A 67874-nucleotide genomic window follows, 5' to 3' on the forward strand; every position below is an offset into this window, starting at 1 on the left:
TACCAACTTCTTGTCCTCTCATTAACAATCCGACTTTTACCTTTTATCACATCTCAGACTCAGCCTCCACCACCAAGCTCAAAAACTTAAACTTCACAAGGATATAATAGTAATTTAGGCAATCAGCTTTGTCTGATCAAATAGGGATGAAGATAATACTATCTTAATACAGAACAGATGGCCTAACAACTTGACATTTTATTGGTTATTCAAATTAGAAAAAATAACATTAAATTTCCAGGGCCAGGTAGGAGGAAGCAGTGGATGATGACATCAGAATGACAAGAGGCGATGACGTAGCACGACAGCAACGTTAATAGAAGAGCGCCTGTGGTGGAAGCATCGCCCCACATGTTTTATGACGTGGAGGCTCATCTAGCCGTTGGTGGGAAGAGGAGCCTGAATCTCGGGGGTAGGGTTCTTTTGTGTCTTTGGATGGACCTTCATTCCTTCTTCCTTGCGTTGCAATTTGAGAGGAGCAGCTCTTTTTGACGCATATATAAAGCCATTGTACGAGTCACGACCCATCATTTTGCCTACAGCCCACCACAAAAACTCTCCTCCTCACCTTACATATAGCTAAAACACATTATTAAAGATTAATTCGTTGTTAATCAAAATTATTAAGGTCTAATCATGGAGTGGTTTTGGCCGGAGAGTGTGTTATCAAATGGGGAAAGGGTGAAGGAAGAGTTGATGCAAGGGCGTGAGCTTGCAGGTCAACTTTGTAGGGTTTTTGATGATCACAAGTCAACACTTGATAGTGGTTTTGGTGGTGGTGGTGGTGGTGGTGGTTCGGCTGAGGGTCTTGTTGATAAGATTTTGGGGTCATTTGCAAATGCCCTTTTGATCTTGAATGGAAAAGAGTCTGATGATCAGGAGCTTGTTTCTGGTGATCAGATTCAAGGGATCAGTAGTGGTGGTGGCTCTGCAAATTCATCATCTTGGGATGCCAATCATGCTATTATTAAGTCTGAAGATTTTCATGAGGAGATCAGTTGTAAGAGTGCTTCAACCTTCAAGGATCGTAGGGGTTCTTACAAGAGAAGGTAAATTAATTATTATTTACTACACTTCAAGTGATTTCTTTCAAAAAAATTTGGCTGAGGATTCTTAATTTCAATGAAGGGTTTTGCTCTATGAGGGTCTATCCCACATATGAACTCCCATGTGAAATTACACTAAAGAATTTTGCTTAATAACAAATGTTAATTTAGCCAGAACAACTGTTAGATTCGCATAAATTCATAAATTTTCTGCTGAAATAATTATTTACATGTATGCTAACTGTTAATTTACTCACAACAATTGTTGAATTATGTTAATATTAATCTAACAGCTGTCGTGAATAATTTACTCACAATAGCTGTTAGATTCAATACATGCATAAAGTTTCTATTAAGACAAAATAAGGGAGAAGTGAGGACCATGCCACTTGCTTTTGATAGGTTCATATTCATTCTATTCTATGCCATAAACTAACAAAATTAGGATATACTTTACTATTTCCCTCTATTGAGTGACTTAAATACCCCTTAATCCTATCTTAATTACCACCCTATAGCATTATCAATAATCCATAAACCAATCATTTCATCCACATGAGAATTTTCCCAAATGAATGAAGTTCTAAATAAAAGAGTCACTTCTTAATCATTTGCAGGAAAACTTCACACTTTTTTACTAGAGACACTCAGGATTTGACTGACGACGGTCATGCATGGAGAAAATACGGACAAAAAGTCATCCATAATGCCAAGCACCCAAGGTACACCTTAATTGGGAAATCAAATATAAATTCGAATATTCGACACAAATTAAAGTGACTATATTTTGTTTCAAGAAATGAAGTTGACCAATATCATGTTAAATGATGCAGGAACTACTTTAGGTGCACCCACAAATTCGATCAATCGTGCCAAGCAACCAAACATGTGCAACAAATTCTAGATGATCCACCAGTTTTTCGGACCACATATTATGGCAACCACACATGCAGAGACTACTTGAAAGCTTCTGAGTTGGTCTTGGATTGCACAAGCCCTAGAGAGTCTTCAAGTTACATCAGATTTGGCGACTTTAAGCAAGACCACCCCTTTTTCTCATCTTTGACATCAGTGAAGAAAGAGGTCGTCATCAAGGAAGAGAAACCACAACCAAGTGATGATCATATGATGGCAAGCCATCACCGCAACCATTCATCATCGTGTGATTATATTGTGTCACCTCATCCGACGGCGTTCGAGTATTCTTGTCCCCTGAGCGGGCTTTCGTCAACCATTGATCCGTATGATCATGAGGGCGATGTGATGTCTAGTTTAATTGTGGAGCCTTATTACTTTGATGATGAAGTTTTGCAATATGAATTTTGAATTTTGATGTACTTACTTTGAGGTGGAAGAGAAAAAGAAGAGAAAAGCCCGAGTTGATGAGGAATCTCAAGCAATTTGTTGGATACTTTTAGGTATCGGGCATTGGCAATATAGCCTTTGTTATGATGTGTATAATAGGGGCCGTCCCTGAGATTTTGAGGGCCCTGTGCGAAACTTAAATTGGGGCCTCACATAATCTAATACAAAAATATTATAAATAAAAATTTAATATAACTTAATGTCATAAACATTTTTTTTTTATAACTAAAAGTCACCATCAATAAACATGTCATGACAATCCGAAATCAAATTCATAAAAATTTAAATGTTTCCATTTGATAAAGTTAAATATTAGTATGTTTGGTACAAAAATAAGCTCCTTGTGCCCCTACAAAGTCCCTTGCTGCCTCCAATAAGCAATCTATGTTTAATAGGAAAAAAAAAATTGGCAATGACAAATTAAAGAGTAGTTGCACACAAATGTCATTAACAAAGAAAAATTCCAAACCCCTATAACCTGGAAGAAAACCCCAGCAAGAAATAGATAAATAATTCTAAAAACTATATTCTCATATAACCAATCACCAACATGATAATAATTTAATAAAATAAGTCATGTAATATATAGAATAGATTGAAATTTTAGATATATACTTGAATTTGAATTGAGATTTGAAGCTGACTATTTGATTTTGATGGTCTTTATGAATTTAGGAATTAGGGTTTTCTTTTTTTGGTGTTGAAATTCCTGAAATTGAAAGAATTATAAAAATTGTCTCAAGATTGAAAAAATAACCAAAGAGAGATTGATGAATGATGATGATTACGTACTAGAGAATCAGAAGAAACTATGAAGTTTTTGTTTTTAAATGAAGAGAGTACTTTTCTTGGAGGAGAAAACTTTTTTTTTAATTTTTAAAAGAATGATAAGGGGGGAGTAGAAAGTTTCTTTTTTTAAGGCTTTCTGTTTTTATTTATTTATAATTATGTAAAGTTTGTTGTTATAATACAAAAATAGTATAAAAAAAAGGCAAATAGATGGACTTTGATAAGAATCGAAGCCAGGCGCTTTTGTTAAGTGAATACGCGCTGCAGCCAACTCCACTAATGCGCACTCTTGTACAAATGTTTAGCACGCTGTAATATATATACAATTTATATAATATTAATATATATATAATATAAACAATTTTTTTTTCGGGGGCCCTCAAGAATTCGGGGCCCTGTGCGGTGGCGCCACTTGCACCACCCCAGGGCCGCCCCTAGAAATCAGGTGTTTGCCAATTTTGGTAAAAGAAAAACACATGTTCATCCTTCGTATCATTTAGTTTTTTTCTACTCTAAATATGAAATGCCTTCTTACAACTACAAATTGGCCCCAAAGTCAAATTGAGCCAACAGCTACAAAAATCTTAAGATGAAACCATTTATACTTTTATCAAGCGAATTTTTTGCCCATCAACCCTACACGTATACTTTGCACAAATTTATTACGTACGTTTTAGAAATCAATGACAAGATGATAATAAGTTACATTTTTTCTTATTTATCAACTTTCATTCATGTATACATGGGCTTAGTCAAGTTGAGTACAACGAATGTGCTCCACACTTTGGATCCAAATTCGAATCCCTAGAGATAGACTGAGACTCTCAATCCGATAATCTATAATTAGGATTGACTTAACAAATCAAATATGCATTAGAGTTGCTCTATAAGCCAATAATTATTTGATTCAATAACTAAATATAAGATATGATTTGATTTTTATATGTTTCATATAGATATTATATATGCGTGAGAGTAATTTGAGTTCTATACGTGCATCGAGAATACACTTGAACTATTTATTTGTAATGAAATATCAAAATTTTGAAACAAAAAATAGATGCATAAAATAAAAGAACGTCATTAACGTTAGTAACAAGATTTTGATTCTCGTCTTTTAGGTCTTAAAATGAATTCGATAATAATCTAGCATAAGAATCTAATGTTGATGGGGTTGGACTGTCCAATCCGATAATTCAACTTATAAATGAATTCGGATTTGAAATAAGGCTTCTCAAATTCGAATACGATCCGTTTATAGACCTACTTAACTTTCTCCCTTTCTATGGTAACTTTTCATTATACCAAACACAAGATCTACGGTAACTTTCACTGCACACAAATCTATCATAACGTCTATCCTAAAGTTTGAAGTTCAATCTCAAATATGTTTAGGGTGTTTCTCGGAAGGAATAACCTATATCCTCAATCCTATAGACCTAACAACTAAAGCCAAAAGGTGAGTTTATTTTTAAATTCCTCTCATGACTACTGAAGTTTGCAGACATGGCATTTGGGTAATTATCTCGTGCATTGACCAACTTTTGGCATTATATCAACATCTTCTAATACCATAAGATCAAACAGCCTAAAACTAATCGTCCCTTCTCGTTGACATGATTAAACTATAAGAAACAGTTCTATTTTCGTGTAATTTTTATTTTTATCCAGCTACTCTCCTGTAACTTCTATGACTCTTGGTACATCCCCTTCTTCTAATCACCGCTAGAATCTTCCAGTGTGAACGTTCATGCTAATTAAGGTGACCAAAACTTTCAACAACAAACGTTCAATTTTCTAGTCCGTACGTGACAGAATCACGGCTGTTTTTTTTGCTTCAGATTCAAGGTTCACGAACTTTGTTAATATCTCACAATATTGCATTATTAATCATTGTAAAAGTGATGCATTGTGACAACGTAATAAGGCAATTAAACTATTAACCTAAAGAACCAAGTCTATAATCCACGAGATATGAGAAAGCCTCTCATTTATTGAATTCAGAATAATAACATAATCCACTAGCCACGGGCTAAAGTTGATTTAAACACTCCTAGAAACCCTAAGAAACAAAAATGGAAATTAACAAAAGTTTCTTAAAAAAACTTGCAAAATATTAAAAGGCTCATTTGGGCTGCTAAATGCCCGAAAAAGCACATACGTCATGACAAAGGAGGCTAGCTATGATCAATTCCATGATGTTTTTTTCCATCTTCCTCTCTCCACCCCAAAAGAAAGTACAATGCTTCTCAATGAATAAAGAGACACAGGAGGCATAGCTATGATCACCCATCTGAATCCTGGCTCCTCAAAAAGGTATTAGAAACATGCAAGGCTCCATTTGGCATTGCGGTGCTGGCAAAAGAAGCCGCTTATTTCAGAAATTTTAAGCCTCAAAATGTTTGGTAAACCAAAACAACATCGGCCATGGGCCCAAAAATCAGAGTTGGGGCCAGATTTGCAACTTGCCTGTTTTACTTTTGCGCACGCGAAGTTCCAACTCTTCTTCTATCATCTCAGCCATATGTTCTCCATAAAAAAGCAGTTGGAATTACTCTTCCTGCAAAGCTAAATTCAAGGGAATTTTGACCTTCATTTCAGTGTGCTTTCTTCTTTATTTTTTTAGTTTACTTTTTCATACTTGCATAATGGAAGCCAAATGATTTTTTGTTTTTTATTAAAAAGAGTTCACAAATACAGACACAACCCAATATCATATATTTGTATAAAAGATTTTGGTTGAATCGAATTGTCACCTATCAGTGGGTGTGTAAAGCAAGAAAACAGCTGTCTTTGACGATTAAGGTGTGGAAGCAAGAAAACCAGTTCCTCTCGCAGTCCTTAAACCAAGCGATTATATGGGAAACAAGACAATTAATTGTACAATCTTATTTCAGTTGACCTTCTTCTTTATCGCTCTACAGCTCCTTTTAGATTAATCTCTTTCATTAGTTAATGTATAGTTAATAATCAACTCTCTTAACTAACACACGTGTTGACTCCTTCTTCATGGGAGGCGAAGCAAGGCGGCAAGAACTCGAATGTGAACTTTCCTCTAAGCTAATTGCTAATTGCTGAGTTGCTGACTCTGAAACGCTTTCCTCCAACTCCAATCAAATCTGATGTGATGATAATGTTTATTTATTATTACATGTACACAACAATAAGGCAATAAACTAGATTCATTAGGTTTCCTTTCCCTTTCAATAATTTCATTTGTATTCTTTTAGTTGAAGAGGCAAAAAAAAACCTTTGGTGAAATATATACTCACTCTTCGTATAATAACCAATGTGGTGGAATCCACGCATGTTGATGATTTAAAAAAAAAAAAAATTATAATCATCATTTTGGTTCAACAATACTACAAACTCTTTGGCATGAATTTGGAATTCAAAATCTTTTCTAACAAAGTGGAGACTTAATGTGACTCGACCAAATGATTTATAGACCAGCGAGCAAAGTTTTTATGGCCAAATAAATTGGCAAAAAAACAAAGAAACAAAAAAACAAAAAAGTTGGGATCACGTTGCTTCTTTTTTTATTTCTCAGATTAAGACCAGAGGCCTGGGATCACGTTGCTTTGCTTTGCCCTTGCAGCCGAAAAGTTGAACTATGAAGTGAATCAAATCTGGATCAACTGTACACGTGATTGCATTGCCTTGATCTCATAGATTGTTTAAAGTTAACCACATGCATGCAGTAGAGGATAGAGCTAACTATTCGTCTTTTATTGCTTATCCTTTTCCGTAAACAGAACCTATTAATTAATTACTTTATTGTTAAAGTTCACAAGAGTTATATCCTTTTTAATCTCGCTTAAGATCGATGTTATTAATTAGCCTAAGACCAGGGTTGTATAATACAACAAGCACTCGAGGTTGGTGCAGATCGGGGTTTGGCTAGTTTTCTATTAGGACTTTCGCGAGATTCATGCAAAACGAAATGCCAATTTGTTTTGGTTGCCAACTTCATTCATACACAACACTTTTGGACAACATTTCATTATAGTATGAAGTTTGAATTTTCCGCTTTGTTTGGATGGAGGGATTTGAAAGAAAGGATTTGGATTTGACAACAATGCTAAATTTGCTAAACAAAATAAAAACTATATCAGATTGAATGCATTTGAAATAATTAGATGTAGTGCATTTGAAATCCATTTGTTTTATTCCTTTCTTTCTTGTTTAAATCTTGATTTACATGAATTGTAATAGTCTATAATACAAACAATTTTCCGATATAATCTCATCTAAATCCATTAATTTGAAATCCCTTCATTCAAATCTAGCATGGACCACGATGATCACTCATAATAGAAAGGTTATCCTTTTCTTTTGATAAAAATAAAAGATTTATCTTCACTTGTATTATCACTAGCACATGAGATGATGAGACATTTTGGGTTGGACACGATAGAACAAAGATGTAACTACCAACTTGTTGTCCTCTCATAACAAAGCCAAAAATGCCCCCTGACTTTTACCTTTTATCACATCTCAAAATCAGCCTTCCCAGGCTCAAATCAAAACCTTAAACTTTGTCTGATCAAATAGGGATGAAGATAATACTATTTTAAGGTCTGATATTTTAGATGGCCTATCAACTTGCCATTTTATTGGTTATTCAAATTAGAAAAAAATAACATTAAATTTTCAGAGGCCCAGGTAGGAAGGAGAGGATGACAACATCAGAATGACCAGAAGCGATGACGTCGCACGACAGCAACGTTAATAGAAGAGCGCGTGTAGAAGCATTGCGCCACATGTTGCATGACGTGGAGGCTCATCTAGCCGTTGGTGGGAAGAGGGGCCTGAATCTCGGGGGTAGGGTTCTTTTTTGTCTTTGTATGGACCTTCATTCCTTCTTCCTTGCATTGCAATTTGAGAGGAGCAGCTCTCTTTGACGCCTATATAAAGCCTACAGCCCACCACAAAAACTCTCCTCCTCACATATAGCTAAAACACATTATTAAGGATTAATTAGTTGTTAATCAAAATTATTAAGGTCTAATCATGGAGTTGTCTTGGCCGGAGAGTGTGTTATCAAATGGGGGAAGGGTGAAGGAAGAGTTGATGCAAGGGCGTGAGCTTGCAGGTAAACTTTGTAGGGTTTTTGATGATCACAAGTCAACACTTGTTAGTGGTTTTGGTGGTGGTGGTGGTGGTGGTGTTGGTTCGGCTGAGGATCTTGTTGATAAGATTTTGGGGTCATTTGCAAATACCCTTTTGATCTTAAATGGAAAAGAGTCTGATGGGGAGATTGTTTCTGGTGATCAGATTCAAGGGATCAGTAGTGGTGGCTCTGCAGATTCATCATCTTGGGATGCTAATCATACGGCGGCTGTTATTAAGTCTGAAGATTTTTATGAGGAGAGTTGTAAGAGTACTTCAACCTTCAAGGATCGTAGAGGTTCTTACAAGAGAAGGTAAATTAATACATCCATTTACAGAGTGATCATCATCAACTCGTTTAGTTAATTATTGGATGGATTCTTCAACTCACGACTGATTGATTGATGGTTTAATCTTAAAATTTCATATGCTCTATGTGGGATCTAACTCCTGGTAGGAGTTCATGTGAAATATACTACTGAAAAGTTTTGCTCATAACAATTATCCACACACACGTAAATAAAATATAGTAATTTTATTGTGATAAAATAAGACAGTTGTTAATTTCGTCTTCAATAAAATTAAAAAATTAAAAAAATTGGTCACACCAATTGTTAGATTCACTTAAATTCATAAAATTTCTATTGCGACAATATAATTCACATGCGTGTTATATAATAAGTATTAATTTACTCACAACAGCTGTTAGATTCGTATAGATGCATAAAATTTCTATTGAGACAAAATAAGGTAGGAGTTAGCTAGGACCACCCCACTTGCTTTGATAGGTTCATTCCATGCCATATACTAATAAAATTAGGATATGCTTTACTCTTTCCCTCTAATGAGTGACTTAAATGTCCCTTACTCCTATCTTAATTATCACCATAGCATTATCAATAATCCATTCATTTCATTTTACTAAACAAAAGAATTACTTTGTTAATTGCTTGCAGAAAGACTTCACACTCTTGGACTAGAGACACTCCTACTTTGACAAACGACGGTCATGGATGGAGAAAATACGGACAAAAACGCATCCTTAATTCCAAGCACTCAAGGTAACATGCATACGATTTGGTCTACTTATAGCTCTCATAATTCCATATGGAAATATATAAATTCGAGTCTTAATTGGACTCAAATTAATTAATAAAGTAATAATTTTTGAATAATTGATGTTGACCATGGTCATGTTATACGATGCAGGAACTACTATAGGTGCACTCACAAGTTCGAACAATCTTGCAAAGCAACCAAATACGTGCAACAAATTCAAGATCATCCACCAATGTTTCGGACCACATATCATGCCAACCACACATGCAGAGACTACCTAAAAGCTTCTGAGTTGGTCTTGGATTGTACAAGTCCTAGAGAGTCTTCAAAGTTCATCAGATTTGGCGACACCAAACAAGATCACCCCTTTTTCTCATCCTTCACATCAGTTAGAAAGGAAGAATTGGTCTTCAAGGAAGAATCGATCATTAAGGAAGAGATACCACCAACAAGTGATGATTGTGTGATGACAAGCCACGACAACCATTCATGGTTGTGTGATTATCTTGTGTCACCCGATCTAACGATGTTCGAGTCCTTTGGGCCCCCGAGCGGGTTCACATCAACCCTCGATGAGTTTGATCATGAGGATGTGATTTCTAGGTTATTGATGGGGTCTTTTGACTTGGATGAAGTTTTGCAATATATTTGAATATTTTGATGCTGAAGTTTTTGCAATAAATTTGTTCCATGGAATAAGTTTTGATGTAGGAACAATCGCTTGTTCAACTTCTGTTTGTAAACATTTATTCATCCAAAAATAGGAAGCAACCTTTGCTTCATTTTTTGCCAATTATGTAAGCTTGCACTTGAAGTATATCCATGATGTTTCTTAATCAAATATCTCTCTAAAATATAACTTACTTAAATCCCTTTTAATTAAGTTATACTTAAAGTGTAATCCAATTAAATTTCAATTAAATTTACTTATTTTAGTTATTCCAATCAAGTTCTTCAATTTTAATAATTGAATTAATGTGATCCACATATATATATATATCTCTCATTTGACCATTCAATTGAGTTATTGAAATTTTAATACTTTCTTGAAGCACCATATATTTATTAATTTTGTTGGACACAATTAGATGTCAAAACGGTTTCCGATTTATCTAATTTTTTGCAAGAAAGAGATCTATGGATGTAGATTTAAAAAAATAGATGGTTTGGATTGTTGAATTTTTTTTTTGTAGGGGACCCTAAATGGTGTCTCTCAAGTTGCAATTTTTTATTTATTACAAAGTGTAATGATTTGAAATGCAATATGATTTAACAAATCACTAAAAGCACGTGCTTCTAATTAGGTTAAATCAAAAGCAAGTAGAGAGTCTTATTCCTTATTAAGTTATGGCATCGAAAATAAATTTGTATTGTATCTCATTTCTGCATAAAATGTCTCATATGAGTTCTTTTTTGTTGGCATAAAATGTCTCATATGATCAGTTAAAAATATGTCAAAATCAAAATATGTACTTAAATAATATTGTGGCCAACCCATGATTGTGGTGATTAAAGCTAATAGATTTTATATGTTGTAGGTCCAAAAAAGACAGATAGTGCATGGAAAAGATTGCTTTAACTACATGAAGTGTGGTTTAATTTGCCTTGGAAATCAAATCCTCCCTCAACCCACTAGCTTTAGGAATGTGTCTTCGCTATGAGACAGAGAACAAAACGATGTTAAGTTAGGGAAAATATTATATTTTACACACCATAGGTGTGTGTATAGGTTTTTTGGGGAGGAGGGTGGTTTTCATAATGAAAGAGCAAATTACAAAAGTAAAAGTATTTGAACTATACATGATGATACATTTTACTTGAGCAACAACGTACGCCTTTTAAGAAACTAGGGCCTCCTATACTCGCTGAAAGAAAATCAAGGATCTATATAGATATTGTCGTGAAATCTCGTGAAATCTTAATATTATGCTATATTGTGTTTTAAAACTAAAGTTCCCATATTATCCTCGAAACGATATTAATAATCTCTTCCGATCGTATGTCCCTTTCCATTTTAAATTTCTTTGTTTTGCTGAGTTATTGCCTTGTGCCTCAAACGAAAGAAGAGATTGAAGATCTTCAGCAAATCGGAAATTACCATCAACCAGCAAATCTAATCTAATGCTTGGAAAGTTCCACTACGAGTGTGAATGTACGAACAGTCAACACTGAACAAGACCAGATATTCACATAAATATATCCTAAATTCCTAATTGGCTGGTCAACCCTCGTGCCACTGAAATTAGAACACAGTGGACCCCCTTCTTTATCTCCAAGTTCATGCTTTATCTCCATACAAAGGTTATAGCTTTTCCAAGTTTTGGATTATAAATTTTGATTAGGCGTGTGTGAAAGTGACTGGGGAATGGCTTTGATTCATTGATTTGGTCCTGCCGGATGAGTCAAGTTTGCTCCACTAGTTAAGTTAATTACTTTTTCTTTTTTATAATCTTCGCTAGAAAACTAAACATAAAGTAAAAAGAGAGACATTCTTTAGGTCTCCAAATGATTTGTATCATAGTAAAACTTTGTTGGCTTATCCTTAACCTTTTCCAATAAGATGTGAACTAATAATTGTTCTAATTCTATAACACAACTCAAATCTACTACAAATCAAAGGGATCATTGTGGATTATATGTAATTAGATCTGAATTCAATGACACAACAAAACCAAGAGGTAGAGTTTAGGTTACTTTTTTTTTGAGTCAAATATAAACTTCATTAAAGGCCAGAGGCAAAGTTTATGTTACTAGATTCTGTTTACATTGAACAATAATTGAGATAAATTATTTTCGCAATCGAAAGTCGGAAAGCCTATAAGGAGGGGATATGGCGACGGTGAGGGGGTTCAATCCAACCATTAAACTTCAACATGATTGGATTGGATTGGACCCCTCACCTATGCCTCCTCATTGTAGCAGCTCCCGTCTAAAGTTGTTGACAAATCCCAAACCCCAAAAAAGACCCATTTCTTCTTTTTAATTTCTCAGTGGGGGAAAGTGTTGAAACTTTGAAAGCTTTGCATCTGAAACGAGTTAAATTTCAACCATAGAAAGGAAAAAAAAAGATAAAATATGACTTTAAATTTTGGATATCTTATTGGATGTCCCATTGGCACAACAACTTTAGATTTTTTTAAAAAAATTGTTGGTTTCCCAAAATTAGCAAAATAAATAAATAAACAAATAAAATGTCCAGAAGGTCAGTACACCAGGCAGCAACGAGTCGATGACGACACAACAGTGACCTCAGGCATGACATGAGACGATATGTCGTATGACGTGGACGGCCATCCGTCCGTTCATCCAAGAGAGACGTCAATCGTGCTGATTGTGTCTCTTTGACGCATATAAAATGGTCTCCCGATCCATCACCAAAATTTATCATAAATTTGTGATATCGACCAAAACTTAAAAATAGAAATAAATAAACAAAAATTAAAAAAAACTTGGAGTGGTCTTTGGCCGGAGGGAGTGTCGTCAAATCGGCAAAGTGAGATGGAGGAGCTGATCCAAGGTCGTGAAGTTGCCAGTGGTCAACTTAGTAGGGTAATTAATCTTCATAATAATAGGTCACTTACTGTTAATGGTGATCATAATCATGATTTGGGATCGGGCGATGATGAAGGTTTTGTTAATAAGATGTTGGGGTCATTTTCGAATACCCTTTTCATCTCAAATGGGAAGGAGATGAAGGAGTTTCATCATCATGATGATCAGGAGCTGATTATTCAAGTGAATACTAGTGGTGGTGGTGGTGGTAGTGGTGCAGGTGCATCATCTTGGGATGTTGATCATCTACTTGATCATGCTATTAAGTATGAAGCTTCTCATGAGGAGACTTGTAAGAGTGCTTCGACCTCCAAGGATCGCAGAGGCTCTTACAAGAAAAGGTATATAATCAATTAATTACATGCACTATACTATTTCATTACTATAATTTACATAGATTCATCAACTCATGGTAATTATATGAGCAAATAGATCTCACTGCAAGATTATACTTTTTGTTTTTGTTTCTAATTAGAGGTAATATCTTTCGTGCATGATTGATTGATTGTTCAAAGTCAAAAGTATTCAATATATACGTCTTAATGAGGTACATGATCGAGTTAATTAATGCATGAAATAATCTTTCTTCTTCGAGAGTGCTTGAATCATGAAAGTAAAATAGGTCAAGAAGAAAGAGTATGAGATTGGGTCGAGCAAGTAAACTATCTTTGTTGGAGAACTTTTTTTTTACAAGTCATCCACACACGCATGAAAAGCATTAGGTCTTTCTTAGTAATTTGATTTCCCCAATTTCAAATTTCATTCATTTTTTTTTTACAAGTACAACCATGAAAACTAACTTTTTTAGCTGTTCTTTGGGGTCTTTCCCCAATTTCATTCTCTTCAAAAAGATACTTTCCTTTTTCCTTCTTTCATTTTTAAATTTTATTACATCATTTCATCAATTTGGAGTAAATTAATGATCAATGAATTTGTAATCAATCCAGTTCTAAACCAAGAGTTGGAAGTTGTTAATTACTTGTAGGAAGACTTGTCACTCTTGGATTAAAGACTCTCCTGCTTTGACTGAAGATGGTCATGCATGGAGGAAGTACGGACAAAAACTCATCCTTAATGCCAAGCACCCAAGGTACGTGTACATACATACAATTTCTCTACAACTTATAGGTGTTGGCAAGAATATTTTTGTTTATTTTGTGTAATTACTGACGCTTTGTAGGTATAGTTTTATTGTAATTAGGATTTCTTTTCTATTGTAACTCTTTTAGGGTTTACCACTTTGTATGTATATCTTCAGAAATATCTCCATGTTGCCTATCAGAAAATTATCATATACTTTGTTTACTTATATTGCAACCTTGGTTAATATCTCAATTAATTGGATATGTTGTGAGCATGCAATGCAGGAACTACTTTAGGTGCACCCACAAATTCGATCAAGCATGCCAAGCAACCAAGCACGTACAGCAAGTTGAAGATGATCCACCATTGTTTCGGACCACAAATTATGGCAACCACACATGCAGAGACTACTTGAAAGCTTCTGAGCTGGTCTTGGATTGTACAAGCCCTAGAGAGTCTTCAAAGTTCATCAGATTTGACGACACCAACCTCTCAAGCAAACAAGAGCACCCCTTTTTCTCGTCGTTTAAATTGCTAAAACAAGAAGAATGTTTCAAGGAAGAGACGACGCCAAGTGATTATATGACAACCCAGCACCACAACCAATTATCATTGAGTGATTATCTTGTATCACCTCCTGATCTTCCGGCATTCGCGTCCCCTGGGCTCATGAGCGGGTTTGCATCAGCCAATATTGCTGAGCTTGATGAGGATGCGATTTATAGGCAAATGGCGTGGTTTAATTATGATGACTTCGCATATGATGAGTTTCTGCAATATATGAGTTGAGGTAGATGATCAGTACCTACGTACTTGCAAAAGTTTGATGTAGGAAAAAGTCGTGTGTTCTGATTTTTGAAGAGAATGATTCTATCGTTGCTTTATTAGTGTAGAAAATCATGTAAAACACTTTATTAGTGTCTTTTTTTGGTTATGGTTACATGATGTTTCTTAATACCAAAATCAATTTTCTCATATATGTATTTACTTATGTAGATCTCTAGAAATAAGCTAGCTATTTCGAAGAAGTTGTCGGAGACTCGGATGATATATATATATATGTTTTGTCATTAATGAGAAAGTGAATTAAACGTTATGGCTTTTCTAAATTTGTTTTGTCATTAATGAGAAAGTGATTGGCAACTTGGTTTGTTAACTGAACTTGTTCATTTTAGTCTGCTAGAACAAAAGAAATATCTTTAGGTCTCCAAATAAATGTATCATAATAAACTTTTTTTTTAGGCTTATCCTATGTTTAAAACTACTAGGATAAGGGGGCGGCTTGTGAATTTTCCCTCGTGGGGACAAAATTTTATATTATGTATCAAACTTAAGTCACTAAAGATAATTTTACAAGTCATGATTATCTAGAACGGGAATATTTTGTTTGAACATTAATTTATCAGTTTCCACAGATTTTACTAGTCCTAACTAATTTATTTTATAATATAACATATGGTATAAAAATTATATGACAGATTCATCGTAGGAATATATAATGACGTTAATCGAATATATTTCATTACAAAACACTTGTCTATTAGCTGGTGAATATAAATGGTAGTGCATATTGCATAAGACAAAGTTCAGTGGAGGCAATTTATATTCTCCGCTGACAAGAAGATGTGAACAATTTTTTATTTTTTTTTCTTCCATGACAAAATTTCTCAAGAGCAGGGATTATATGAAATCGTGTACGAAAATGTGTTTTTTCTCCTTTTTTTGTGGAGGATTATATGAATCAAGAGCTATGGTCTCCCCTTATTCGTTGTATTTAACTCCTTTTTATTTTGATCTATTCGGGCCTGCGTGTGTAAGAGGCTTTGTTCTCTAATCTTCTTTTGCTCATAAAAATAGAAAAAAGAAGAAGAGAGAATTGTGGAGTAGATGAAATCATGTACGAAAAATATAATATCAATAACAACAAGCGGCCCAAGGCTCAAAAATGAAGTTTCAGTTGGGCCCATTGATGTCATTCTTCTTCTTTTTTTCTTTTTTTCTTGTTGATAAGATGATGTCATTCTTCTTTGATTTCTCAATGCATGGATAAAGGCTATAAAGCAAAGTGTTCAAAGCCTGTACTCAATTATAGGTCCTATTCTCATGGAGGCAATCATGCAATGAATCAGAATATAGTAATTTTATTATAACATAAAGTCCCAAATATTTGCAGGATAACATAAAGCAGGGTGGAGGTGGGTGGGTTTAGATGCGAGTGGCAAGGGAGGGAAGAGGTGCATATTTACCCTTAATTTAGACGGAAATTTAGATTGAATTTGAAAAAATTGACGGTAGGCCCTTAATTGGCGATTTAAACAAAATTCAAGTCCTTAATTTACCCAAAAAATTGTTAAGAGACTAAATTAACAATATGCAAATAGTTCAGGGGGTAATATCACAGAAGACACAAATCATTTTACCCAAAAAGAAATATCAGTAACAACAAGTGGCCCAAGGCCCAAAACATGGCCCATTGATGTCATTCTCGTTTTTATCTTTTTTCTTTTGATCAGATGATCTCATTCTTCTTTGATTTCTCAGTGCATGGATAAAGGCTATAAAGCAAAGTGTTCCATTATAAGGTCCTACTTCCATGGATGCAATCATGCAATGAATCAGAATATAGTAATTTTATTATGGCCTATTATTAACACAAAAAAGATACAAACTGAGCACCAGGAAACACTAAAGTCCCAAATATTTGCAGCATAACATAAAAATCAAAATCACTACAAAAACATTTATGTATATATTTTCTCCTCAGTCTTCAACTGAGACTTTGCTTGTTGCCTTTCGACAACTTCCCAACAAAATCAAGCCCATAAAGCCCCCAAACCAGAGCAAGAGATGACAACCAAACTGGGACAGGACCAAGCATCCACAGCAGCATGGGAAAAGTGATGCAGAGCATTCTGCTGCTCACGAGAGCCAGAATGAAGCCTTTCTCAAATATGGTTCTTATGTGTCCAGAAGACGTGAACTCATGATCACCAGATGCATTTATCAAGAAATTGGCATCAATCAAAAACCCAATTGCCATGGAGCTGCACAAGAAGCTCACTGCCAAGGACAATGCTGCTGAGCCATATTTCAGAGCAAAAATCATTGTAGATTGTGACCCAAAAAATGCATGGCTGAAGAGGTGGGTTGCGCTATAGCCGTTGTTTATGAGAGCTGCCAATGAGACTTCAATAAGAATTGCTATGGAGGCTGTGAGTGTTGTGCCCATCAGAGTGTTTCTCAAGCTTTGGACTGCCAGCATGCCTTTCTTGTCATCTCCCTGCATAGCCACCAACATCATATAAATTAGCAAAAATAAGTAATCTAAGATACATTTAATATAATAATGGTGTTTAGAGGGTTGATTAGATGGATATGGTTGGGCTTAATTACCCCATTTAGCTCTAGAAACCATGCTCTCCTCTTCAACATGTTGATCCCAATTGTGGTGTGAGAGGGTTTGTTCTTGAAGTTGTGCCAGAGATAGGCATGGTAGCCTACTGTGAGAAAGAGGCTCAAGGGGACCAAAATGGTGTCTAGATAAACAACCACTCCCATCTCAATTTCTTTGAAGATTGATTCCTAGAGAACCAGAGATGGATTTGTAGCCAAAGCAATCCTATATATTGTGACTTATGAGAGAGCCCAAATCAGTAAAATGAGTCTAGGAAGAGCAAATGGTAGTGGAATTTTCGTCACAAGCAAATGCCTTTTGTGAATGTGTCGTAATTGGTGGGCAGAGTTGTGGAATGTGTATAATGGACATTAAAGTTTTGATGTGGGGTTGGAGGAATATGCAAAAGACTAAGCATTGGTTCTAGTGGCTAGTCCACAAATGTTCTAATTGGATTAATTTTGTCATGGAAATTGTATAAGGGAATGCAACGATTGCGTTATAAAGTTTGATTCGATTTTTAATTCGTAATGTTTCGGCCACATGAAGCCATGGTTGTGTAGCTTGTGTTGTGTGCCTACTTCTAATTGGGTGCTTTTGTATGGCTACTTCAAAAGAATTGCTTAAGTTAAAACCTAACAAAAGCAATTGCGCACTAACATTACTGCACAAGGATTCTGGACCACCTATTTACTGTGAGCTTTCTTATGGGCGTCGGTTAAGAGGATAATGTGTATTCGGTTGTATAATTACATGATTAGAGAGATAAGAATATTAATTACATATATAACTGGTGACGATTATATATAATCACGTGATGAGTGAAATGGATATGAACATAATTATATAAAACTAGTGACGGTTATATATAATCACGTGATGAGAGGGATAAGAACGTAATTGTATACAACTGGTGACGAGTCAACTGAGACTTTGACTATAATTATAAAAATATACATGCATCTGCATTGCTTTCTTAACTTGTTCCTCAACTGAGACTTTGCCTATTGCTTTTGTTGAATTTCCCAACAAAATCAAGCTCAAAGAGCCACAATACCAAGGCCAGGGACGACAATGCCACAGGCACTGGACCAAACAACCACGACATAAGGGGAAATGAGATACAGAGCAACCTGTGGCCTATGAGAGCCAACATGTATCCTCTTTCAAATAGTGTTTGTGTAATTGCAGAAGATGAGAACTCAGCAGAAGCGTTGATGAGAAAAATGGTATCAATCAAGAACACGGTGGCCATAGAGCTGCATAATGAACTAAACAGCAAGATAACTGAGGCAAAACCATATTTGAGAGCAAACATTCTTCCAGACTGTGAACCGAAAAGGGGGCTTTCGATTAAGAGGTGGCTTGCATTGTAGGCATTGTTGGTCAGAGCAGCCAAGGCCAAGCTAAAGGCAATTGCTATTGAAGCTGTGAATATTGCCACCATTTGAGTGTTTCTCAAGCTTTGGACTGTCAGCATAGCCTTCAAACCATCACCCTGCAAATCATTTAATTTAATTAAGACTAGAAACCTCAAATTGAGGCTCTCTTTTTTTCAAGTGGGATTTCGAAAATCATGAAGAGGGTTTTGGACTTACCTCCATAATTTCTAGAAACCATATTCTTCTTCTCATTGAGTCAATTCCAATGGTTGTATGAGATGGCTTGGTCTTGAAGGTATGCCATAAATATGCGTGGTAACTTATTAGAAGGAAGAGGCTCAAGGAGACCAATATGGTGTCTAAATAAACAAGCACTTCCATATTCTCTTCAGATTGGAGGCATGGAAGAGGGTATGAATAATGTTTTGAAGGTGGCAAAATCTATTTGTGAAAGATGGTTCGGAACAGCTGGTATTATGTATGATGGACATTGTAAATTTGTGTGGCTGGGGTTTGAGTAATCCACAATACGCCTAATAATTTATATGGGCATGCTGTTGTAAGTTGACCTAATTAAACTCAACTGATTTGCCAAGCTAAAGTAGATGGCTAGATGCCCACTATGGATATAGTTTAACAAGTTAAGTAGGTCAAGACTAAAAACAAATGCTCTAAATAAATTTTAAAAAAAACCCCTCTTTATAACCTCTTATTTTATTTTATTTTTCAAAAGTTTGACAGCAAAAAGCCCAATGCCTACAAAGTTGTAAAGGCATGAGAACCCAAATGCAAAAACCATCTCAAGAGAATAGCGTTGGAAAGAAGGCCCAACAGGAAGCCATTTAGATTGGGCGAAAGTCAGTACCGGTACCAGTAAGGTGCGGTGTCGTTTTCAGTTGTTTGCCTGTTTCTTGCTCACTTTACCATCTCAGAAAATACTGCGCTGATAGTTTTAGAGGAAGAGGGGAGGTGAGAGAAATGGAACAGAGATTGTTGTGGTGTGAAAAGGGCTCGCTTTTAGGGTTCATATTTGGGGTTATTTTCATTATATGCAACGAGTGCATCATACAGTGTAATGCTTCAATCCACGAGTACAGAAACGAAGCTTTCAGTCCTCAGTCAAACGCCTTCTTCTTCCATGGCGGGAGCGAGGGCCTCTACGCTTCTAAGGTCCATGGTTCTGCTGATTCTTCGTCCACAGACAATCATCACCTCAAGGGCAAGTCCTTCATCAGGTCACTAATTTCTATTACTTCCTTTTATCCTCTCTTTGTTGCAAATTTTGTTACTTTATATGCTACCTGGTAGTTGTAGAATCATAGATACCAATTTCTTTAAGATAGTGAATTATGTGCAGTTAGTTAGTTAGTTTGTACATGTAAGAATTATTTGGTAAATTGAGATTTTTAATCACCTGGGTTATAATCATGGTTGTGCAATTGATTTTTAAAAAATTATTTCATGATTTCCTGCTATGGATTTGGCTCCATAGACGATGTCGCGCTCACTAATGGAATTTCAGGTTTGAGAGTGTCACTTTTGTGAGGACTAAAGAGTCCGCCAATAAGCAAAGTGAAATGCAGCAGAATACTGGTTTGGTGGAAGCTATCATTCTTGAAGTGAAGGACAGGGTTCGGATTGGAGCTTCTTTCGTCCAATCCGAAGAGATATGCTGCACCAGAAATCTTTCGAATTCTGGATACTGCACGGTGGGAGAGGTTGTTATCCACAAAAATCTAGACAACCCTGACTGGCCTGTGCGCATCAAAACCTTTTTTAATGGAAAGGATGAAGAGGCCAGAATGGATACTAAGTCAATTAATATCAATAGTTCTGGAATGTACTACCTTTATTTTATGTTCTGTGATCCGAAACTCAAGGGCACATTGATTAAAGGAAGGACCGATTGGAGAAACCCAGATGGTTATTTGCCTGGGAAGATGGCTCCTTTGATGACATTATATGGCTTTATGTCTTTAGCTTACCTTGTGCTTGGCCTTGCCTGGTTTCTGAGGTTTGTTCAGTTTTGGAAGGATATTATACAATTGCACTACCATATTACAGCTGTGATTGGTCTAGGAATGTGTGAAATGGCTGTGTGGTACTTTGAGTATGCCAATTTTAATTCAACTGGAATCAGACCTATGGGCATTACATTATGGGCTGTAACCTTTAGCGCTGTCAAGAAGACTCTTTCTCGCCTTCTTCTTTTGGTAGTTTCCATGGGCTTTGGTGTCGTGAAGCCTACACTGGGTGGTATAACACCAAAAGTATTTCTTCTTGGTCTGGTGTATTTCGTGGCATCAGAAGCACTTGAGCTTGTTGAACATTTGGGGAACATTAATGATTTTTCTGGAAAAACAAAGTTGTTTTTGGTTCTACCTGTTGCCTTCTTAGATTCATGGTTTATTCTATGGATTTTCTCATCGTTATCAAAAACTTTAGAGAAACTTCAGGTAATCTTTTTTTATTTTTTTCTTTTCGCTCTCTCTATTTGCCTTCTGTTATACCTTCATCTTATGAATGCTTTAATTTAGTATCTTCTGTTTCATGTAACATTGTTCATCCCATTAATATCTTTCTGTAATTTACTTATATCTATAGTGTGTGTTTGTTTGTTGGAGGGGGGGTTGGGAGGGTGGGGGCATATGATGTTACATTAATGACCAATTCTTGACCTTCTTCCTCTTGTTTCTTTTGCATGCAGATCAGGAGAAACATGGCTAAATTGGAACTATACCGAAAATTTACCAACTATCTTGCAATTTTTGTGCTTCTCTCGGTTGCTTGGATTGGCTTTGAGGTATTACTCAATGCAAAGTTGTATATTGTGAATTAACAATTCCATGGGGTACAATGAACTATACTGGATTATGTGGTGTCTTTATTCGTATTCTTATCTCCAGTAAAACTACTAATTGAATCTCCCCTGGATATTGTTGACTCAGCTATATTTCAATGCAACGGATCCACTGAGTGAGTATTGGCAAATTGCTTGGATTATTCCTGCATTCTGGACTCTGCTTGCATATGCTCTCTTGGCGGTGATATGTATCCTTTGGGCTCCTTCACGTAACCCAACTAGGTATTTTGTTTGACATTGCTTGTTAACAGGTTCATGGTGTCTTGTATCATAACAGTCATATCTGCATGTAGTTATAAATATAAAAAAATCTATATATATTTCCTTAATGCATGTTTCCATTGTTTGACTTGACTGGCATAAATTTTATGTTATAGAAGACCTTTTGTTTCTCTCTAATATCTTGTGTATTAAGTGTTATTTATCTTAAGCATAAAACGGTATGATACTCTTGTCGAAATTTTGTGGAAATTCAATCGCACGTGTAACCAAAACAAGAAAAGTGGGATTCTGCTAAACCCCTTCTTGGACCTGCATTTCTTTCTCTGCTTTCTGGTGATTTTTTTCCCTCGGTTACACCTTTTTGGTGATTTGAATCCAAAATGCAAATGACATCTATGAATTTGGTATTTTTTTGTATTGCCTTCGCAAAAGTTGATAACATTCATTAATGTTCTTATTTTGGTCTGGGACATGTAGATATGCATACTTGGAGGAAGCAGGAGACGATTTTGATGAGGAGGGCATCTCGTTAACAAGTGGTGCTTTGAAGGTCAGTGGAGATGTGACAGCCATGCGAGAATACGACAATGTGCTTGCCGAAGATCTGGAGGAGGATAAGCGAGAATAGATCTTTGCTGGCCCTGTATTTTTACCTTGATGAATCTTCAGTTTTATCATATCCAGCAGTTCTATAAATCTTGAGACAGAATCTATGTTGTATTGTATGTAGAGAGAATAGGTGAATGAATAGTGATGGTAGAAAAGTATGTGAAGAAAGAAATACAAATTTTAGAGCTGTACCATAAATGTATGATCACTTTCAGTTGAGGCAAGAGAACAAAGATAATCTAATTCATGATGAATCATTTCCATTCTCTGAATCTCTGCTTTGGATATATTTCTACTGCTCTCGTATCTTCTCCGGTGACAATTATTTCACCTATATCTCTGTAGGTTGTCACTTTCTTAAAAATTAGCTTCTGTGCACGCGTTTCCGCGCCTACGAGAGGTTTTTTTAAAATTTTTTTTTTAATTTCTTTTAGAATTAAAAAGGATAATGGGTAGTTGTGTTCCATAAAAATAGGATCAATTATCTGATTTTTCTTTTAATTTTAATTTTTTCAAATATGAAAAATTGTGAATTTACCATATTATCCTCATTTAATTAATAATTTCAATTCTTAATATTTGCATTAACCAAGGGCATTTTTGGTATTTTGAATGTTTTACCATTCTCTGCCTTTTGCTTTATATATATAGATAGATGAAGTAAAAAAAAAATCGTAACTGCAGGGGTTTACCTGCCAAAGACCAAAAAAGCTAAAACAAAAATAAACAAAATAAGAGTATAATTTGTGGCTGCTGGGATTCGAGCCCAGGTCTCCACGGCCACAACGTGGAATTCTTACCACTAAACTACAGCCACAACTTGTTGTCTACTTGTTCGATGGAAATAATAATATACATAACATAACAAAAAAGTAAAAAGTGCACCAAATTGTGTGAGCTTGGGCTTGTCCTTTAACATCCACAAACAACAACTTGGGCCAGAATATATTGTCCACCAGCTCACTTCACAGAATCGTCTTGGTTTCTATCGATGTTAGTTGTTCATTTATCGTATAGATTCTCGTACGTTACATTGAGAATTGAACTTTCCCAATTACCAGTTTCTTTCTAGACTAGTCAAGTTCTTTTCAGTTTCACAAATAAATTCATAGGTGCAGAAAAGGAAAGCCTTGGCAGCTTTGGCTTCAACAATTTGCTCTTTCTTAAGTTTCATATTCAGGAAAGCCTTGGCAGCTATAGATTTCTCAATTGATGACAAGAAGAACTCTTTGTGAGCTGAAAGTATGCCAAATGGAATTGTGCATTGTTTATCTCAGCCATCATACCCAAGTCACATTAGTTCATTTAATTATATTCATTTTGTGCTGAAAATGATATTTGATCGATTTACCCTTTTTGTTTGTTAACAAATACATGACCATTTGGCTTGAAATAAATCAAAATTTTAATAATGGAAGTGGGTTTGGTGCCTTTACGTAGCCTTCAAAAAAAGTATGGCGGCATGTCCACGGTGCAAGCAATACGCAAAAAGCTTGACCCTTTGCCACACAACATCTAAAATATATATATTATTTTTTTGCCACAGACTTTCAACAATTTGAGTGAGAAATTTATGTTGCTACATTTCCAATCATATTAAGGATTATAACTTCATTTTTTCCTTTTTTCGCCACTAACAATAATTCTAGCTTTTGTCATGAGGCCCATGAATTGCTTTAAATTGCATGGGATGGGACCGCCGCCAGTTAAAGTCTCCAGGCGTTATCTTGTATGATTCTCTACCACGGACATGCCTCATCCAGCAGCCAACCACGTGTTTCTCTCTGCAAATTATCCAAGAGTAGTGTGCACCAAAATAATACGATTAACTCTTCATTAAAGCATCAAATTAAACATATATTATCTCTACTAATGTGATCTAAATTGAAATGACATTAGTTGATTTTTTTGACAAAGCGATGTTCTACACATCTCTAATGTACGGGGAGAGAAATTGAAATCGGATGCAAATCGGCATGTACACTAACTTAACAAACTTGCCTAATCAACACTTAGGAATGTAATTAGTATCTTGATTACCTAAAAATTAGGATATGAGTGGAAGTGAGAGAGTAAAGTGTTTATAGGCAAAAAGAAACACGTGGATTGCATGCAAAGTATAATGTTACATCGTTCTCAGCTCAAACGTGGATCCTTCTTTTTGATCCAATAGCTTCAAGACAACGCAATGGAAAAAGAAAACAAAATGAGCAGTCTAAAATAAGGTTCCCGTCAAAATCAAACACTGGAAACATTGGAAATTTCGTTGTTTTCTGGTAAGTTTCGGAATAGAAATCAGAATTGGAGTTGGAGTGGTAATTTGGTTTATTTTAACAATTTAAAACATTTTCCACTTTAGATACTTTTCTTCTTTAAATCTAAACACACGCTAAAAAAACTACCTCTTTGACCTTTCTACGCTTCCCACGAAATTTAGTTCCAGCCCAGAAAACTTGCAGTGCGAAATAACTAGTTCCTCTTCTTAATTATCAAATTTTGCGATCTGGGTTTTAAGAAAGACGAGATTTTGTTGGGGAAAACCTGTTCCTTGTAAGATTGGGTTTGATCTGGTTCTCTCTCTTTGGAGCAATAAATTGGAGACTCAGTGTCAGTGTCTAAGATGAAGGAAAAGCTGGGATTTTTAGTTGGGGTTTGGTTTCTTCTTTGTGGGGTTTGTGTGGGGAGGTTCGTGGTAGAGAAGAACAGTTTGAAAGTGACTTCTCCGAGCTCGTTGAAAAGTGTATATGAATGTGCAATTGGGAACTTTGGGGTTCCTCAATATGGAGGAACCTTGGTCGGGACTGTGTATTACCCGAAAGCCAATCAAAAGGCATGCAAGAGCTTTGATGATTTCGATGCCTCATTCAAATCGAAGCCTGGCGGTCTACCAACCTTTCTTCTTGTCGATCGAGGAGGTTAGCCTTTTTAATTTCGCATTTTTAGCTTCCATTACTCATGGATTGTGACTTACTCGGAAAGAACTTTAGAGGTGGTTTGTTATAGATATCAGTTTGTGGTAATTGCTTGTTATCAGTCTGCAAATTTGCGTAGTAATAATTATAGAGTGTCATAGAATGCAATTGATTTGTTTCTGGTTTATAAATGAAAGCTGACGATTAGTTTGGTTTTTCTTAATTCTTTTCTTCTGGTTGCGATCTAATCTTGTTGTCATGAATATCATAAAAATTTGTTACTTGGCTGCCTGAACCTTACTTGCTAATGTCCAGGCCCCAGTCACTGATACTTGTTGTGAAAAGTTTTTAAAACGCTTGGTTTAGGTATGATAACTGAATATGTTGAGTCCTGTTTGTTGGTTAGTCCTTAGGTATTCATATTTCAAGATTTTAACCTCCTTCTGTTATGTTAAATGCCTTACATGTGTAAGATGTTTATGACTATTTTCATGCCCCATATGAAACATTGTTTGCCTTGCTACCAGTCCATGCTGCTTTTGATTGAGACTCTGTGTCCTGGCAGATTGTTTCTTCACACTGAAGGCATGGAATGCACAGAATGGTGGAGCAGCCGCTATTCTCGTTGCAGATGACAGAAATGAACCATTGATTACCATGGACACTCCTGAAGAAGAAAATGCAGATGCTGATTATCTACAAAAGATCACAATTCCCTCAGCCCTTATTAGCAAATCTTTGGGAGATAGCATAAAAAAAGCTCTATCTAGTGGGGAGATGGTCAACATAAATCTAGACTGGACAGAGGCTCTTCCACATCCTGATGAACGTGTTGAGTATGAGTTCTGGACGAATAGCAATGATGAGTGTGGGCCAAAGTGTGACAGCCAGATTGAGTTTGTGAAGAATTTTAAAGGAGCTGCTCAGGTACTTGAGCGGAAGGGTTACACTCAGTTTACTCCCCACTATATAACTTGGTACTGCCCAGAAGCTTTTGTTTTGAGCAAACAGTGCAAGTCTCAGTGTATCAATCATGGGAGGTACTGTGCTCCAGATCCTGAGCAAGATTTCAGTAAAGGTTATGATGGGAAAGATGTTGTGGTTCAAAATCTCCGTCAAGCTTGCTTCTATAAAGTGGCCAATGAAAGTGGAAAGCCATGGCTTTGGTGGGACTATGTCACTGACTTTGCCATACGTTGCCCAATGAAAGAGAAGAAGTACAACGAAGAGTGTGCAAATCAAGTTATCGAATCCCTTGGTATGTTAGCCACTTAACATCTATAGAAAGTCAAAATTTTGAAAATTCATTAATCCAATTGATTTTGTATATGAAGAAAATGTCAAAAAATGTTATGTGAGCTGTCTAAATATCTTCATCTTTCGGTGAGATTTTTGTGGATGAAAGTTAGTTACTCTGCTAAAACCTGAGGATCACAAAGTAACTATTTCAATATGTTTTCTGTAACATTGAAGGTGCTGATCTCAAGAAGATACAGAAATGTATTGGGGACCCTGAGGCTGATGAGGAGAATGCAATTCTAAAGGCCGAACAGGATGCACAGGTTGGGCGCTTGGGAACTTTTTATGATGTTCCTCTAGCCTTATGTCCTCATCTTTTCATTTTTTGTGTATGCTGTGGTACATTGTACTCATGTTTCACGTCTCAAATCTTGTTTCAGATTGGCAAAGGCTCCCGTGGAGATGTTACGATATTGCCAACTCTTGTAATAAACAGCAGACAGTACAGAGGTTTATTACAATTCTTTTCCGTATCACGTCAGGTGTTTAATTTCATCACTTTTCGTGGCTTATGTTTGTTCCTTTACTTGTTTTTCAGGGAAATTAGACAAAGGAGCTGTTCTCAAGGCCATCTGTGCCGGTTTCCAAGAGACCACTGAGCCTGCTGTTTGTTTAAGTGAAGGTCCTCATTTAATCTAGTTTGTCCTAGTTCTTCATTGATATAACTAATGTAAAACTAATGTAAATTGATTCTTTTAATTCCGCATGTGTGAGTTTATATGATTGTAAACCCTCCTTCCCCATGAATTCATGTCACACGGGAATCCACTTGGTTCAGATTCCAATAGACTGGAATGTATGTGTGTTTATGAATCCAGGACTTGCAATAAGTTTTTGAAACGGTAGTATTTTAATATTCCTTCCAGATGCATAGGCAGCTCATGTTTTTAAAAAGATTGATCAGTGGTTCCTTAAGAATCATTTCATTATTTATCTCGAGCTTTATTATCTCTGAGATGGTGTCAGTTTCCTGTTTATTTGTTTTGTGCAGATATAGAAACAAATGAGTGCTTGGAAAACAATGGAGGTTGCTGGAAGGACAAATCTGCTAACATTACTGCATGCAGGGTATCTTTCTTTTGTGGAGGGTGTTCATAATTACTGATGCTTGAGTTTGTTTGGGATTTTAGATTTTCTGGTGTAGACTGATTATTCTTTTGTTTTAGGATACATTCCGAGGAAGAGTGTGTGAATGCCCTACTGTGCAAGGCGTAAAGTTTGTTGGTGATGGTTATACCCGCTGCGAAGGTAAATTATGTGCATGTTTGTTTACGTTTAATTGTGGCATAACTTCCAAATTTTCACATGCACTGCAAGTATAAATTGTCTGATCGGCAGTCAAAGTTGTAGTCTCTACTTACTGGACAATACTTCATATTTCCCTTTTTCTTTGTTCTTTATGTGTTCAAAGAAAAGCAATCAATCAGTATGCTAAGAAGTTTTAGAACTGGGTGTTGGAATATGAAGGTTTCATCAGTGAACTGTGGAACTGACTTGCCATTCTCTATTTTAGTTTTCCTGTTTTGTCTTTGGTCACTTCATTGTTTCTCTTGTATTATTGAACAGCTTCAGGAGCATTACGTTGTGAAATTAACAATGGAGGTTGTTGGAAGGAAACCCAAAATGGCAGGACTTACTCTGCTTGTCGCGTAAGTTTGGATTTAAATGTTGTTTATCAAATTTCCCCCCAAAGGAGAGATGATGATGATTTTTCATTACCAAATGTCCAGGATGACCATACAAATGGTTGCAAGTGTCCGCCAGGATTCAAGGGTGATGGAGAGAAAACATGTGAAGGTATTTGCTGCATTTGGATGTTTCTAATTATTAATTATACCGTAATTCTCATTGATAAATTAGTTGATGACTTGTTTGATCATTGAAGCATATTTAGCTTAAGCTCCTAGGGCCCATTTGCATGAAATTTTCCATCTGAAACTGTTTTATGCCACATTGCCAAAGACTATACTGTCAGAAAAACATTACCTACTTCCTGGGCTTATTAGTTTACAAGGCTACCACAAGACCATATAATTTAGGGTCTTGGGTTTGAAGGCCACCACTGGTATTATTAGTTAAATAATTTTGAATTCAATCATTCTTCTTGATTTCCAGCCCACCTTAAATGGTGGCACAGGTGAATGAGTTGGTGACCTCAAAAACAGTTTTTGGCTTTCATAGATGTGCTTTGTTTTTATATTGTAACCCAGTAGATGAGAGTTAAGAAGATCCCTGTTCTCTTGTATTGATACCAAGTCACCCTGCCTGGTTTTCGGCTTTTGTTCACGTTCCAGATGTGGATGAGTGCAAGGAGAAGGTCAATTGCCAATGCGCACAATGTAAATGCAAGAATACTTGGGGCAGTTATGAGTGCAGCTGCGGTGGTGGTTTACTGTACATGCGAGAACATGATGCATGTATAAGTGAGTATTCTCAATTCTTTTCTGTTTCAGTTGTTTGAAGCATTAATGCTCTAACGATCTATTATATATGATTTAGAATTTGCATCTAGGATATAAGTTTTGTATTTGAGTTTGAACTTTGAATGAATGGTTTCCTTGATGAACTAGTCAGCCATTGAACTTAGCCATCCATGTGGAGATTTGAAATAGAATTCCTGCTTCTTTTCCACTTCCAAATTCTGATTGATACTTGATTACTACTGCCTCCTCTACTATAGCATCTTGTTTACTTGGTTTTCTGTGTTAATTGTTCTGTAATTTATTTATTTATATTTAAACAGGTAAAAATGCCAGCGTTTCAGAGTTTAACTGGGGCTTCATGTGGGTTATTATTCTCTGTTTGGGTGCTGTTGGAGTTGGGGGATATGCAGTGTACAAGTACAGAATCCGGGTATGTTCCCTACACTGAAATTGTTGATGCAGAACTACATAACTTTGGATGCAATTCAACCATGAATCATAAGACAGCATCACTGTTTCCGTGTTCGCTGCTTCCCTTTTTCTACAAAGTGATGGTCCTAAAAGTTGTTTGTTGAATTACTTTTGTGCAGAGATACATGGATTCGGAGATCCGGGCGATCATGGCGCAGTACATGCCATTGGATAATCAAGGAGAAATTCCCAACCATGTTCCCCGTGGGGATATCTGAAACCGGTGGAGGCACTCATAAGATGAGAGGCTGTTTGAGAGGGAGTGAAGGAAAGGCAACCAGATTATATCCTCAAATCTTTTTCGTCATTTCCTCATCTGCCTCTAGCCTCTAGCCTCTAACAATTGATTTTATTGGTCATGACTCGTGAGAGTAATATTTTCAATGTGTCTAGCAGCAGCCTTGAGCCTTGTTAATGACCATTTTGCTTCTTTTTTTCTTTCTAAATTTTAGGAGGAAACATTAATCGTCTCTCTTTGTTCTCATAAATGTAAAACATGCATGCACAATAGGAAGCTAGATAGAAATACTTGCCTCTCCTAGCACATGTGTGTGTGTTGAGAAGAAATATTGTCACGCAAAATCACACACACAGGCATGCAACTTCTCTTAGGGACTGGACGAAACTAGGGTTGGCTTGGTTTATCAGACAATTACAACACACAAAATTAAGAAGAGCAAACGTTACATGGATGTAAATAAATGAGGATCTTGGCGTGTGGGCTTGGATTCAGTTTATCTGAGAAAAACAGCAAAATCTTCATAGAAGAATTTGGCACGCCACGCAAGGATGTAGAGAAATTTGTTTATAGAGCAGCAGCCTTGTACCTCGAGCACTAGAATAGAAAGTGGCACCGTTGCATGTTAGACAGCAGCCACTTTGTTGGCTCTGCTTCAAGATATGAACTTGTTTATAATTGAAATCATTGTAAATTGTAAATAAGCATACCATAGACATAATTTCCAAAGAAAATAAACAAACAAATAAAAAACCATATAATACCAATACGCACGGTAAATTTAAAGGTGTGTTTGAGAAGTTGGTGACCTGATGACAGGGAGCTGGCGACCGAAGCCTCGGTGAATGGCGCCCATAACTATAATGGTCCTAAGGTAGCGAATTCTTCGGGGAGCCAGCGACCGAAGCCCCGGTGAATGGCGGCCATAACTATAACGGTCATAAGGTAGCGAAATTCCTTTGTCTCTCTAGGAAGCACTCGTGCTCATAAATATTTTTAGCGAAAACCTTTTATTATAAATTTTGATGGATGCTTGAAGGTTCTAGTATGAAATAGCAACGGGGTGGTCGAGCAGTACAAGGCTCTCTACAAAAGAATCCATGAAGTGGTAGTCGCTGCTGGAGTTTGGGTCCACCCAGCGAAAATCATCGCATTCCTTGGTGTTTGGGTCCACCCAGCAACGAAGATAATTTTTGCTGCTTCTTTTTTTCTTTTTAAATGTTAGGAGGAAACATGAATTGTTTCTCTTTGTTCTCATAAATGTAAAAACAAGCATGCACAATAGGAAGCTAGATAGAAATACTTGCCTCTCCTGGCACATGACATGTGCGCGCGTTGAGAAGAATTATTGTCATTCATAATCATACTAAATGTATAAATGTGCCGAAGACAGGCATGCAACTTCTCCTAGGAAGGGGACGAAATTAGGGTTACCAACAAATTAAGAAAAGAAAAAAAGTACATGGATGTAAATGATTGAGGATCTTGCCGCACAACCCGGATCAAGTCCGTAATCTTGATTCAAGCAAACTAGGGCTGGCGTAAGTTCAGTGTACAGTTCCGACCACTCGATCCGCTTAATCCGACGGCACCCACCACTATTAGTATCTACTGGGATTGCTTGGGCAGAACAGCAAAAATCTCTATTGAAGACTTTGACATGCCACGCAAGGATTTGGAGAAATTTGTTTATTGAGCACCCCCTGTCATCAGGTCACCAACTTCCTTGACCTTCCGGCACTGGGCAGGCATCAGCCCCATACATGGTCTTATGAACTTGATCATAATTAAACCATTGAATTCTACACATGAAGTGTTAAATTGCAAATAACCATACCATGGACATAATTTCCAAACAAAAGAAGAAAAAGAAAAACCATCCCATGCACAAAGTTAATTTCCATGGATGTTTTTGAAGGTTCTAGTATGAAATAGCATCCGGGTGGTCGAGCAGTACGAGGCTCTCTACAAAATAATCCATGAAGTGGTAGTCGCTGCTGCAGTAGCCATCCATTCGAAAATCATTGCATTCTTTGGTGTCTGGATCCACCAAACGATACACATGATGAGGATAAATTTTATAATCATCAGATATCCATTTCAGCACCACTTCACCACCCTTTCTAAAACCAAGCGGGTTCACCCTAATTGCTCTAAAACCAGGCGGCAGCCTTGCCGCAATTTCTTGCGGGCATATAGTGAACAACTTAGCCCATGATTCTGCAACACCATACTCTTTCATCACCCACAAGTGAAAACAACCACTATATCATCCACTGCTTTTGTATGTCTCTCAAAGAAAGCAAGAGACTCTCCGTATCTTGAAACATGGCAAAAATATGCTCTCACTGCAGGGCGTCTCCCCGACCTAAACTTGTTTCTCAAAGCTTCTTCGGGTAACATGATCTTGCCAAATAATGAAGTGGAAAATCAAATGACAGAATCACATCCTCATCCTTGACTTCCTCACGCCGCTGAATCTAATGCATGGCACCGTTAACAAAAGCCGGTTAAAGAAACAAGCCGAATATTAGGGTCTATATTTTAATATGTTGAATTACGAATACTTATTTTTATATTTATTTTACGAATAGCATTTATCTTTTAATATGTTGAATTACAAGAGTTTATATTCCAGCAATTCTCCTAGCCCAATATATGGGATGTAATCAAATTGAGAATATTATATTAAAAAAAATTCCACCTAGGGTAAAGAAACAGTACCTAAATAATAAATTAATGGGTTTAGGGGCAAAATATAATATAATAAAATATTGTATGCAAACATAGCATATGAGAAAATCAATATAATAAAAGTATGGGTTAATTACTGTAGACTTGTTCGGCTCATTTTTACACATGATTTTTCATGTTATTCACCCACTATTTTGAGTTAGTTCTTGACATTTTATAGCTTTTTACTTCCTTTTTGTGTTTTGTTAGATTTTACCTTGGTTGGAATGAAAATGAGCTAAAGTGCATTATTGGTTATAAACTTTGTTTTTGTTCATTTTCGTAGGTCAACTTCTTGGCCTGGGATCAACATGCTCTGGTGCTCGGATGAGGTCATGATCTTCATGAGACTTGTTCCAATGGATGTTAACTACAACATATCCAAATTTGAGCTCCATTGGACAAGTATTGCCTATCCAACCAATCCAGCATGTTACCACAGCTCTGGAAATCCGGAATTGGCCAGCTTTTACCCCCATTGTGTCATCTTGATTATTCTTGTTACCATAACACTTGGTAACAAGAATTTACCTTAGTAGATGAGATATTTTCTGAAGCATTTGGCATCTTTGTGAGGACAAGGCTTCATCATTTGCAAGGGGACAAGAAGACAATGGGTGAAGACTTTGCATTAGAATACTAAAAGTAAAGCTGGAAAGGAGGAGAGAGGGAAGCAAAAGGAAGTGCAATCTGATATTGGAGAGGCTCTTGAACGTGGGAAAGAAAGTCATTACATCATTCCACAATTTGCAGAGAAATTGGAGCTGGAGATGAAGCTTGGAGCTAGGGAGCTCAAGGAGGAAGACAAGGGCAACAAAGCAAGAAGTGGAAGAGATTTCCACCATTGAAGACCTTGAGCTCCCATGTTCACAAAATCTGTAACTTCTTTCTAGTTTTGTTTTGAGTTTGTATTTGAAATAAGTATGAGGAACTAAACTCCATAGCTAGGGCTTAGGTTGAGGCCCTAAACATGATTACCTTATTGTTTTGATGCTTGAGTGTATGAATTTCTAGATATTGTTGATGAATTCCAATTCACCAAATTAATCTATCCTTGATGTATGTTCTTCTTTGATTGATCACCTTTGAAAGCATGCTTCTTGAGATTGTTGGGATTATGTGTATCTTCATGTTATCCTAAGCAATAAATGGATGAAGTAAGAATCATCCATGTGAATTGGTTTCTTGAATACCTAATGTAAACACCATGCTATTAGGGTTCTTGTGATGTTCATATTCTCTTTGAACTTAATGGGTTTTTCTTGTAATTGAATCAAAGTACTAAGCACACCTAGATTCGATTATAGGGAAGGCACAAGTATTGTAGCACTCGTACTGCACTTTACGTACATTAGAGAGAATCAATGCGTCTTGAGCCACTCGTACTGGTCTTGATTGCGAACATCTTCAACAACACGTTTAGAGTTCATCACTTGAGTATCCATGAACATTGGTAGAATTGTTTAGGGTGGATTCCGAAACCCTAGTGTTTGTTACATTTTAATTCCACTCTTTGATACTTCATCCCTGCTATTCTCATTTAAATTCAAAGTCCATTTACTTTCATGCATTAGAATTAGGTCACTTGAACCAAGACCAAACCCCCCCCCCCCCCCCCCCAAATGTGTGTGTGTGTGTGCGTGCGTGTTTGACACGTTATGTGTCTTTGTCACTGATTTTATTTGTTTCCATAATTGTTTTGGACTTTTGGTCCATGTTGTGTTCTTCGTTTTTGTGTGCTGAATCCAACCGTATAAAGAACGTGAAATTTGGATAAACGGTTGGAAAGTTATAGGCAAAACACTGGACAAAGGTCGAAACTGGAAAAACAGAGAAACGAATCTGCCCAAAATGACCGGTCGTTACTGTTTAGGCGACCGGTCGCACATGAATCTGTCCAAAACGACCGGTCGCACTGTTCACGACCGGTCGCACTGTTCACTGTTCACGGCACTGTTCACAGGTGATAAAGTGGTGATAAAATGGCGATAGAAAATGCTGTTTGTGTTTTTGTTTAGTTTTCTTGTGTTGTTTCATTTCTTTTACACTTCTTTACTCATTTTTAGTTTCCATTTTGCATTTGTGCATTTGTGGTGTGTCAATTAAGTGTTCTTTACGTACTCAAATTAGAACTTATAGGAAGCCGACAAGTTCTTCGTGGGATCGACCCCGTACTTACATAATCTATACTTCAATAGATTCGTGCACTTGCGGGTATTTTTAATTGGTTGTTTGCACATTAATTTGTGTCCACTTAGGAATGCAACAACGTCCGTGAACTATGACCCCAGTTGCAATTGGGTCCGTGAACTAATTTTCATGGCAATTACATCCTTTAATTAGACAATTAGTTGCAATTGGGTCCTACCGTCCAACTCTGTCAATTTATCTGTCAAAGTGAGGGGTAAAAGCGTCCTTTCGCTCTGTTTAGGGTTGTCCACTTGGGTCTCCTTGAAGATATCCAACAGCTTCTGATATAGCTTCGTCTCTGCAAGTTATGCCAAAAATGTCATGGTAAATGGCAAGCGCTGCAAGAGTATGCTCAATCCATAGATAAACATGACCGGTAACCTGTTTGTTGATGGCACACTTCCACCTGCTGTCTGAGGTCACTGTAACCTGTCTGCCCCGACTTGATCACGCTCGAATCGATCTCTGCGAAATGGAACCACAACAAGTAATTGAGCTTCGCGTCCACCTGCAATTCGTACACCAGCACTCCTTTGCCACCGACCAAGGTCGCCGTCTGGTACAATTTCATCGAGAAATAGTTAGGGCTCTGGTCCGTGTTGGCAATGGTGGTTCTTGTGGACAGCGATCCGACCGGGGAATCGTCGTCGGTGGATCGGACATCCTTGTCGTTTTTCCAGGAGCGGCCGAAGAGATCGATGTCGTTGCTGAAGCCGAGGCCAAACTGATTGGAGCCGCAGGTGAAGCGGCCGTAGTTGACGAGAATGTAGTTTTGGCCGATGGAAATGGCGTTGTAGGAGGCGGGGTCGACCAGATAAATAATAATAATAATAAATAAAAAATAAAGCTGAGAGAGAGAGAGAGAGGAATTTGGATTTGGATTTTTTATTTTTAAGTTTATTTATTTATTTTATTATTATTATTATTTTTCAGTTTTTTTAGTTTTTCTTTTCAATTTTACAAACTGTATATTATTTATTATTATTATTTATTTAACCCGAAAGGACGCTTTTACCCCTCATTTTAACGGATAAATTGACAGAATTGGACGGTAGGACCCAATTGCAACTAATTGTCTAATTAAAGGATGTAATTGCCACGAAAATTAGTTCACGGACCCAATTGCAACTGGGGCCATAGTTCACGGACGTCTACAGTAATTAACCCTAAAAGTATTGATTGAGGCTCTGGCCAGCCCTTTTTATATCCTCCACATTTAAACCCTTCAACACTCCTGACTGAACCACCCTTTCATTTGCCTCTCTCAAACTCCTGGCCAGCGCTACACAGACGTTCATAATCGAATTCTTCCACTACAATATTTTAGGAACATAACGTTTAATTTCATGCTAAGCATCAACCAAAATCAAGTCTTAACAATTAGTTTTGATCAAACCTCTCTCACTGGCCACAATGCTTTCTACACATTGTTCAAATTGTTCAGTGTATTGGGTTGAAAGAACATCCCATGTGCTCCTTAAGTCTGCTGATGGCATCCGAGCAAGTTGGGTTTGAACAGATCCATCCATATCAGCCTTTGGTGCTGTTATGATTGCAATCTCAGCCAATATGGCAGCAGAATCAAAAGCAGTGCATGCCAAATCAAAGTCACAAAGTATCGTAAGATAGCGGTTGCTAAAGTCATGCACCTGAGACAAAGGAACTACAGATTTCTGATCAGAATTGGTTAAGCAGCAATAAAATCTACTTGAAGCTTCATAGCTTGATGATATGCTAATAGTATAGCATATGAGACGTTTTGTTTCAATCTTTTTAGCTTTCCAATACTTTTATAAAGTCTGGTGTAAATTAGCAAGACTTTTGGTAGTAAGAATTAGCTTTAAAAGTATTGAAAAGTCATTTATTTCACAAAGTTTTAAAAAGTCATTAACATTTTGGATACCTCAGAACTTTTAAATACTCTTTAAAACTCACAATTGAATACAACTAAACTTTTAAAGACTATTTAAAAGTCACAATTGAATACCTTCAGACTTGTAAACTCATTAAAAGTCATTACAAGTTAGAATTGGATACACCTTAGTATTTAAAAAAATTGGAAAAAAAACCGAAGTGGCTGGGCGAGAACAAGAAGCTGTTGTCGTCCGGCGGTAAGGTGAGGAAGGTAATGCAGTCAAGCCGTCAAGCTGGCACTGAGAGGGTTCCAGATGAGAGATTCGCTTCATCGCATTGCCAGCCGTATAGCCGCGCGGCTATACTATTTCTTTTTAAAAAATTAAAAAAAAACCCGTATAGCCGGGCGGCTATACTATTTCTTCTTAAACAATTTTTTTTTTAAAAGTATAGTAATGGAAAAAAGGACCCTCCTAGTTGCATAGATATTAATTGCAGGAAATTGGGGCTATACTATTTCTTTTTAAAAATTTGGAAAAAAACAGAATATATACTATTTCTTTTAAAAAATAAGCAAAAAACAAAGTATAGCCGCCCGGCTATATGATACGATTTCTTTTTAAAAATTATGGAAAAACAGAGTACAGCCGCACCGCAATACTATTGCTTTTAAAAAATTAGTAAAAAAACAGGGTATAGCCGAAAGGTTATACTATTTCTTTTGAAAAATTAAGCAAAACAGAGTATAGCCTTATTTCTTTTGAAAAATTAAGCAAAACGCAAAACAGAGTATAGCCTTATTTCTTTTGAAAAATTAAGCAAAACAAAGTATAGCCGCACGGCGATACTATTGAATAAAAAATATTAAGAAAGAAGGACCCTCCCAGTTGCATTAATTATACTTTATAAAATTTGGCAAATTACAACTTAAAATTTGGGCCGCTATATAATATTTGTATTCAATAATATATGTATAATACGTTAATTTTGTATGTATTATTGAAAATTTTGTAAAAAAATACGTACGTACATGTTCAATACGAATATTGAATGTTTACTTTTTGAAAAATTAGGGAAAAGCAGGGAATAGCCGCACGGCTATACGATTTCTTTTAAAAAGATTAGGAAAAAACAGCGTATAGCCGCACGGCGATACTATTGATTTTCAAAAATTATGACATTTCTTTTATAAAATTACGAAAAACAGAGTATAGCCGAACGGCTATCCTATTACTTTTAAAAAATTATGACGGAACGTAGTATAGCCGAACGGTAATACTATTTCTTTTTCTTTTTTTAAAGGAAGAAACTGAGTATCGCCGAATGGCTATACCATTGCTTTGAAAAAATTAGGAAAAAACTGAGTTTAGCCGCACGGCTATACGATTTCTTTTTTTAAAACTAGGAAAAAACAGAGTATAGCCGTACGGCAATACTATTTCATAAAAAAGAAAAAGAAAAAATGGCCCTACTAGTTGCATTATTTATACTTTATAGATATTGATTTGTTATAGCTGCATGGCTATAAGAATAAAATATATACGTATTTTATTCGGCAAAATTTTGGCAAACTACAACTTCAAACTTCGGCCACTATATAATATTTGTATTCAATAATATATGTATAATACGTTAATTTTGTGTGTATTATTGAAAAGTTTGTAAAAAATAAGCGTATTAAATATAAAAAATACGTACGTACATGTTCAATACAAATATGAATGTTTACTTTTTAAAAAATTAGGGAAAACAGAGTATAGGCGCACCGGTATACTATTTCTTTTAAAAAATTATGCCAAAACATAGTATAGCCGGACGGCTATATTATTGAATATAAATAATATATAAAAAAAAGGACCCTCCTAGTTGCATTATTTATACTTTATAGATATTAAGAGTTCAGCGCCACTATATAATATTTGTATTGAATAATAGATGTATAATACGCCAATTTTGTGTGTATTTTTTGAAAATTTTGTTAAAAAATATGTGTATTAAATATAAAAAATACGTACATACATTTTCAATACAAATATTGCATGTTTACTTTTAAAAAATTAGGGAAAAACAGAGTGTAGCCGACCGGCTATACTATTTCTTTTGAAAAATTAGTCAAAAACAAAAAAATAGTATAGCTGAGCGGGTATACTATTTAATAAAAAAAATAAAAAAGAAGGACCCTCCTAGTTGCATTATTTATACTTTATAGATATTAATTTGTTATAGCCGGATGGCTATACGGATAAAATACGTACGCGGCAAAATTTTGGCAAATTATAACTTCAAAATTCGGCCCCTATATCATATTTGTATTCAATAATATATGTATAATATGTTAATTTTGTGTGTATTATTGAAAAGTTTGTAAAAAAAAAAGTGTACAAAATTAGGAAAAAATACATATGTACATGTTCAATACGAATATTGAATGTTTACTTTTTAAAAAATTGGGGAAAACATGGTATAGCTGCACGCACGGCTATAATATTTATTTTTTAAAAAATAGGAAATAACAGAGTATAGACGGCTATACTGTTTCTTTTTTAAAAATTAGGAAAAACAGAGTATCGCCGCACGGCTATACTATTTCTTTTTAAAAAAAAATTAAAAAACAGAGTATAGCCGAATGGTTATACTATTTCTATTAAAAATTATGACAAAACATAGTATAGCCGCACGGCTATACGATTTCTTTTAAAAAATTAGGAAAAAACATAGTATAGCCGAACGTCGATACTATTTAATTAAAAAAAATTAAGAAAGAAGGACCCTCCTAGTTGCATTATTTATACTTTAATATATGTTATTTGTATTCAATAATATGTGATAATTATGTGTATAATATGCAAATTTTTTGCGTATGATTGAAAATTTTGTAAAAAATAAGTGTATTAAACATGAAGAATACTTACGTACATGTTCAATACAAGTATTGTACGTTTGCTTTTTAAAAATTGTGAATTTTACCAAGTCCTTAAGACATGTACAAAACACGAATGTATTATTGAAATATAGGTACGTACGCGTATGATACAATATTAAACGTGAAATTGCTAAATTCTTTATATGGGTAATAAATCCAAAAAAGGTAAAAAATCTAAAGGGGACAATAGAGACTCGGGTAATGTCCTAATAGTATTGGATAATGCTCTAAATTACTCTTATCAATAAATAAAAATCGAGGAAGAAATATAAAAGAATATATATATATATATATATATATATACAGTCCCCTTTCATTAAGGGATCTCTCAAATAATTTTATTTGAGGGACGCCCTTTAGGGAACCCTACGATTTTTTTTCCAACAATCCAAACCATCTATTTTTTAAGTCTACATTCATAGATCATCCTTACCAAAAATTAGACAAATCGGAAACCGTTTCGACATTCAATTGTATCCTACAAAATCAATGAACATGGTGCTTCAAGAAAATACTAAAATTTCATTAACACAATTGAGTGGTCAAATAATATCGGATTCAAGTGATTTTTTGTAGAGATGATCTTTGAATGATTGTCTAAAACATAGACGGTTTGGATTAGTGAAATACAATGCAGAGTGGGCGCTATAAAGGTGTCCCTCAAATAAGCTAATTTGAGAGATCCCTCCATGGAAGCTCTCTCTCTCTCTCTCTCTCTCTCTATCTCGATATATATATATATATATATACAGTCCCCTTATATTGAGGAATCCCTCAAATTAAATTATTTGAGGGACACCCTATATATATATACAGTCCCCTTATATTGAGGAATCCCTCAAATAATTTAATTTGAGGGACACCCTTTAGGGTCCCATATGAATTTTTTTTCAAGAATCCAAATCATCTCATTTTTAAGTCTACATTCATAGATCATCATTACAAAAAATTAGACAAATCGGAAACCATTTCGACATCCAAGTGTGTCCTACAAAATTAATTAAAACGGTGTTGCAAGAAAGTATACTAAAATTTCAATAATTCAATTGATTTTTTGTAAAGATGATCTTTGAATAAGTACATACTATTTGGATTAGTGAAATACAATACGGAGTGGGTCATACAAGGGTGTCCCTCAAATAAGCTAATTTGAGGGATCTCTCAATGGAAACTCTATATATATATATATATATATATATATAGGGGGCGGATCCATGGCACCATATTTTTTACACAAGTTTTGACACAATTTTTGGGTCATTAGATTACTCTACTTTCAATGGTTGAGATTAAACCTAACATAACAAAATAATATTTTTCTCTTTAATTAATATTTATACATTGAGATTAAAATTCTGATATTAATTAAGAATTCATTCTCTCTCATCTCATTAATTCTCTTTCTTTCTTGGTAATCTCTCTCTCTCTCTCTCTCTCTCTCTCTCTCTCTCTCTCTCTCTCTCTCTCTCTCTCTCTCTCTTTCCTGAGACCAGAAAAAACCTCCATCTCTCTCTCTCTCTCTCTCTCTCTGTGTACATAGATGATTTAGAAGATATGTTGAATGAAGCTATGCACAATCATCTTTCCATTGGAGGTGGTCAGGAAACGGCTGATGGTTGGACAATGATGAAAAGGAAAAAACCCCCACACAGAACCTGATCAAATGGAACCCCCACATAGGAAAAAACCCCCACACAATGACGAAAAGGAAAAAACCCCCACTGAGAATGTAAATGGAACCACGCTTACATTCACACCAAATTACAGTCTCTTTGAACAAACATTCATCTTCTTGGGTATTGGAGAGTGGTTTTTATTAAAATCCAAATAAAAAAAATACAAGGGCTTTTCAAAAGAGTTGAGACTCAAAACAAGTATATACAGGCAACTAGTATCACTTATACAACATCATGCCCTCAAGGAAAGGCATCTTTTATTCATACAACACTATTCCTATCAATTTCCCTTAATCCGTCAGTCCAGCCACCCTCCAAACTACGTAGCCACGGCCATTCACAATGCCACTGAGAAATAACAGAGAAGCAGAACAACACTGCACATTCGGACTTTGAACACAGAAAACAAGCAAAGCTCATGATTTTTACAGAATTAGGAAAACGTGAGCTTAGAATTGTCTTTCAGAGTACCAATACCACCACAACCACCACAAGAACTGAAGCACAGGAATAGAAACACAACGTAAAAAATTGAGAATTTAACAATAGGTTCCCCAGATATTATCCAAAGAAGAACAAATTGAGGGCACATAAATGACTGTTGTATATGCATAAAAGGTTGTTAATTAGTAAGACCAATTATATGTGAAATGCGGTTGACTAGTATATGTAAGATGACTTATGTGAGTTGGCATAATCACATGTTGTGTTTATCATATTAGAACAAGATAATAGGGTTTGTATTTATCAGTTGTACTAAGACTCCTAGTTTTGACAGACTTGGTAGCTATATTATATTGATAAGGACTCAATTGCTTACGTTTATCAGTTTGTTTAAACACTAACTCTATCTATAATAGGAGAGATATGGTTAAGGTTTGATCAATATAAAAGGACCTGATCCCTGCACTCACAAGTCGCCAAGTTCTATTTTGGGCTTGACCTATTGATAGCTAGAACATATTGAGACTTGCAGAGAGTAGAAGATCGTTCTTGTTTCATCTATGTATTCCTTGACAATTATGTATCAATAGTGAATCTGTTATTAATATTGCATAAGTCTTATGTTGTAATCCTTTGTGATGTTGATATGCCGCTAGAGGTGTATTCTTACAGTATAATGATATATCACTCAGAAATAAGATATTTCAGAGGGTTGGTGGAAAATCTACGAGGGCAAAGAGTGCCTCAGCACCTCAGGAAGCACGTCAAGAAAATCAGTTTCAGACATAGAAGAATAGACAGGGCCGGGTGGGGTGGGCTAGCGATTGACGGGGTCAAAGAGAGAGTGGCTGTGCTGGGGATAAATCTGGGTTATACGATGGCTTTGTAGGTGTTGACTGGCCCTAGGTGTGCGATAGAGTTGCCGGAGAGGAAGGGGAGAGAGAGAGTCCCTGGGATTTGTGGTTTAGGTAGGATAGGGGTTGGAGTGGTGGTGGTGGTGAGGGTGGCTTTGGGGATGAGAAGGGGACGGGAGAGTGAGAAAGAAGAAGCAAAGGAAGAGGAGGCGTCAATTCTCTATAGAAGAAAGAGAGAGAATGAATGAATTAAAGATAATTAATGAGATGAGAGAGAATGAATTCTTAATTAATATCAGAATTTTAATCTCAATGTATAAATATTAATTAAAGAAAAATATATTATTTTGTCATGTTAGGTTTAATCTCAACCATTAAAAGTAGAGTAATTTAATGGCCCAAAAATTGTGTCAAAACTTGTGTAAAAAATATGGTGTCACGGATATATATATATATATATATATATATATATATATATATATATATATATATATGTTTTTCAAATTTATTTAAAATAAATTGTATAGCCGAGCGGCTATACTCCGTTTTCCCATTTTTTTTTTAAAAAGAAATAGTATAGCATGGTAGCTATACTTGGGCACATCAATGTGCACCTAAACTGAGGCAAAAATCCAATATAATTGTATGCAATTCCATGTGGTTGCCAATCTGAAATTTGACCCATGCATATGCAATGCCTTTGGGTTTCAAAAATAGAAATCCATGAGATTCTGAAGGTGAATATGAATCTGCCAATACTTCATCAACCAACTCCAAACCCCTGCCTTCATTAGGCTGTATGAAAGATATGATTTTGCATTAAGATTTAGAGTGTGAGCTTACATAAGCTAGGAAGCCTATATGTTGGTCACTGCAATAGAAGCTGGTATTCTTTTTGCCACTAATAATCTCCAATTGCAAGACCCGAAGTTGTAGCCATTAGATTTTTCAGAAAACATCCCGCCCATGGCATACTCCAGAGACATATAGTCACTGCACAATCAAATGAGAACTGACGAAATTGCTTCTTTGTTTATAGTCTTGAGAAAAATTATACCAGAGAAGTAAAATCTAAACGCCATGCAATGCAACTAATTTTTAGTTAGTTATGAACACAAATATAAAGGAATTGGAGTCAGTTAAAATTGCAGGGTTGTAAATTGAAGTGCTGATACACCTCGATTTACCAACATGTTAATCACAATGTTCGAAAAATCACTATGCAGTAAGGCGGGGGCAGGCAAAGGCCTAGCTCCTAGAGGAGTAATCGGGGCCTATGCGAGTGCCTATGCTTTTTTTAATAAATTATTTAGCATTATAAATTATAAATTTATACCAAAATCATGAAAAATAAAAGGATATATAAATTATATATTAAACAAATAGTATAATATTTTTTTGATTTAAAATATTAAAATATTTATTTGTTATTTGTTACTTATTAGTGGTTACTTTAGTGATTTCATTATGCAAAATCCATTTAATGTTGTATTTTCTGAAGCCCATGCCTTTCTCTCTCGCCCAGGCCCTTTTCTAAACCCTAAACATAACACGCAACCTCTCTTCTTCTTCAATCTCATCGTCGTCTCTCTCTCTTGCCTCATAGCACCATCGTCATCTCGTCCCAGACCTTGGAGTTCCAAAATGGCCTTTTCTTTCTTCTAGGCGCCAGCACCCGCCTAGACCGCCTAGCCCCCGAGTAGCCCGCCTAGCGCCCGCCTAGCCCATTTATTCAGATATGAGTGACAGTGTGTTCAAGGATTTCACTTTTAAAGAAGATTTCCGAGAATTGGGAAAGAAAGAGATGATGCTTACATTGTTCGCCGACTGGAGATGGTCATGTTTTACTTATTATTCTCTTCAACGTCATGTTCGCCGACTGGATGGTCACAGTTCTACTTATTATTCTCTTCTTAGGTAATAACATTTTGACCACAATTTCCTCACTAGTTTTTTACTTTGCGAACTGGACTGATAAAATGGAATATGAACACAACTAAAAGAAAAGCACATCAAATCTTTATATATATTGCGCTTAATCGTTCTCTAGAAACTTGGCATAATCAATACCAAACATTTGAACTATTTTGTTATAATTTAAAGCTTCTACTGGATTGTTTATTAACTTTCTTTGTTCCTTCTGAAAGTCACTATTTCTTGAGTTATTTGGGAAAATGTAGGAAAATTTTGTAGAATAACCAACCATTATCCAACTAAAAAAAATTCTCTGTAGTGTCTACAGAATATACACTCCCAATAATCTTATTAGATATTCTTCTGAGTTCTGGCTGGTACAGCAACAAAAGCTTTAATGAAAGGCATATAAACATGGAAGAAAGAGACAATGATGAAGAAGGTAAGATTTTCACACAACTATCCGGATCTCATGGGCTATCAATGAGTAGGGGTCTGTTATCAACGTACTAACAAGGAATTTGAGGTTTCACATGACTTTCAGGAAGCAGAAAAGCAGTTGGAATTGGAGTCCAAACGTGGCGGTGAGTGTATATATAGACCGAGTTTAAAGATGAAGCACTAATATGAACTAAAAGAAAACTCTAAAGCGCACATCTCCTCTGTTGCGGATGGTTTCATTGCAAGATGAGCAGGTCAGTTCCGAGTTCTTGGTTATCTGCAATTTTGAAGTTGTTTCAGATTCTGTTTTATTGAATTTGTGAACAACTCTGTCCAGGTACCTATATCACACAACATTTACTGGAAGGAGTTATCGATGCTTGTGTATATCACGGTGGCTTTTCTTATTTTTCACATTGTTAAGGTAAGTTATTTTACTATGTAGTTCTGTATAACTAAATAAGCTTTTCAACAGATAAGATCATCACTAGAAATGTAGTCAAGTTCGATCTTTCTAATTCCTTTGCATTTGCAGGGGATGCACTATTGCTTTGAATTTTGTTACTGAATGAATCTGAATCTTTATGCAGACATCACTAGCAATGTAGTCAAGTTCGATCTGTTAGGTTTGCTATGGTCACACATCACAACAAAAGAATGATTACTCAAATCAATGCCCTAAGAACCATGAAATGAAATTATAAAGCTGATTATGGGTGCACTTGGATTGCAATTAAGCTTTAGAATCGTTTGGCTAAGCTTTAGAATCGGTTTTTCAAATTTATTTAAAAAGAAATAGTATAGCCGGCCGGCTATACTCGATTTTTCAAACTTATTTAAAATAAATTATATAGCCGAACGGCTATACTTTGTTTTTCTTTTCTTTTTTTTACATTTTTAAAAAGGAAATAGTATAGCCAGTCGGCTATACCCGGTTTTTAAATTTTATTTGCAAGAAATAGTATAGCCGGCCGGCAATACTCGGCTTTTTAATTTTTTGAAAAAGAAAAAGTATAGCCGGTTTTCTACTTTTTTTTAAAAGAAATAGTATCGCCGGACAGCTATACTCGGTATATATATATATATATAAATAGAAAGAGCCGAGTAAAGTCGCGTGGCTTTACTATTTCTATATTTTTATAAATAAAAAAAATAACAAACCAAGTATAGCCGGGCGGCTATATTATTTCTTTTAAAAATTGGAAAAAGACCCAATATAGCCGTGTGCTGTACTATTTCTTTAAAAATAATTGGAAAGTATAGCCATGCGGCTATACTATTTCTTTTGAAAACAAATTTAAAAAACCCAGTATAGCCGACCGGCTATACTATTTCTTAAAAAAAATTGAAAAACCGAGTATAGCAGTTCGGCAATACTATTTCTTTGAAAAAAAAAAAAGAAAAAAGAAAAACGAGTATAGCCGTGCGCTATACTATTTAGTTTTTAAAAAAATTAAAAATCCTAGTATAGCCGGTCGGCTATACTATTTCTTTTTAAAAAAAATAAAAAATAAAAAACGGCTATACTATTTAATAAAATAGCATCCGGGTGGTCCAGCAGTACAAGGCTCTCTACAAAAGAATCCATGAACTGGTAATTGCTTCTGCCGCAGCCATCCATTCGAGAATCCATCAAGTGGTAGTTTCTGCTGCTGCTGCGGCCATCCATTCGAAAATCATTGCATTCCTTGGTGTTCGGATCCATCCAGCAAAAAAAAACATCATCAGCTTTATAACCACCCGATGATGTCCATTTCAGCACCACTTTACCACCCTTTCTAAAACCAAACAGCTTCATCTTAGTTCCTGTAAAACCAGGCGGTGTCCTTGCCACAAATTCTTGCGGGGATATAGTGAATAACTTAGACCATGATTCTGCAACACCATACTCTTTCATCACCCACAAGTGAAAGTAACCACTATCATTGAACTGCTGCGCATTTCCATTAAAGAAACCAAGGCAGTGCTCCGAATTCTATTATTCTCAAAGAAAGCAAGGGAGTCTCCGCATCTTGAAAATCTACAAACATCCTAAATTTGATTCTTGAATCTGCATTGGGCAACAGGATCTTGCCAAATGATTCAGTGGACAAATCAAAAGACAAAATCACATTCTCATCCACACGATCCTGAATCCAACGCATGGCACCATTAACAAAAGCCGGTTCAATCACAGGGCCTGACATTGTACTGGGAAGCATTTCATGGACAAAGTTTGGAGTAACAACACTCCTCCAGGAGCCCCTGGCTAAGGATCAAAGCTCAACTGCACAGGAAACAAGCCTTTCTCTTACAAATCTCAAAACCTTATAGTCGTCGGTACGCGAATCATAGCCCAATGAATAACTTCTAGGATCATACTCAGACGCAGAAACAGTGCCCCAAGGCAAAATCACAAACTTTCTAATACACGGGTTCCAAATTAACGTGGTAAGGCGGTGATGGATGGAGGCATACTAGCCCGTTACAACTTCCGACCACCTTGACCGTGCGGACCCTTAAATCTAAATTGTCTTTTGGACGTCCTTGGAGTTCATTGTAAGCAACGAATGGATTTATGAGCTTAGAATACTCACTAAATGTAGGGCTGCGATCCCAATGCAATGACAGAGTTGCATTGAAAGACTGTAGCAGGAGGAACTGAGCGTCGTCGTTTTGGTTATCGGATTTGATGATTGCGTGGCTGAGGTGGGTGTGAATGAAGGCAGAGCTTCGGATCAGAGAGAACTCCGTGACTTGCACACTAGTGCATTTGAGTAGAGAATTGCTGGGCAAGTGCAGCAGGATGTCGTGAATGACTTCTTCAGGAATATAATTGTCCCCTGGCATTGCTTCCATCCATCTTTTTGTTCTCTTGGGGCTGATTTCTTCAGGAAGGTTGTCCATTGTTCTGATTACCAGTCTCCGATGTAAGTTTTTTCTCCAATTTTCAATGGACGAAACAAGAGTTTTCAGTTCTGGCCACAGTTAGGAAGGGGGACGAAACAAAAGGTAGGGTTTTGTTTTGTTTTAGGATTGGAGAGATTATATATACCAATCTTCCTAATTTTTAGCTAACATTTAGAAAAATTTGTGTCATAGCGTATAACATCAATAAATAGGAAAGAATATCAAAGCATTAAATTTGGGGGAAGGAAGACGCTTGCTCAGAGAAAGAAAGAAGAACAAATAAAAAGCATTAAATTTGGCGTTTTCTTTTGGAAATATTTTTACTTCGTAATTAACGCTTCTTTAGGAATGGGAATATGACATTTATTGTTTTTCTTTGAATTTACTAGAAAAAAGACATCGAGGTTTGACAATACAACTATTTTTATTTCTCTTTTGGGAAGGAAATGGGAATACAAGTTTGAACTTTGAACAGAGGTAGGTAGGTGCATGGGAAAAATAGTGAAAAGACAAATCGACTAGTTGCAGCATCATATCTAACACCAAAAGGGAAGCAAGAACACCATATTACAAAGTGAAAAATGAAAAAGACATGTGCCCAAGTTCTCTTGCCTCATTCCCAACAGCATCAAGCAAACAAGCTACTGCCGTTCAGCAAAATATCCTCAGCCTGTTTTGCACGAAGAAGGTTACTTTTGCTTTGCTGCAAACATGAAACCATGTACACATCAGTACTTCAAACACGAGGTTGTTAATTAACCCAACACTTTGAATGATACTGCAATTCATCACCCCCTTGGTACTTTTACATAAGAAACAATCTGCAAACTAACCTTGCACACGCTCTAAATTTCCGTCTCCTTCTCAAAGTTGGAGCCCTTTTGAGGTTTGCGATTCTGTACAATCTTGTAGACGTAGAAAGCTACAACTGCTCCACTGCACACAAAAAAAATCAATTTATCAGATAGCAATCTCTTTTAAGCTCTGAAGGAGAGATGTTTGGAAACCTCATTATTATGCATACAGGAATTCAAAGAGGTCAGACAAAGCAATTTTGTCCTCAATTTCATATCAAGGAAGCATAAAAAAATTTAGCTTGTTTATACAGGCCTAAGAAGATTTTATCTTCATCTCAAATAAACATAAATCAACATTATCTAGTTTAGCATTTTTATGCCTGATGAAGATGTTAGGAGGTAGTCGGCAATCTATAGTATCTAGAGGCCATCTAGTCAAAAACAACAAAGAACCATGCAAGGTCAAAGGATCACCAAATGACACATCAATATCCACTCTGATCAGCCATGCAAGTCTTTTCCATTATTTTCCCTCTCTCAACCTGTTCTTCTAAAACTATATGCCATTAAGTCTTTCCCAAAGCCACAGGATTTTTTATTCACAGAACATGGATTCTGAGAGAAAAAACAATTCTATGTAATGATTATATAATTGTTTCAATATCCTTGAAAGACCAGGGTAATTTCCCTCTGATGAAAGAAAGCTAGAAAGAAAATAGCATCGCAAAAATGAGAGGACATGTGAATCATAATAACCTGACAAGGGTTGTGGTCAAATTCGGAAATGACGACCTCTGCAAATAGGATAAACAGAAACAAGAAATATCAGAAGTTTGGAAGACAGATCAATTAGAGCAGTAAAGAAACTTCATATTTAAAATAAGAAAAGAAAGAATTTCTAACCTGAGCCAGAAAGCGTACCTCCCTCAGAAAAATTATACTGGCTATAGCTGCAGGTCCAGCAGTACATTATAAGCATTTAAGTTATAGAAAAAAAAATCAACTGAATCATATAAATTTAAAAAAAAACTGGATAAGCTCCGATATGTATCTTATAAAAATAAACCAGTGCTAACCTGCCTGCCCTTTCAAGGTTAAAGGAGATGATTCTCCTTGCTTATATGATCTTAAACTTGAAACGCTTAAAAACAAAAGAGCGCCACCAAGGATAACCCCAAACCTAATTGCAGAGGTGCTTCCCGTTACCATAAAGGAAAGGAAGCCACCAAGAGAAAGAAAAATACCTGCAAAGCATAAGCATATGATATGACCAAAAGTACCTTGCAAATGTGTACTTAAAAGCTTTAGAAAAAAGAAAAGAAAAACCACAAGGCATCACGGTCTTTAAATAAGCTACACATACCATAAGGTATCCCAACATGAAAGTCGCGGACTTTTGAAACATCATTCAGATCATCAGCTGATGAGTTAAATGTTTCAACAATTTCCTTCACTGGCTCGGGGGAATTCTTTGCAGCTGTGGAGATATATTCTTTACCTTCTTCACTGATTTCTTTTGCTATCTCACTCAAATCAATCCTTGCCTTATCAGCCTGTATTTTTAACTGCTCTGAAGTTTCTTTCAAAATAACTAATGCCTTCTTAGAGTATAACTCATATGCTTCCTGTGAGATGCTTTGCGTCTTTAAGGCTTGTTCTTTGAAAGCGGCCAGAGTCTGTTTCCAAGCTTCTTCTGATTCTTCAGATTTCAATTTGGCATTATCCTTTTCTTTCTCCGCCTCAATCTCTGGATGCTTCTAGGAAAGAAAATTCAAATCAATGTCATGATAAGTGAACAAGTTGCACCCCGAATGAACGATAAATCAATCCCAGATCATGCATATAACTCTCTTCCTATCAAATCTAATTGGTTAGCAGGCCTTTAAATCTTCACGAGACAATGATCAAACATAGAGTTAAAAAACAGGGTGAATGATACATAATTTCTCAAACTCAAATTTCAGAAAATATTCATACTTGTTTCCAAGTGCCAAAAATCAAAACTTGACATAATCCCACCCAAGTAAAAGCATTACGCAATCAAACACATGGCATACATTAACCTCAATCCCCCATTTCCACGACCTGAACAAATGAAAACACCCAAACACTCTTAGTCCTATCATAAAACAAAAGAAAACTCACAAATTCAACTCACCGATTCCTCCTGTGAAGCAGCGGCAGCGACAATTGGTCGAGTCCACAAGCTCCGTCGGTGCAGTGAAAGATAAGCTCCGTCAAGCCCTTTCGGGAGGACAATAGGGGCTCCATAACCGCGAGCTCCAGTCAACTGATCGAACCGCAGAGAAGACGAAGGTGATGAACACAAGGCCAGCGGAGCCGGCTTCTTCAATCCACAACTAGGGTTAGGGTTTAAGAGCGAGAACGACTGCAACGTCACGCTCATTGTGAGCCTCGAGAGAGATTTAGAGAAGGGTTTGAAATTGAGGCGAAGCTGACGAGGAAATAGGTGAGTGAGAGGTTGTTGGAGTTGGAGATGATGTTTATATACTTAGAATATTGCGCACTGAGAGTTGGAAAATCAGCAGAAAATTGAAGAACCGCAGTTAAATTAGGGGAAGTTTTAAGGGCTTTAGGGCCTTTGCTAAAATGCGCCGTGAGTCGAGGTACGCGCCAATTGAAGCGTGTTTGTTTCCCAGGAAAATTAGTAGAAAAAGAATCTTGGTTAATACCGCGGTGACACGCAATCATCAGGTAGTTGAGACGTCCCGCGCGAGCCCACTGAATCCTGGTAAAGTGACGTGGTGCTTGTTATTTCTTACGACATTAATTTTAATGTCGTACCGCATACAACATAATCATCCTTAACTAATATGAAATTTCAATAAATCTTAGCTTAAATTTTGGTACATTATTATACATGTAGGTTCATTATTTTGGTACATAATAATGTTCAATAAACCTTTTCATAATCATAATAATGTTATTCGCAACTGATTATTGTTTCATTTTATTTTGTATATCGTGAAGTCAATTTTGTGATTCATAGATTAGCTCGTTTTGCTTTATCCTTAATTGAAATATATGTGTGGTACAATAATCATTCTGATATCATTTGAGATGTTTTAGTTTAAGATCTTATGTAATTTCTTATCGAGTCAAATCAAAATCTACTCTAACACATAAACTTGCTCAAAATCATCTTATCAAATGATGAAACCTAAAGGACGTAAAATAATCGTAGTAAACTTTCTTCGTTTTGTAAATCTAGGTCTACACATCAAACAAAAACGGTATGCAAGTATTGCATAGATGAACATTACTACACCATCAAGCAAAAGGGATGGTGTGATGAAGTGTATGCTTGAATTTTTGGGACATTCATAACATGAACATGGGGTCACATACATAGACAAAGAAAGGAATTGATGCAAATTAGAGGACAAAACATCTTTGCAACACTTGAATCAAAAGCCAAGCAAGGCACCTCAAATTAGCAGCTTCTCTCTCTTACAAGTGTGCCAAAGCATAAAAAGCCTAAACCATCTGGGAAACTAAACACATGCATTACCTTCCCTGTGCATGCCTCTTAATCACTTGCTTGCCAATCTTCTCTTGGGCCATCCCAATATTTGGAGATAGCCCAATAGACAAAACCCATTTGGGCCTCAGTGGTGCTATGAATTCTAAATTCTTTATGCTTTCTGTCTAGAAAGAAACCAAACCAACCATGGATTCTATTTTAAAAGTGGAGGACTTTGACAAAGGGTTTGATTATTATAGAAAGCGCCATTTACGGCACTCATCTACCATCTGTGACATCTCTCCCAAGAAGCACATTTAAGATAGACTTTATTTTAATCAGGTGTAAAAACATCGATCCTAGAGAGAGAGGGACTGATGGGTGAGTGTGGAAACTGGAAAAACAGGTAGAGGATTTCTTACACCATCACCATGGATACTTGAGACTTGAGCGTCAGTTTAATTGGTCAAATACTAGATTTGAGTTTCCAAAAGTCAAACTAAGTGAAATCTGGAAGGGGTAAGTAGGTGGAGTTCGTTTTCTCAGTGTTTGAAGTTTGAACAGAGACAAAGCTTGGTGTTTAGTTGGTCGACCAACCTATAATGGTTTTTTTTTTTTAATTTTTAAAACCGTTAATACATGTAGAAGGAAATTTGAGTACACTTGCTAATGGAGGACAGAAAAAGTTAAGAAAAAGCAATGGATGATGAACACTAGAAAGAAGAGTGCAGAGATGGGAAATCATGCACTCAAATTTTATGCAGTACGAATTAAGCAAACTTTGTCGAGTTGTATTGTAGCTTTGACATAATTTTTATGTTACTAGTTGATCCTAAATTACGCTTCTTATCTGGTACATTCTTGTTTACGTTAATCTTCAAACTTTATCCGAAAATAAAGAGGTAAAAGCTTGACATGCCAATGCACTTATCTATATTTGTATATTCTAATGATTTGACTTACTTGGTCAGAGACCTCAAGAATCCCATACGAATAGGCAGGGTGGAGCCACTGAGGGACCAATGTGGTCCCAGACCCTCTCATTTTTATATTTACAAATATTATATATTAATATCTTTATGGTACGTTTAATACTTCTTGGTTTTCTCTTCAAATCTATATCTTTTTTTTCATGTTTTAGATCAATTTTCTAAATATTTAGTGTACATACTATTATTTTTTACACAAGTCCTCCAAATTTAAGAGTCATTTCAACCATTTCTCTTGCCAGATTTGTGACTATTTATTCTCTTATTCTCTGTATAATATATTATTAAGTGTCAATTGGGTTGACTCCAATGGCGGACCTACAGAGGCTCAAGGAGGTGCAGCTGCACCTTCTCTTGCCGAAAAATCCTATGGAGAGGCTGGAGTATGCACCTCTGCTAGTCCCAAGGTTCTACATCTGAGGTGTGTTGCAAGGGGTTTCAAAACGAGGAAGATGACTTGGGTTTTTTTGTTTTCAATTTTTTGCAGGCAAACAACGCCGTCTTTGTTATCCTCCAGCTCAAAAGATGTTTAATGAAACGGGGAGTATTGATTGATGCAATTTTGACTTTCGTAAAATTATCACTTTAACCATCTTATTATCCTCCAGCTCAAATTTGTAGTCTTTTAAATATTGCCCCTTCTCTGAAAAATTTCTAAGTCCGTCATGTCACAGGTTGACTCACTTAATTCAGATTTGTTCATCTTTCTCTTGTATATATTTTTAATTGTTTTCTCTTTACTTATGGTTTGTTTGGATTTATGAAGATTTATTATCTATTGAGTTTAATGGCTCTTTCAATTAATGTATAGATTACTATAAAAAAAACAAATTGTAAACATTTCATATTATATATATATATATTTATAAGAGGGCCCCTCACACATGGAATTCTAGTTCCTTTATTGTGAGTAGGGTTACAATTTTGTCACATACTCAAATTTAAGATTATCCATGGCATTTATTGAAACAAGGATAACAAAAAATGAGAAACACTTTCGTGAAACGGAAATAACACTGTTTTGCTACCCCTGACTAATAGTTATGACATGCGTAATAATTTTTTCACTTGTTATAGCATTATTAGCTGGGATAGCAAAACAATGTTATTCTTGTTGCAACCAAGTTTTTATTTATAAAAAAAGGGTCAAAGCCAAGTGGATAACACATCGGATTCTAGTTTGACCAAATGCTCATGTGCCACGTACGAAGCCAATACAGGCAATAAAATAAATAGAGCTGGCTCAGCATATCTTACACACATACTCTCTCTTTCTTCGCCGTTAGAAGCTTTTAATGTCTCGCTTTTACTCTCTCGCCAGAGAGCCCAGCCACTCCCACACCCCCACCATTATCATTCTCTCTCTCTCTCTCACTCTCTCTGTGTGTTATTTATAGTCTTGTAGACCAACCTACACTCTCTCTGACAAGAGCTGACTCCCCACCACCACCTTTCTTTAATGGCTTCCTCCCCTCACTAGGGTTCGAATTTCATTGCTCTCTCTCAGTCCCGCCCCTTTCACGGCGAGCTTTCGCATCAGCCCACTTCATCTCAGAAAACCCAGATTCCTTCTTCATTCTTACAGCTCAAAGACTCAACCTTTAATCACTATCTTCCAATTCCAAGTTACAAGCTTGTGTTCAATTGGGCCTCTTACAGTGGTTGTTCATTTATTCTTGATCAACTTGGTTGAACTTGTCATTTCTTTTTCTTTTTATTAAACGAATTCGAAAGAAAAAATTAAAAAGAAAAGGGAAAAGCAGGAAAAAGTGGAGAGGTGTTGTAATTGTTGTTGGTGGGTTACTTTACCTTTGTTCTTTTGCTTTGTCCATTATTACACATGGCTTAGTGCATTTGTCTGTTCAGAGAGACTTCACCAAAATCCTCTCTCTCTGTTTTTGTTTGCTTTCGAGTTTCAAGCCTCTGAGAAATTCATTAGCTTTTTTAATCTCTGACCTCTGTTTTTTCGCGTCCTTTTGTGGCTTCACTCTGCTGCCTTCGCCTTCTTCACCTTACTTCTCACTGTTTCTCTTCAGAACTGGAAGCTTCCGGACCTTGAAACTTTCATGGGGGCGTAGCAGAGCAGTCACTTTGTGCTGTCAGAGATATTGGACTTGGAGATGGCATTCAAGCTCTTCTTTTTCATTTTTCTAGCTCCTCTCCTCGTACGTGCTTTAGAACCTGTTTTCAACGACGACGTTCTGGGCCTGATCGTGTTCAAGGCCGGGCTTCGAGACCCAAAAGCCAAGCTTACTTCATGGAGCGAAGATGACGACAATCCTTGCAGCTGGATTGGTGTTAAATGCGACCCAAGAACCAACCGAGTCTCTGAACTTGTTCTTGACGGCTTTTCTCTATCTGGGCATGTAGGCCGAGGCCTTTTGAGGTTGCAATTCCTTCAAATACTCTCACTTGCTAATAACAACTTCACTGGGACCATAAACCCTGATCTCCCTCACCTTGGAAGCTTACAAGTCATTGATTTGAGCCAGAACAGCCTCTCTGGGCCGATCCCGGATGAGTTTTTTATGCAATGTGGGTCGCTGAGAGTGGTTTCATTTGCTAGAAACAATCTCACAGGGCAGATTCCTCAGTCTTTGAGCTTATGCCAGACATTGGTGGCGGTGAACTTTTCCTCTAATCAGCTATCTGGGAAATTGCCATCTGGGATTTGGTATTTGAGGGGCCTTCAAGCACTTGACTTGTCAGATAACTTGCTGGAGGGAGAAGTTCCTGAAGGTATGGAAAATTTGTATGATTTGAGAGTAATTAACTTCCGAAAAAACTGGTTTTCGGGGAAGCTTCCCTGGGATATTGGAAGTTGTTTACTTTTGAAGTTGCTTGATTTTAGTGAAAATTTCTTTTCTGGGAGCATTCCGGAGTCAATTCAGAGACTTAGTTCATGCAGTTCTCTGAGTTTACAGGGGAATTCTTTTGCTGGTCAAATTCCAAATTGGTTTGGTGATTTGAGGAGCCTTGAGATGTTAGATATCTCTGGTAATAATTTTTCTGGGGGAATTCCAAGCTCATTTGGAAATCTGGAGCTACTTGAAAAGTTAAATTTATCTAGGAATGAATTTACTGGAAGCGTGCCAGAGTCATTGACTAATTGCATCAAACTTTTAGCTATAGATGTTAGCCATAATCTGTTGGCAGGTAAACTTCCTTCATGGATTTTTAAGCTTCGTATACAAAGTGTTTCTCTTTCTGGCAACCGATTAAGTGGAAGTGCTGAATATAGTTCATTGACATCAATGGAAGCCTCTAATGGGGGTCTTCAGGTCTTGGATTTGTCTTCCAATGAATTTTCTGATGTGCTTCCATCCGACATTGGGGTTCTTAGTAGCTTGCAGTTCTTGAATATGTCTGGGAACCATCTCCTGGGTTCTATTCCAGCAAGTATAGGTAAATTAAAGACAGCATCTGTTGTTGACTTGAGTGACAATCAACTAAATGGAAGCATTCCTTCTGAAATTGGAGGGGTAGTCTCACTCAAGGAACTAAGGCTGCAGAAGAACTTTCTAACTGGGAAAATTCCATCTCAGATTGAGAAGTGCTCATCTCTAACATCTCTGTAAGCTTTCTTATTCTGTTTATCTCCTTTAGTAGTTCTCTTCCTTTACATACGATTTACAACAAATAGAAAGCCAACATCTGACTTAATTACATTAGAAAGTTCTTAATTTTTCTAATTAAATTTATAACTTGAGGTAGCTAAACTGAAGCTGTTTTTCCAATGTGTTTTTTTCATCAAGTGTATAATGGCATTTTGATTGAACAAGGGTGGGCAAGATCCATTTTGATTGATGAAATTAAAATCTTTCGATCAGTTATCATTTAGCACACTCCAGTAATTTCTTGGACATAAATAATATTAACTTGGTCAACCCATTCATTTTTTCGTTTGTTTTGGTAGTATATATAATAGCAGTGTTGTTTTTATATTAATTCATTTACAATTATATGATATGAAGCTTACATTGTTCTGAATTGTTTTTCTTTTATGTGCTCCAATTATACAGGATGCTGTCCCAGAACAACCTAACTGGACCTATTCCTGCAGCCATTGCAAACCTTACCAATCTTCAATATGTAGACTTGTCTTTAAACAAATTCTCTGGAAGCTTACCAAAAGAGCTGACAAATCTTTCCCACCTCCTCTACTTCAATGTCTCCCATAACCACCTTCAGGGTGACCTACCCTTAGGGGGCTTCTTCAACACTATCTCACCCTCATCTGTCTCGGGCAATCCATCCCTATGCGGATCTGTTGTTAACCGTTCCTGCACTTCCGTCCACCCCAAACCCATTGTCCTCAACCCAAATTCTTCCAACCCCATTGGCAGTTCTTCCTCACCAACTCATGGTCACAAGATCATATTCAGCATATCAGCTCTCATTGCTATAGGCGCAGCTGCATTCATTGCCATTGGTGTCATAGCTGTTACTGTCCTCAATATCCATGCGCGGTCTTCAGTTTCACGTTCTGCTGCTCCTCTCGAGTTATCTGGTGGGGAAGATTATAGTTGTTCCCCTACTACTGATCCAAACTACGGCAAGCTTGTCATGTTTTCTGGTGATGCTGACTTTGGTGCCGGGACCCAAGCCTTGCTCAACAAGGACTGTGAACTTGGTCGTGGTGGGTTTGGAGTAGTGTACAGAACAGTCCTTAGAGATGGGCGTTCAGTTGCAATAAAAAAGCTAACAGTCTCAAGTTTGATCAAGTCCCAAGAAGATTTTGAGAGGGAAGTTAAAGGACTTGGAAAGATCAAGCACCATAATCTTGTGGCACTTGAAGGATATTACTGGACTCCATCGTTGCAGCTCCTCATATACGAGTATATACCTTGCGGGAGTCTGTATAAGAATCTGCATGATGGACTTGGAAAAAGCTGCCTCACTTGGCGACAGAGGTTCAACATAATTCTAGGGATGGCAAAGGGTTTGGCTCATTTGCACCAAATAAACATAATTCACTACAATTTGAAATCAACTAACGTTTTGATAGACAGCTCTGGTGCTCCAAAGGTAGGAGACTTTGGCCTGGCAAGGCTGTTGCCAACGTTAGACCGGTGCATCTTAAGCAGCAAAATCCAAAGTGCACTTGGCTACATGGCGCCTGAGTTTGCATGTCAAACGGTTAAGATTACCGAGAAATGTGATGTGTATGGGTTCGGAATCTTGGTTTTGGAGGTGGTGACAGGGAAGCGGCCTGTGGAATATATGGAGGATGATGTGGTGGTACTTTGTGACATGGTGAGGGGAGCACTGGAGGAAGGCAGGGTAGAGGAATGCCTTGACCAAAAGCTCCTGGGGAATTTTCCAGCTGATGAGGCAATTCCAGTGGTCAAGCTGGGTTTGATATGTGCATCTCAAGTGCCATCGAATCGCCCAGACATGAATGAAGTAATCAACATTTTAGAACTCATCCAATGCCCTTCAGAAGTCCAAGAGGAATTAGAATAAATTTAGTTTACAGATTAAGAAAAGTAACAGGTTCGTATGTTCCGGTGAAGAACAATCCGGTTTGGTTCAAGCAAAAGAAAAAAAGAATATAGTGTTGGAGGTCTATTTCCATGTCTTTCAATCCTTTTAAGAGTATTGTATTTTTGTCTGTACTTTTTTGCCTGTTGAATTCTATAGCACTTGTATGGTGCCGGATTGCTTTTCACCGGTTTGAAATGGGACAATTTGAATGGTGTTTAGATTCAAGATCTCTCAGTATACCCCACAACGACTCTCAAAATCTTAAGATTCAATACAAATATTAATAACCCCAATGCACTTGATGCTAGTTCACCTAACTCTGATCCTAAGTAATGCCTCAAGGGTTCAATTCAAAGGCCAAATAGAGCCTCAAACAAGAGAAGAGAATACAATAACAATAATATAAGTAAGATTAGAATATAAGTAATGTCTAAAAGAGCAACACCCTCTTGCTTTAGTTACACTTTTCTGTTGCCCATGCCATGTTGCTTTATTTATACTACAACTCTGCTTAATTTCAATAAGTTTTACTTGAGTTAAAGAATATCTTGCACATTAGGCGAAACATGGATAATAATAACTTTGGCATTTAAAATCAAACACCATCATGTGCATATTTATGCGTACTCCACTGACCCTAATAATCAACACAAGTGTGTTCTTTATCATAATTCCAAAAGCTCTGTTTCTTCCTGCAAGTATGGTCAATAATTAATCCCTTAGATGTGAAGCTTTGTTTAATCAAAGGGTTCTGGACCCGAGGGGAACCTAATCAAACGGCCGTGGACATCATCAAAGCACCTCACATGGAGCTCCTCAAAGCCACTTACAAAGCTTTTTCCAACAGTGATTATAATGCAGTGCATGGCAATCATGCCATGTCCTGCAAATTACAATAAAAGAGCTTTTTGATTTCTAGTTACGCAACATGTACATACGAACCAACCAAATCTGAACCAGTTGATACAATAAAAGAGTTTTTTGATTTATAGTCACGCAACATGTACATACGAACCAACCAAATCTGAACCAGTTGATTAAGGTGGAGACTCAGAAAAAAAAGACCACCTTGGAAATCGATGCATTTTAGGACCAGAAAGTTTTTGCCTTTGATTATTTTGTCTGCTTTTTAACGAGAAACAGAATGATACATAGACCCACCACGCTTCCACTAAGGACCTCAACGGTGAGGCCATTTTGAAGAAGTCTTGTCGGGGCCAACAGAACACAAGCAATTCTTTTAGTTAAATAAAAAAAACACTGTATTTACACAGAATCAATGTCTCCAAAGTAAGTTGATTTGTGTATACTTTTATATGCTATCTCATCTTTAGTGCACTGTGACTCAGAAATATAAAATAATGCAGCGGTGTACTTGGGTTCCAGAGAATGTGTGATTTACATTGAAACTGTGCTAGAATCTATGATTTACAGTGAAATAAAAGTATGCATGCGCTACAAATTGGTAACTTTGGTTTGGATAGGGACGTCTGTGATCTGACACCATTTTCATGGGACCTGACCTGCTAACAAAAAGGTGAAAAACATACCATATCTGTATGCTGTGCGGTGTTTTTATTTCAAATTGAGTGACAGGCACCACCAATGCCTTTTGTTTCTCATGTTGGGTCCCAGTTTGGGGCGCAGTACAAAATTTACCAACCTGAACATGGGAAGCAAAATGCAAAGGCAACGCATTTTCAATTGGGTTTTTGGAGCTACCTACCTCCATACAACTTGTTTTTAGTCCTCTGTTACTGTTAATATTTTGCTTCTCACAGTGCACAAATTTGGATCATTGCAGGCAGAGGAGGTATGATATAACGCAAAGCTTTGGTGCTTTATCTTACAAGAAGTTGCCTGAGTTGGTTTTACTTCAACTTGAACAATGCCTACTTTGAACTTTCATTGTGTAATATGATCTTTTATTTTGTTGATCCTCGAAAAAGGTCCCAGTATAACTTGAACAGTCTCCATTTCACATGGAGTTTCCTAGCTGAACTTCATTTTTTGAATTGCTATTAGCTAATAAGAAAGAGTCACTGCTAATAAGGGGCTCGGTGATCACATGCTACTTATGTAAATGTTCTTTGTCTTAGTAATGTACTAGTTTACAGAATTCTAAGAAAGGATAAGAAGTACAATTAAGAAAAAAATATTGCAAGGTTAACATTGTGCAATTTGAATTGAAGAAATCGAACCAAGTGGAGCAAAGAGTGTAGTTCGGCCAAAAATATATTACCTCTTGCAATTACAGTAAAAATGAATGACTTATACAGACCTATTTTATGGGATCTCCCTATTACACAAAAACCACTAGTCGAAAATGGTTTCATTTTGTATCTCAGATTTTCCTATTTGTTGTGTACCCAATCCTTCTTTATCTTCTTTCCCATTTTCTCTTCCTCCATCTTTTTGGGCAAACTCTATTCTGGGCCCCTTTTTGGCTGTTTTAAACTAACTAATCATCCCAGTCATTTTCCCACCCATCTTTGTTTGCAGACCTAGAAGTAAGGCCATTCGCCGAGATGCTTCCCACAAGATGCGCCCCCGGTGACTTCACTGCATTATCTCCATCCCAATCATCATCCCAACCCTGATCCCAGCCTTCAGCCGTTTCTACAGCAGTTGCGGAAACAGATTCTGGCAATCCCATTTCAAGTTCCTGATATGGAACTCCACCTCCAGTACGCTGTTTCCTCTTCCTAGCCTTGCAGAAAGCCCATGTCCCTCCAAATATTAGCACTGTAACAATCAAGAAGTAAGCACCATTGATTGGGGTCACTACCTTCTCATAAGAAGGAAGACGCAGGAAAAAATTTCCATCAGATACTGGAGGGTCCATATGAATCTCACATTCTCTGTTTCCAGTATTTAGAGTTATTTTGGTGCTTCTATCAATATCAAGTGATATATTGACCTGAAAAGGCAAACAAATCAACATTGCGATTTTGCTTTTAGAAAAATGCAAATGTAAGCCCCACAAAACAGTAACAGAAAACCACAAGTATAATTTCATGGTTCATCCATGCCAGCAAATAATGAGCCCCCATAGGAAGCAGGTTAACACATTGTAGTAAGGTTATGCATCCAATGACAAGTCTTTTGCACTGAATTACAAATTCAGCTGGGTGTTTTAGACACAAACAAGGTCCTTTCAACATCTCAGTTCTACACGAAACAGCAGTAGGGAAGATTCAATGTCCCTTCTCATACACCTTCCTCCTCCCTTCTGCATATCTCAGCCATGATTTTAATTTCTACTATATTCCCAACATTTTCGAGGGGAGAAAGACAGAGAGGAGGAAGAAGAGAGATGAGAGAGGTGAAGAGAGGGGGAATATACTTTTTTTATTGTCCAGGGGGGGAGAAGAGAATTAAAACTAAAAACCATCTAAAATAGTTTTTAGTTTTCATTTTAGAAAGCCATTCTATGTTTCATTTCTTCTCTCTCAACTCTCGCTTTAATTTTCTTTTGCCAAAAAACAGCCTACCAAATGGACTCTTATTAATCATGCCAACAATGCCCTTTTTTTAAGATATAAAAAGCTATAACTTCTAATCACTACCGAAAACAACCAATCAGGAAAACAACAACAAAGTAGCAGAGTTATGATGAGGAACTCTCCTGTGAGCATTGCAATTTCACCACTGGACAGCATTCGTCATCCAGCACTGAAAAGCTTCTATGCTTATGCTATGCACATTGTAGTAGAATTTCCTATCAACTTTACCTTCTTATTTTGGTGTTTGGCAATCTCTAGGTCCATCTTGGTATTTTCTGCAGAAACCTTTGCCTTCAAAGTGCTGTCTCCAACGTTTTGGACCAGAATGACCACTTCTTTAGACCCTGCAACATGGGAAAGGAAAATAAAATGAGTGATTTTATTATGAGGTCAAATGGTATTGATTTATGTTAAGCACTCTGCATTCACTGCTTTAATAAACAAAATGTATAGTAAAGCAGTGGATACTGGATGTAATTTCACTAGGCACATAACGCAATTTAACATCTCCACTTACTCATGTAAACCACAGAGAACATCTCGATCACAAAATATGCATAGCTTATGATCATCTTAATCTTAGACACTAATGAAGTTGAGTCTAATACTGCTCTTCATAATCATCAAACTACATTAGCCAGAATTTAAGCAAAATCAGCAATTGTGTTCATTATGTATGTTCCAGAAACTGTCTGCAAGATTGCAGGAGATGTGACTATGACATCAAAGCAATTCTGAGAAGTAATTGGCACAGCTGGCCGCCTTTAAGCATTTACTTTTTGGTTAATACGTTTTATAAATTTTACCTATATCCAAGAGAAAATCCTCAGATAATGTCAAACTCTTCTTATGAACGTAGAGGCCTACAACTCAAGGGCATTCATCTACCAATCCAAATTGTAGATGTGTCCATGTTTTATTTTGACGTATCATATACATGCTTATAAACTTAATTACCAAGAGGAAAAGCCTTACTATCACGAGAACAAACCAAGTTTCTATGCAATTATACATATATAACTTGTAATGAATAAGTCTAAACACCAAATGCATAAGTCATACCATTGATACTAATGACAACCTAATATCAGTTCTAGCGATAGCACAAATGCACACCACGAAAATTGTCATCAGGCATTCCAATGTAGTATGCATGCAATCAAGCAAAACACAATGCCCAAAAAAAATAAAAAATGTTTTAATTCAATCTCAGCATCCTAATTTTGTAAAAACATTTTTCACATAATCACTCTAAACAAACACAACTTTTCAACCTCAATGTACTATCAACAGTTATGTGAATTACCACTATCAAAGCTCTTAATGCAAGCAACCGCCACATCCTTGACCTTGCATGTTTTGATTATCCCATAGCAGCTTTCCTTATCCGCATTCTGCGAATTGTTCACATTATCGTTCTTCTCCTTCTTCTCCTTACTCTTTACCTTACCACCTTCAGGGGAGTCCTCCTTATTCTTTACCTTACCACCTTCAGGAGGTGCACTCGCCGAATTCGGTTCATCTTTCAACGGCTTTGAATTCGGATCCTGTTTCGGTGTCGTAGCAGGAACCGGGTTTGGATCCTCTTTGGATTCCTTGTGAGGCGTCGGATTTGGATCCTTCTTTTCTTTATTCGGATCCTTCCCTTCATCCGTTTTAGTATTATTATTCAAACCCCTTGGACCTGGATCCGCTTTCGGAGTCTTGGCGGGTGGCAGAGAGTCCGTTTTGTTTTTACTTGGATCATCATCCGCCTTAGGAACCGACCTCTTGCCACCAGAACTTGAAACTGGAGGGGTAGGAGACGGAGGAGGCGGAGGAGGACTTGGCACCGGAGAATCCTTGCCCTAAAATTTATGAAAATAAATAAACCAAACCGATTTTTGACCTAAAAACAAGTAATTTAGACTCTAAGAGAGGGAAAAGAGAGTTACTGGTACTGTCGAATTGTCTTTTTGAGGCTCACCAATCAAAATTCTATGCTTGGAGAGCAAAGAAGCATTGGAAGCCTCCGCAACAATGAAGATAAATAAGAACACTGTCAGAAAACCATTTCTATCCATTGAATTGAGACTTCGACGCTCCTTTTCAGATCGGATTTAGGTTCTCCACGCCAAAACCCTAGCAATTAATCCCATTTTGTGGATAAAGTTGCAGCCTTTATACATTAAGATGAAATCTGCGCAATTGGGTCTTCAATGAGCTGGAAACGGAGAGATGGGTTAGAAGTTTCAAGTGAATTGGAATCGAGGAAGGATTGGGATTTGAGGGTTTAGGATTGAATTGAGATAATCTAGGGTTTTAGATTGGAATCTGTGATCTTCAGAGATTTGACGCTAGGTTGCTATAGAAGTCAGCTCTACACAGAGTCCAGACATCAATCGGACAGTGGGAACACGTAGCCAATTACTAGTACTACTGGTACGATCTTATTTTCCCAAATTAAAAATCATTAAATAAATAAATTAAATTAAAAAAAACCTATCAAAACGGTGTGCATGGATGCATGGGCCATCTTTGTATGGATATCATTTTGGGCCAAGTCCTAGTATTGAACTTTGGAGAAATGACGGCCTTCACCTGGAAAGCTGGTTTGTAAACTCTGTATATTGGATACATCATTTATTTGAAACTAAATTTATAATCACAAGGAGAGCCGCTCAGCCATGGTGTGTGGATGACTGTTAACCATCATGGATGTGAACTTCACAGTAATCATTGACGGCCGACAGTCACTCATGTGCACGTCGATGTTAACCCTCTAGCAAAAACTCTACTAAATTGTGAAGAAGGAAAGTTTTACTGCCTAGGCACATTCCATGTGGCACAAGTCATCCAATTCACAAGGACTTTGTAACTTTGCAACATCATCCTGAAGGTACGAGGTAAGCCAACTAGCCCTTCCTCCCAGAAGTATGATTTAGTACAATTCAAAGCAAATCTAGCCACATTGAAGATGACTTTTACTAGTTAGAATATAATCTCTAGAAGAACACAAACAAAGAAAAAAAGCAAATGCAGATGAATCTTAATTACTTTTGTGCTAATTAAGCCTTCAGCACTGAAAAAGAGTACTGCTGATATAAATATGGAATAAAACATAATTCCTTTCATGCAAGAAAGAATAAAGTGTATCCAGACTCCAGTTTGGCTGCTAAACTCACGGCTTTGGCTTAAGTATTCAATCGCAGTCTTCTTCTTACATGGTTTTAACTTTCTAGAGTTGCTTCTTATAATAGATTTAAATTTTAACATAATATTATTTAGTTTTAACAGTATCTCGATATCTCCCTTCCCAAAATTGAAAGAGATTTCAAGTTCGAACTAATTAACCTATCATAGCAAATCTTTATTTGACAGTAGTGTAATACACAATTGTTTCCTCGATTAATGTGCTATATGATAATTGCAAAAACCAATATCTCCATTCAATTCTATGAAACCTGTCGAGATTACATAGTCTTTTCAGTTTCCATGTTGGTGATATATATTCCTTGCTTCCTTAATTTGTTCATCATCCATCAGCTTGGCTTCTCAGTCTTAGCTCAAGCCACATTGAAAAAGGAAACATTCAACCCTTTAAGCCTCTGTTTGATATAAACATGTGAGGCAATGGCACAATGCAAATGGTGAAGACAAAGAAGGCAATGGGCCAAGCAGAAGTGAATAAGCAAGTGATCTTGAGGACGTTTGGGGATGACAAAAGCTCTCTGCTTGACCATTTTGAGAGGCTCACTGTTGAGTTGCAGCTGAACCAAGCCATGCTGAGGCGGAGTCTCTCTGAGCCAACCCAAATTCGGTCCCAGCAACCTCTTTTAATCTGTCAGGCTCCATCAGAGTCAGAACCACCACCACCACCACCTTTGGTTACCAAGAAAAGGCGTGGCTCAGGCTTCAGCAAGGTTCTGAAGAAGATGATCAAGCCCATTCTAAGCAGAATGACTGCAAAAAAGAAGGAAATCCCAGATGCAAAAGACCCCAGGTTTTGGAAGACATTCAGTAGATCTATGCGCGTTTGAAGTTTGCACAACATTTGAGAAATATTTAGTAATATTTATTTACTTTTGTTTCGTTCTATGTTTTTAATTCCTTTTGTAAGTGCTTGTATGCACATTTTACAGATCATGAATACACATACACTGCACCCTCCCTACACAAAATGGACAGTGTCAATTCGCATTGAACACGAACACAATCCAATCCAACGACTTCCCTATTAGAGAATGGTGAATCCCTCAATCTAATGGTTACAACCGCGTTAGTATTGTAGACAAATCCCAAAAGGAAAATTTAAAAGCTGTAGGCTGATGTCGTTAAAGTGCCTGCCTTGCCCCCTACGGACGACACTGTATTTGTTATCGTTTTACCCAAAATCTAATCAAAGATTTTTTTTTTCTCTGTACCAAGCTGGATAGAACTCCACAGATTATCCATGGACCTCACCCTGATGCCTTCTTCATATCCTACACCCTTCACACTTGTTCAGTCTCCCTCTCCATGTCCATCTCCTTTATGTAGAACTCACAACAAAAGAACCCAACATGGTAAGCTACTTGTCTTTGTAGCACTTTCATGCTCTGCTACAAATCCCACGGGAACCACACCATTGAATGTTGTCAATCTTGCTGACAAAACCCACCAGTCATACCCAAAAGATTATGACTTGCAGTCCAGTGTCGAAGAACAAAAGCTGGGTTTTGATAGCATAGCTAGTAGATTGCAGGTACAGAGATTTATTGATAGAATTAAAGCTTTGCCCTTTAGAGAGACGAGTGTAATTCTTGGTATCTTTGAACAAGATGGTTGCTTTCAGACCGTATCTGAATTCAATGCTCTGCTCATGGCTTTAGTCATAGCAAAAGAGCCTGGCATTGCTTTGAGCCTGTTTAATGAAGTACCAGCTTCCGGGTTAGTGCCAGATTCTTTGACATTTTCCATCATGATAAGGTGTTATTGCGAGAAAAATGATCTGGATGAAGCCAAAAGGGTTTTAGTCCATATGGTTGAAAATGGGTTTTACCCTAATGCTGCAACAATCACTGTTCTGATAAATTCATTGTGCAAAAGAGGTAGGTTGCAGAGAGCTTTGGAGGTTTTGGAGGTCATGGGTAGAATTGGGTGCAAGCCAACCGTTCAGATATACAATTGCTTGTTGAAGGGGTTGTGCTATGTTGGGAGGGTGGAGGATGCATATGAAATGTTGATGAGAATAAAAAAAGATGCCATAAAACCTGACATTTACACATTCACAGCTGTTATGGATGGTTTTTGTAAAGTGGGTCGCTCAGATGAGGCAATGGAATTGCTTGATGAAGCTGTGGAAATGGGGTTGACACCAGATGCGGTCACTTTCAACACTCTGTTTAATGGGTATTGCAAGGAAGGCAGGCCAATGGAGGGACTTAATGTGTTAAAGCAGATGAAAGAGAGAAACTGCAACCCTGATTGTATTACTTACAGCACTTTGTTGCATGGATTGTTGAAATGGGGTAAAACTCGTAATGCTCTTAGGGTTTATAGGGAGATGGTTGAAAATGGGTTTGAAGTAGATGGGAGATTGATGAACAATCTTGTTAGAGGGTTATGTAGGAGATCGAGGAAGGAAAAAGACCTCTTGGAAGATGCACATGAAGTGTTTGAGAAAATGCAGAATGGGGTTTTGGGCATAGACGCTAGTACATATGGCTTGATGATCCAAACTCTTTGCATGGAAAAGAAGACGGATGCAGCTGTGGTCTGTTTGCAGCAGATGATTGGAATGGGCTATTCACCATGGATTATCACCTTTAACAATGTAATTAAAACCCTTTGTGTTGAGGGAAAGGTGACTGAGGCACTGTTAGTATTGAGCATCATGTATGAAGTTGGTAGAGG

At 36.7% G+C, this 67874-nt stretch overlaps 11 protein-coding genes and 1 non-coding gene across 15 annotated transcripts in view; 7 read left to right on the forward strand and 5 right to left on the reverse strand.

The window, feature by feature from the left end:
* The first annotated feature begins 530 nt into the window (after positions 1-530).
* Positions 531-2436, forward strand: LOC110771999 (putative WRKY transcription factor 70). The gene is made up of 3 exons (XM_021976367.2): positions 531-1049; positions 1664-1768; positions 1880-2436. The coding sequence occupies exons 1-3, from the start codon at positions 637-639 to the stop codon at positions 2370-2372; spliced, it is 1011 nt and encodes a 336-aa protein (XP_021832059.2). The 5' UTR covers positions 531-636; the 3' UTR covers positions 2373-2436.
* Positions 2437-8130: 5694 nt separating this feature from the next.
* Positions 8131-10190, forward strand: LOC110771993 (putative WRKY transcription factor 70). Its single transcript, XM_021976360.2, has 3 exons — positions 8131-8626; positions 9269-9373; positions 9522-10190. Exons 1-3 carry the CDS (start codon positions 8214-8216, stop codon positions 10021-10023), a joined length of 1020 nt encoding a protein of 339 aa, XP_021832052.1. The 5' UTR covers positions 8131-8213; the 3' UTR covers positions 10024-10190.
* Positions 10191-12641: 2451 nt separating this feature from the next.
* On the forward strand, positions 12642-14832 carry LOC110771978 (putative WRKY transcription factor 54). Its single transcript, XM_088254085.1, has 4 exons — positions 12642-12706; positions 12827-13264; positions 13909-14013; positions 14291-14832. Exons 1-4 carry the CDS (start codon positions 12642-12644, stop codon positions 14793-14795), a joined length of 1113 nt encoding a protein of 370 aa, XP_088110211.1. The 3' UTR covers positions 14796-14832.
* Positions 14833-16617: 1785 nt separating this feature from the next.
* Positions 16618-17703, reverse strand: LOC110771987 (uncharacterized). The gene is made up of 2 exons (XM_021976353.2): positions 17400-17703; positions 16618-17286 (listed from the first exon to the last, which is right to left on the reverse strand). The coding sequence occupies exons 1-2, from the start codon at positions 17562-17564 to the stop codon at positions 16774-16776; spliced, it is 678 nt and encodes a 225-aa protein (XP_021832045.1). The 5' UTR covers positions 17565-17703; the 3' UTR covers positions 16618-16773.
* Positions 17704-18287: 584 nt separating this feature from the next.
* On the reverse strand, positions 18288-19203 carry LOC110771988 (uncharacterized). The gene is made up of 2 exons (XM_021976355.2): positions 18999-19203; positions 18288-18898 (listed from the first exon to the last, which is right to left on the reverse strand). Exons 1-2 carry the CDS (start codon positions 19161-19163, stop codon positions 18389-18391), a joined length of 675 nt encoding a protein of 224 aa, XP_021832047.2. The 5' UTR covers positions 19164-19203; the 3' UTR covers positions 18288-18388.
* A 447-nt stretch (positions 19204-19650) lies between these two features.
* On the forward strand, positions 19651-22748 carry LOC110771986 (uncharacterized). Its single transcript, XM_021976352.2, has 5 exons — positions 19651-20017; positions 20305-21238; positions 21490-21585; positions 21731-21867; positions 22345-22748. The coding sequence occupies exons 1-5, from the start codon at positions 19761-19763 to the stop codon at positions 22493-22495; spliced, it is 1575 nt and encodes a 524-aa protein (XP_021832044.1). The 5' UTR covers positions 19651-19760; the 3' UTR covers positions 22496-22748.
* Positions 22749-23221: 473 nt separating this feature from the next.
* Positions 23222-23293, reverse strand: TRNAH-GUG (transfer RNA histidin (anticodon GUG)). Its single transcript has one exon. It is a non-coding gene; the product is annotated as a tRNA-His (tRNA).
* Positions 23294-24753: 1460 nt separating this feature from the next.
* Positions 24754-30051, forward strand: LOC110771985 (vacuolar-sorting receptor 1). Its single transcript, XM_021976351.2, has 12 exons — positions 24754-25391; positions 25954-26646; positions 26862-26950; positions 27068-27137; positions 27226-27309; positions 27679-27755; positions 27854-27935; positions 28254-28336; positions 28418-28484; positions 28982-29110; positions 29431-29540; positions 29701-30051. The coding sequence occupies exons 1-12, from the start codon at positions 25097-25099 to the stop codon at positions 29797-29799; spliced, it is 1878 nt and encodes a 625-aa protein (XP_021832043.1). The 5' UTR covers positions 24754-25096; the 3' UTR covers positions 29800-30051.
* Positions 30052-48142: 18091 nt separating this feature from the next.
* LOC110771973 (Transmembrane proteins 14C) lies at positions 48143-51164 on the reverse strand. 2 transcript variants are annotated; one of them, XM_021976336.2, is made up of 7 exons: positions 50693-51164; positions 49898-50291; positions 49611-49778; positions 49438-49484; positions 49291-49328; positions 48571-48673; positions 48143-48440 (listed from the first exon to the last, which is right to left on the reverse strand). In XM_021976336.2, exons 1-6 carry the CDS (start codon positions 50939-50941, stop codon positions 48583-48585), a joined length of 987 nt encoding a protein of 328 aa, XP_021832028.1. In that variant the 5' UTR covers positions 50942-51164; the 3' UTR covers positions 48143-48440; positions 48571-48582. The 2 variants fall into 2 exon arrangements, with proteins under 2 accessions (XP_021832028.1, XP_021832029.1); XM_021976337.2 differs by having other exon boundaries at positions 49898-50288; positions 50693-51162.
* A 3106-nt stretch (positions 51165-54270) lies between these two features.
* Positions 54271-58673, forward strand: LOC110771976 (leucine-rich repeat receptor-like protein kinase PXC2). Of its 2 annotated transcripts, XM_088255473.1 has the most exons (3): positions 54271-54802; positions 55044-56581; positions 57030-58673. In XM_088255473.1, the coding sequence occupies exons 2-3, from the start codon at positions 55128-55130 to the stop codon at positions 58471-58473; spliced, it is 2898 nt and encodes a 965-aa protein (XP_088111599.1). In that variant the 5' UTR covers positions 54271-54802; positions 55044-55127; the 3' UTR covers positions 58474-58673. The 2 variants fall into 2 exon arrangements, with proteins under 2 accessions (XP_088111599.1, XP_088111598.1); XM_088255472.1 differs by having other exon boundaries at positions 54271-56581.
* Positions 58674-60613: 1940 nt separating this feature from the next.
* Positions 60614-64418, reverse strand: LOC110771965 (uncharacterized). Of its 2 annotated transcripts, XM_088255465.1 has the most exons (5): positions 63935-64418; positions 63307-63847; positions 62229-62344; positions 61351-61414; positions 60614-61239 (listed from the first exon to the last, which is right to left on the reverse strand). In XM_088255465.1, the coding sequence occupies exons 1-5, from the start codon at positions 64061-64063 to the stop codon at positions 60956-60958; spliced, it is 1134 nt and encodes a 377-aa protein (XP_088111591.1). In that variant the 5' UTR covers positions 64064-64418; the 3' UTR covers positions 60614-60955. The 2 variants fall into 2 exon arrangements, with proteins under 2 accessions (XP_088111591.1, XP_021832013.2); XM_021976321.2 differs by having other exon boundaries at positions 60614-61414; positions 63935-64417.
* Positions 64419-66235: 1817 nt separating this feature from the next.
* The window catches only part of LOC110771953 (uncharacterized), a 1780-nt gene continuing 141 nt past the window's right edge, over positions 66236-67874 (forward strand). Inside the window, exon 1 of the mRNA XM_021976304.2 lies at positions 66236-67874. This exon is cut by the window's right edge and continues 141 nt beyond it. Coding sequence (XP_021831996.2) covers positions 66433-67874 — 1442 coding nt within the window. The 5' untranslated portion in view covers positions 66236-66432.

This window comes from Prunus avium, chromosome 6 (assembly GCF_965620075.1).
Source record: "Prunus avium chromosome 6, drPruAviu1.hap1.1, whole genome shotgun sequence".
Classification (NCBI taxonomy): Eukaryota; Viridiplantae; Streptophyta; class Magnoliopsida; order Rosales; family Rosaceae; genus Prunus; species Prunus avium.

Excerpts from the sequence above, each read along its gene's own strand:
- LOC110771999 (XM_021976367.2), top strand. The coding sequence starts at position 637 with ATGGAGTGGTTTTGGCCGGAGAGTGTGTTATCAAATGGGGAAAGGGTG. Across the intron at positions 1,050-1,663 it reads AGGGGTTCTTACAAGAGAAG|GAAAACTTCACACTTTTTTA; the intron begins GTAAATTAATTA and ends AATCATTTGCAG. Across the intron at positions 1,769-1,879 it reads CATAATGCCAAGCACCCAAG|GAACTACTTTAGGTGCACCC; the intron begins GTACACCTTAAT and ends TAAATGATGCAG.
- LOC110771976 (XM_088255472.1), top strand. The coding sequence starts at position 55,128 with ATGGCATTCAAGCTCTTCTTTTTCATTTTTCTAGCTCCTCTCCTCGTA. Across the intron at positions 56,582-57,029 it reads TGCTCATCTCTAACATCTCT|GATGCTGTCCCAGAACAACC; the intron begins GTAAGCTTTCTT and ends CCAATTATACAG.
- LOC110771985 (XM_021976351.2), top strand. The coding sequence starts at position 25,097 with ATGAAGGAAAAGCTGGGATTTTTAGTTGGGGTTTGGTTTCTTCTTTGT. Across the intron at positions 26,647-26,861 it reads TCAAGTTATCGAATCCCTTG|GTGCTGATCTCAAGAAGATA; the intron begins GTATGTTAGCCA and ends GTAACATTGAAG. Across the intron at positions 29,111-29,430 it reads AGAACATGATGCATGTATAA|GTAAAAATGCCAGCGTTTCA; the intron begins GTGAGTATTCTC and ends ATATTTAAACAG.
- LOC110771965 (XM_021976321.2), bottom strand. The coding sequence starts at position 64,063 with ATGGATAGAAATGGTTTTCTGACAGTGTTCTTATTTATCTTCATTGTT. Across the intron at positions 63,848-63,934 it reads AAGACAATTCGACAGTACCA|GGCAAGGATTCTCCGGTGCC; the intron begins GTAACTCTCTTT and ends CATAAATTTTAG. Across the intron at positions 61,415-62,228 it reads CCAAACACCAAAATAAGAAG|GTCAATATATCACTTGATAT; the intron begins GTAAAGTTGATA and ends TTGCCTTTTCAG.
- LOC110771986 (XM_021976352.2), top strand. The coding sequence starts at position 19,761 with ATGGAACAGAGATTGTTGTGGTGTGAAAAGGGCTCGCTTTTAGGGTTC. Across the intron at positions 20,018-20,304 it reads AAGGGCAAGTCCTTCATCAG|GTTTGAGAGTGTCACTTTTG; the intron begins GTCACTAATTTC and ends ATGGAATTTCAG. Across the intron at positions 21,868-22,344 it reads CCTTCACGTAACCCAACTAG|ATATGCATACTTGGAGGAAG; the intron begins GTATTTTGTTTG and ends TGGGACATGTAG.
- LOC110771978 (XM_088254085.1), top strand. The coding sequence starts at position 12,642 with ATGTCGTATGACGTGGACGGCCATCCGTCCGTTCATCCAAGAGAGACG. Across the intron at positions 12,707-12,826 it reads ACGTCAATCGTGCTGATTGT|TGGTCTTTGGCCGGAGGGAG; the intron begins GTCTCTTTGACG and ends AAAAACTTGGAG. Across the intron at positions 13,265-13,908 it reads AGAGGCTCTTACAAGAAAAG|GAAGACTTGTCACTCTTGGA; the intron begins GTATATAATCAA and ends AATTACTTGTAG.
- LOC110771973 (XM_021976336.2), bottom strand. The coding sequence starts at position 50,941 with ATGAGCGTGACGTTGCAGTCGTTCTCGCTCTTAAACCCTAACCCTAGT. Across the intron at positions 49,779-49,897 it reads TCATGTTGGGATACCTTATG|GTATTTTTCTTTCTCTTGGT; the intron begins GTATGTGTAGCT and ends TATGCTTTGCAG. Across the intron at positions 49,485-49,610 it reads AACCTTGAAAGGGCAGGCAG|CTATAGCCAGTATAATTTTT; the intron begins GTTAGCACTGGT and ends CTGGACCTGCAG.
- LOC110771987 (XM_021976353.2), bottom strand. The coding sequence starts at position 17,564 with ATGGGAGTGGTTGTTTATCTAGACACCATTTTGGTCCCCTTGAGCCTC. Across the intron at positions 17,287-17,399 it reads GGTTTCTAGAGCTAAATGGG|GGAGATGACAAGAAAGGCAT; the intron begins GTAATTAAGCCC and ends GTGGCTATGCAG.
- LOC110771993 (XM_021976360.2), top strand. The coding sequence starts at position 8,214 with ATGGAGTTGTCTTGGCCGGAGAGTGTGTTATCAAATGGGGGAAGGGTG. Across the intron at positions 8,627-9,268 it reads AGAGGTTCTTACAAGAGAAG|AAAGACTTCACACTCTTGGA; the intron begins GTAAATTAATAC and ends AATTGCTTGCAG. Across the intron at positions 9,374-9,521 it reads CTTAATTCCAAGCACTCAAG|GAACTACTATAGGTGCACTC; the intron begins GTAACATGCATA and ends TATACGATGCAG.
- LOC110771988 (XM_021976355.2), bottom strand. The coding sequence starts at position 19,163 with ATGGAAGTGCTTGTTTATTTAGACACCATATTGGTCTCCTTGAGCCTC. Across the intron at positions 18,899-18,998 it reads GGTTTCTAGAAATTATGGAG|GGTGATGGTTTGAAGGCTAT; the intron begins GTAAGTCCAAAA and ends AATGATTTGCAG.